Genomic DNA, 64184 nt, shown 5'->3' on the forward strand with positions numbered 1-64184 from the left:
AATTTTTTTTGACAGAGTTCACAATTTTAAAAAGTCATTTTACTGGGGGCTCTTACAGCTGTTATAACAATCCATACATCAATTGTATCAAGCACGTTTGTACATTATGTTGCCATCATTATTTTCAAAACATTTTCTTTCTACTTGAGCCCTTGGTATCAGCTCCTTTTTGCCCCTCCCACCCCTGTGAATCCTTGATCAATTATATATTATTTCGGATCTTACACTGTCCATTGTCTCCCTTCACCCACATTTCTGCCCCTCCAGCTTTCTTTTGTCCCTATTCATTTTTCTTTACCACTCAATGCCCCTGCTTCCCTCTCCTCCCCCCTCCCCTCCCCTTTTCTCTCATTTCCTGTCATTCCCCTTATCCTTTTCTCCTTGGCAACAGATCCTATTGTAATTGCAGTGCCCTTGTTTATTAGCAGCGTGATGATCTTAGGACAGTTATTTTCCCTGGACAAGGGAGGGTTATCTAATAAGCCAAGTACACATGGGTTTGCTTGTGCTTGCTTATGTGTAGTGAGTAAGGTCACCACATCTTGTATGTGGTGAAAAACACGGTCCAACTGTCCACTATAGATTAGTAAATACAAGGAAGCCCATGCTCACCAACTAAAAAAAAAAAAGACATTGATTCCGTAGAAAGGCACTGTGGGGTTGGGAGAGAGGTAGATAACAGCCATGCCTAGAAATAGAATCTTTGCTGTGGTGAAAAACTGAAATTGTTCACTACAGATTAGTAAATAAGCACGAGTAACTCCATGCTTACCTCGTTTATTGGGTAATCTAACACTGTCTCTGGGCTTCGGGTTCCTCAGTAAAAGGGGTTTGATAAGGGAGTGACTGACCACAGACCCGAAACTACCAGTGAGCCGATTCTAACTCATTTCGATCCTACAGATCCAGGTGGGTTTCTCAAACAATAACGCTTTAAGGTTGCAGAAAGTCCATCTTTTTCCTCTGCGCAGGGGCTGGCAGGTTCGAACTGCTGATCTTGCAGTTAGCAGCCCAATGCTTAGCCCACGACGCCACCAGGGAAAACTAGGCGACAACAAAGAACATGATCTACGTCTAACCCCGTGCCTGGCCCACAGTAAGCGTTCAGTGTGCTCACGTCCGTCTCTCTCCTCTCTTCCTCCCTTTGCCCGTGCCTCAAGGCTAGAGGCCCGCAGGTAAAAACCCTGGGGTAAAAAACCACCGGGATCAGAGGGAAAGCCGGCGCTAGGGGGCGGGGTCTGCGAGATGCCCCCTGCGCATGCGTACATGCAGGTTCTGGTTCCCACTCCGGCGGGGGGGGGGGGGAGGTGCGGCGGAGGAAAGGAGAGCGCTCCGGAGCTTCGTTTGTCCTGGCCTCTCCTTTCCGGTGCCGGCCAGGGGCGGGACGGTGTGGCGTTCGCGGCGGACACGTACACCGAGCGACGCCGGCGCCTGAAGGGTGAGTGGGAAAATGGCGGCGCGGGGAAGGAGGAGCTTTGCGGGGCGGGGCGGGGGCCGGAGGCGGTGGGGCCCGTGGGGAAGGCGCTCCGGCCTGGACTTGAGGGGAGGGGGGCCTTCCTCCCCGGAGTTGTGGTGGGGGGGACGGGAAATGGGCCGGCTGGTGGACGCGGGTGAGGGCGACGAAGGGACTTCCGTTTCCTTCTAGGCAGGGACCGGGCCGCCGAAGAGAATCGGCATTTCCAGGCTGGGGCCTTGGCCGTCCCTCCTCCGAGATCCTTCCCCTGGGGACCTCGGCGGGGGCCGCGGGCGCTCGGGCCGGCCCAGCGGGCAAGGTGGGTGCTGCCCGTGCGGGTTTCCTTCTACTCCGGTTCCTGCTCGGCCCTCCTCCTGTACCCTCCCCCTTCCTTGCCCTCCTTCTCCTCCTCCCCCCTCCCCTCCCCAGACCGGCGCTGCGGGCCAGGGCGGGAGGGGCTCCCTGGGACTGGCTAGCGCGCGGCACCCGGTGGGTGGCTGGCTGGCTTCAGGCTCAGGGCGCCGCCCGAACCCCCTGACCCCGACTGTCCAGAGTGCGAGAACTTTTTCTTTTATAAAATAAATGATCCCCATGTGATGCGTGCAGCGGCACTGGGAGGGGTTTGTCTGGCAAGCTTGTGTGAAACTGAAAGAACTAGGGCCAAAGAGCTTCCGGAAGAGGAAATTAACTTGTAATTCTTTCCAACCTCTGGTGCCCCAAGTCACCTCCCCAGCATAGTCTGTGAGTAAAACAAAATAGCAACTTGACTTTCGTTTTCATTATTTTCGCTCCATAATATGCTTAATTAGTTTGGAGAGGAGCAGGGGGTGGGGTGGGGTGGGGTGGGGTGGGCGGGCTGGTGATTGCCAAAACGAAGTAAGACACCCCCCCCCCCGCCTCAAAGAAAGAAAGAAAAAACCCTCCAAGCTTTGTTTAAAAAACAACAACTCTTATCCTACTACTTGGCTCTCAAGCATACTTCTGTGACTCGTTTTACAACTATGCCTGGAGGATTAAGGAAGCAGAAATGTTCTCAGGTGAAAGGTTGCCATGATGTTTTGTTGTTTTTTCCTTAAATAACTTTTGTTGCAACTCATTCCAGAGAACACTGTTAAAGACAGCCATCTTAGAATGATAGCATTGTAGAGTTGAGAGGGATCTTAGTACGACTTTTGTTTGTATTACAACAGCAGAAACAGGCAGAGAGACCACTGCCCTAAGACCACTGTACTGGTTAGATGAGACTCCAGGTTGCCTAACTCCTTGGCCGCTGCGCTTTCTAAGGTGCAACTGTCCCACAGAACCTCCAAACATGAACTTTAAATGTATTCTATTCCACAGAGGTATCTGAAGAGTATTCAATTTTGTGTTCTGCTGGTTATCACTTTCATTGTATTTACTTAAGGAACCTGGAGATTCCCCCAGTCCCCAGTCATTCTAGAAGTAGCAACCAAAGAAACAAATCCCACTCACTGCCCTCCAACCAGTTCAAGAAGTGGCTGTAGGTCAGGGTAACAGTGTGGAGAGGCTGACTTTGTACTTCACAACTGGCCTGATGCACACTGTTTGGATGCTTTGCCATGAACAAGTATGAATTTTATAGTGGCCATTTTAAAGGTCACACAGAGATGTCAATATAAATATGTATCCGTGTTTGTGTATTAAAAGCTGCATGGTGTAGACTGTTACAGTGTGGTTCGTGTTGGTCCACATGGCAAGGAGGCTCTCGCTTCCTTTGGTTTTCTTCTCTTGCTCCTGATATAGATGGTCAAAATGATTTTTGATATTGGTCTTTATTTCATTTTAGAAAATGTGGTAACAAATTCAGTTTAACAAATTCTAACATTTCGAAGATAGATTTGACGCAATTCGTGAAATCTGAGTTAAAATCTTTGTGGATTGAAAATCTTTTTTCTGTTCTTTTAGGTTAGACTTGGAAAGGTTCCCAGGGATTGGTAGTTCAACTCTCTTGGTTTTACAAAGAGGTAGTTTAAGACCCAAAGAAGAAAAAGCCCAAGGGACTGGGTCTGATTATCAGCAGTGTGTACTGGAGTAGATCTTAGTACGTTGCCCTTTGTACTACAACTGTAATATTTTTTCCCCTAGTACATTCAGTGGCGCCAACTAAGCTAACAAAAAGTAATGCTGACTAAACGTTACTCCCATTTCAGCAAATAAGAACTGCTGTAATCAATAGACCAACTAATTTGAACAGTGCTTGGAATATTTTAGTATTATAACCACTTCCCCTTACATTTGTTTGTATGCAAGCATTCTTTTAATAAATCCTTCTTTTATATTGTAAGTACTTAGAGACTTCCTCCACCCCCCCAAAAAAAGAGTTAAATTGAGGAAGGAGATTTTACTGTCTGTTAGGTCTTAATATCTTAAGTCTGGCAGCAAGTGCTGCCACAGGGAACAAAAAAATGTTGGTTTAGAACGCAAATCTTTTTGAGCAGGAACTGCCCTGTGCTATGTACCATGACAATTGTACTTAATTATCCGAAGATGATTGAAGCAAAATAAATACCCTTGTTCTTTTGAGGCTGGGAGATTATCAGGAACTGTCAATCATCAAGCTTTATCTTTATAGTGTAGTTTGGTAATAGTATTTTAAAATGTCATCTGTTAGCACTGGGTAAGGTCATTGTAATAAATCGATACAAGGAGACTAATGCAGGAAAAAATAATAAGTGCGTTCATTTGACAGATACCATTTTCATGGTATCTTATTTGATATTTTAGAGGCATATTTGGGCAGAGTACTAGATTGGTTGCGTGGGATCTGGGTTCTTTTCTTGACTCTCTTTCCAAACAGTTGAAAGATGATGAGCAACTCTCTCAGCCTCTCAATGCCCCTATATTTCTCTGGAATAACTTTTAGTTATTTTATATTTTGTTTGCATAACTTAAAATATATATCCTATGGAATTCAAAACAAAATGCTATTTTGTTTAAAAAAATATGGGCTTATTATTTTTAAAGTCATGAAATTCTGAATAATAGAAAAATAAATTATATGAGGGGGTTCCTCCCCCAAATTGCTTTTTTACAAAGCTATTTTTAAGATCTTTTTTTGTTATTAATCATTTATTTGGGGGGCTCTTACAAATCTTATAACAATCCATCATTCAAATGTGTTAAGCACACTTGTACATATGTTGCCATCAGCATTTCCAAAACATTTTTTTTCTACTTGAGCTCTTGGTATCAGCTCCTCTTTTTTCCCCCTCCCTCCCCACCCTTGTGAATCCTTGATAAATTATATATTATTGTTGTTATTTATTTCGTGTCTTACACTGTCCGTTGTTTCCCTTTACCCACATTTCTGTTATTGGTCCCCTGAGGGGTGGGCTATATATCCAACTTTGTGATGGGTTCCCCATTTCTCCCCCTCCTGGCCCCTACCATCTCCTTTCCCTCATGATATCACTACCCCACTACTGTTCCTGAGGGGTTTATCTGTCCTGAATTCCATGTGTTGAGAGCTCTTATATGTACCACTCTGTGTACTCCAGTCTAGCCGGATTTTTAAGGTCAAAGCAGGTCATGGTAGTGGGGGGGCATTCAGGAACTAGAGGAATAATGTGTGTTTCATCAGTGCTGTACTGCACCCTGGTTGAATGGTCCCTTCCTTGTAACCCTTCTGTAAGGGGATGTCCAATTGTCTACTTAAAAAAAAAAACCTTATCACCTTCAAAATACTCTCCATTCCACTTAATACATTTGTCAAATCTTTGAGTCTGTTCACGGAAACATTTCTTAAACTCATCTATTTGGATGGCTGACATCACCTCCCTCGTTTTTTTCTTCACCTCCTCTAAGTTGTCAAATCACTGTCCTTTCATGTCTTTCTTCATTCACGTAAACAAAAAGAACTCATGGAGCAAGGTCAGGTAGTTAGGTGCTAGGGGCAAGAGAGGCATGCTGTTTTTTGCCAAAACTGGTGCACTGAGATGGCTGTGTGAATATGTGCATTGTTGGGATGGCAAAACCAGTCCCCTATCTTCCATAAATCAGGCTTTTTTTGTCCCACATGATTATGCAATCTTTTCAGAACCTCTAAATAGAAAGCTTGATTAACAGTCTGACCTGGTAGAATGAATTCCGAGTTGACATTGCCATCCTTTTGGGAAGTGGATGGACGTCCAGAGCAAGGTTTGACATCAATCGACATTTCACCTTTTTTGAAATGAGAAAATCTCTTATACACTTGTGTTTTTCTCATTGTGCTGTCCCTGTAAGCTGTATTCAACATCACAACCGTTTCTGCGTCATTTTCCCCCAACAGGACACAAAATTCCACAGCCTCACACTATTCTCTGAAATTAGCCATCACAAAAAACAGGATTCAAACAAAACTGCTTTTACAGAAAAAATTCCCTGTGACCAAAGAGAATCTTCCCGGGAAATGCCACTCAGTGCACTAACTCAGAGTGAGTTCCTCAATGCTCCCCTACTGAGAAAAATCCGTAATATGAAAACTGGTCCGCCCAGTACAATTCCAGTGTTTTTTTTTCCCAGGGGTACCCCCTCGTAACCTTTATTTTTCTGTATTAATTATTTAAAATTGAGGATCCTATTGTACACAGTTTGTTGATCCCTTTTCTTCTATTCCAACAATCTGTAGTAAACATTTCCTTTGTCATGAAAAGCCTTTGAAAATGCAGTTTTTATCCTGCATGTTATTCTGTGTCTCGGTTTCTTCATCTGTAAAATAACATTTGGGCTGGTTGATTCAAACCTATTATAATTATTTTACAACTGATTATCTCAGATTTTATTAAGTTCTAAAGAAAAATCTCTGTATAGCAGCTCTATTTGGAATAAATATCTCAAAGGGGCAAACATTTAAAAAACAAGTTGGAGATACAAACCGTAAACTATGATTTATCCATTCATGTACTTTAAAGCCTCAGGAACTAAGTACTTATATTTTAATGTGTTGCAGGTACATGTGGTGAGTAGGGACTATGCATTGAGCTTCTAACCACAATGTCAGCGGTTTGATCCCATCTGTTTCTCCACAGGAATCAAGATGAAGTTGGCTGCTCTTGGAAGCCCACAGGGCCAATTCTACATTGTCCTGTGTAGAGTCGCTATGAGTTGGAATCGACTCAATGGCAGTGAATTTTTAGTTTGGTGACAGGTGGTGTTTTAATACTGTTTTAAAAACTAGCCAGTTTAGTGCTGTTTTGTAGGGTAGGTAGAGACTAGATTGAAGAGGAAAGAACTGGGTTTCTGAATTGGAAATTCTGGGATTTCCCTATGACTTAGTAGAGAAATTATGTTGAAATTTGGGGATGCAATAACTTGTCCAAGGTCCAAATAGTTATTAGTTTGTAGAGGTAGACTTTGATTCCAGGTTTCTCTAAGTCCAAAAGTACTCTGCTTTTTCTTCCATTGGGTGCTATATTTCAAAGATGTTCTCTGAGGCACTCCTTTTGGGGTATTTCTTTCATCAAAATTGGCCAATTCAGTCGTTTTGGATAAACTGAGGAGAACACTTTTTTTCAGGCAGAGATAACTCAACCAACCTACCTTGAACACCTACTTTGAGCTAAGTTCTGAGATCGGATTGATGGTGGCTAGCTTGTGTCTGTCCATTACAGAGGGACCTGGTAAATATTTGTTGATTAAATGTTTGTTACAAAGAAATATATTGAAAAAGGAGAGATTTATGTATGGATTGTGGTAAGAGTTATACGAGCCCCCAATAAAATGATTAAACAAAATAAAGAATAAAATATTCAAGGTCTTCTGGATCATCTAAAATTGGCTCTTCTGAATTTTGATTAATCTCTTAGAACAGTTGTTGATCAGTTATTGTATCTGGCATACAATTTGGAGACCAAATGTGTGAGCTACATATTTTTTCTGTGTAGTTAATAGTACATTGCTGTTTGTGTGGCTAAAGTGTATTTATGCCCATTTTGTAGGACTTTGCATAGACTTTGATTTTTTTGTTATTTTTGGGGGGGGTTCTTACAAATCTTTTAACAATCCATCATTCAATTGTATTAAGCACATTTGTACATATGTTGCCATTATCATTTCTGAAACATTTTCTTTCTACTTGAGCCCTTGGTATCAGCTCCTCTTCGCCCCCGCCCTTCCCCAACCCTCCTGCCCTCTTAAAATCTTGAGACTTAGATTATTTTTAATTGTAGTGTGGTTGTAGCTTTGCTATTTGATTCAGTTATGGATTTGATTTTGGTAGGATTTGGTACACAATCCTTGTTAAGGATACATGTGGTTCACGTGCCTTGATCTACTTATATCATGTCTTCTCAAGGACCTGGTTTGTGGTGGAAAGAGACATCAATCTACCTGTACAGGCTGGGAACAGCTGCAACGCAGATGGGCGAATAGAGGTAGAACTGATAAGTTACAACTGATTCCCCAAGTAGGTGAAGCTGGTGCCACTAGGAACTCCTGCAATCTAAAACTATTTTTATGTATGTAGTTTGAAGTCCTATGCTTATTCCAGTCATAATTCCGTTTGCCTCAAGACACGAACCTCTTAGCATGTATCGCTCTGTGGTTTACCTTTCTATGGTTCTAGCTAATTCTTTCAATCCTTAAAAGGGTAGGCAGCTGGGGGATGGACAACCGAAAAGTGGGTGAAGGGAGACGTTGGATAGTATAAGATATGACAAAATAATAATTTATAAGTTATCAAGGGTTCATGAGGGAGGGGGGAGTGGGGATGGAGGGGGGAAAATGAGCTGATACCAGGGGTTTCAGTGGAGAGCAAATGTTTTGAGAATGATGAGGGCAAGGAATATACAAATGTGTTTTACACACTTGATGTATGTATGGATTATGATGAGTTGTATGAGCCCCCAATAAAATGATTTAAAAAAAAGACACACTTCCACTCCAAGTCTAAAGAGGGAATCTATTTTTTAAAAAGCGGGGGTGCGGGGGGAGGGCAGCCTACCCATTCTGCCAGTAATTCTTTTAGTAATTTCTGTAGATTTGATTATAATCACTGGGTTGGATTTTGACTGAGGGTCATATGATCTCTGATGAGTAATGAGTCAGAACGATAGTTTCCTCTTATTGCAGATGGGGACCTATGATATGTTGTGTGGGGTAATGTGGATCCTACACAAGAAAGCATTTAAATTGTATGACACGTTACATCCAGTGAAATGCCAAAATGCACAGGACTGATTTGATTTTCCTGGTCTTGCTATTTTTCTGCCTTTGGCGGCGGGGGTGGTTGTGTGTCTGTGTCTTAACCACCTCCCCACTTATGTCTCTGTGTGTGTGTCTTAATAACTTCCCCACTTATATCTCTGTGTGTGTGTGCATGCCTGTCTCTCATTATAGTGGAAATACTTGCATTTTCCTTTCCTGACAGCCCTACACTGATTCTAGCTTTTATTGGTTTTACTGTATTGTAGAAGCCCCAAGTTGTCTGTCAGTTTGTGGTAGGTACTGTGGCGGCTTGCTTTTTGCCATGATACTGGGAGCTATATGTCACTGGTATTTCAAATCCAGTAGGGTCACCTAAGGTGAACCGTTTTCAGCAGCACTTCCAAACTAAGAGCAGGCTATGAAGAAGGAATCGGCTGTCCACTTCAGAGGAATTAGCCTCTGCAAACCTCATGAGCACTGTCAGAGAGTGCTGACAGATGAGCCTATCAGGTTGGAAGGCCCTCACTAAAGTGGAGTGGCAGCACAAAAAGAGGAAGACTTTTGGCGAGGTTGATGACTCGGTCACTGCACAAATGCAACAATAATCGTGAAGAAGGTGCCTGCCGTCATTCTGTTGTGGGTGGGGTCGCTGCTTCAGACCCAATTCGATGGCACCTAACAGGTGTCATTGTGGATTACTCTAGTGGTGCAGCGCATTTTGCGTTAGACTGTTAACCAGAAGGTCAACAGCAGTTTGAACCCAGCAGCTGCTCCCTGGGGGGACGAGGGGACATTTCTGCTCCCATAAAGAGATACAGTGTCAGAAACCCACAGGAACAGTTCTGCTCTGTCCTGTAGGGTCACCGTGAGTCAGAATTGACTCGATGGCAGTGAGATAGTTATTAGCAAAGATTACATGGTGAATGAAAGTGGGCCAAGGTTTAAATCGTGACCTTATGATAAAACAAGCACGAATGTGTGTGAGCATGCCTGCATCAGTCAGGGTTGCTGTGGAATAAGATGGGGTTTCTAGTTAGTACTGTGCTTTATATGCAGTAAGCTCTTGATCAGGGTTGTTTTCTAGTGCCTGTTACTGATTCCAAACTCTGATGGCCTGCCCAGTAACCTTTTATCCTGCATGGACTCATACTAGCTGAGCGTCTAGGAGGAGATCTAGCCAGTCTCTTCCTCTACAGGAGCTAACCGAGGATATTAAAAAACAAAACATCTGAATCATATTGAAATGTGGCACTGGATTGCTAACCACAAGGTCAGCTACTCAAACCCCTCCGGTGCTTTAGTAAAGCTGTACAGTCTTGGAAACCCTGTGTATGGTTGCTGTGAGTTGGAATCCACTCCATGACAGTAGGTTTGATTTTGATATGATGTAGTCCATAGGGAACCTTGGTTGTGCCGTGATCAAAGCCCTTGGCTGCTAATGAAAAGGTCAGTTGATTTGAGCCCACTATTTCAGTACAGCTTTATAGCCTTGGAAATCCTATGGGAGCAATTCTGTATCACACAGGCTCACTGAGTCAGAATTGACTTAATGACAGTGAGTTATGTGTGTTTGTATATGTTACCCATTAGTATTTCCCATTTACAACTTTGGCATGTTTTCTATTGAAGTACTCATCTTTTTCTTGTGAATTTATAAATGCTTCCAAGTTTTTAAGTCTGTTCATGGTCAAAAACAAGCTGTATTAAAATGAGATGATGATAGGCCTGTTTGGGGCCTCTTAATATTGGTAACAAAAGCAAATATGTGAACGAATATTTAGATAGTACTATTGCCTGAATACTGGTTATAATAGTAAAAAAAAGCTTTATAAATATCTAGTTCTGAAGGTACAGAACTATCTATCGAACATGTAAGCAATGGTGTTTTATTATTTGTCTGGAATTTTACAGAACAAATTTGTTTTCCTTTACATGTTGGTATTTGACATTGATCACAATCCCCCACCCACCAAATATAACAACACCCTTCCATTTCCTCTCTTTGCTTACTCTTTCTTCCCTAGCCCTTCTTTGTCTTCTGAGCTTTTGTTCTTTGGCAAATACTGCCTTTATTTTTTTTATTGTTTTATTGGGAGCTCTTACAGATTTCGTAACATTCCATAGTTCAGTCACATTAAGTAATGTTGTACAATTGCTGCCACAGTCAGTTTCAAAACCTTTTCTTTCTTCTTGAACTCCTTGATATCAGCTTCCCTTTATCCCCTCCCTCCCCCACCTTATCCCCCCAGGAACCCTTATTCTTTTTATATATATAAAATAGGGTTTTTGGTTTTTTGCCATATCTTACACAATCCAATATATCCATTCACATACAATTCCATTTTTAGGTCCCATCGAGTGGGGTTATACAGTCATCAGTGTTAGCAGCTGCCGATTCCCACCCTCCCCACCTTCTTGCCGTACCTACAGGGAACCATTACTTCTGTTAGTGTAGCTGAGGGGTTATCTATCTTGACTTTCATGTACCAAACTATCTTAAATATACAAATGAACATATGCAAGTCTAACATGATTAATGAGGTGAAACAAATAAAAACCATGATAGTAAGGGGTGGATACATTAAAGAACTAGAGGTTGGTTATATGGTTCATCAGTGCCATACCACACCCTGGACTTTAAAAAAAATCATTTTATTAGGGGCTCATACAACTCTTATCACAATCCATGCATACATCAATTGTGTAAAGCACATTTGTACAGTCATTGCTCTCATCATTCTCAACTTTTGCTCTCCATTTAAGCCTCTGGCATCAGCCCCTCATTTTCCCCCTCCATCCCCCCTTCCCCCTCACTCATGAACCCTTGATAATTTATAAATTATTATTTTGTCATATCTTACACTGCCGATGTCTCCCTTCACCCACTTTTCTGTTGTCCGTCCCCCAGGGAGGAAGTTATATGTAGATCCTTGTAATCGGTTCCCCCTTTCCACCCCAACCCTCCCTCCATCTTCCCAGTATCACTACTCTCATCACTGGTCCTGAAGGGATCATCTGCCCTGGATTCCCTGTGTTTCCAGTTCATATCTGTACCAGTGTACATCCTCTGGTCTAGCCAGATTTGTAAGGTAGAATTGGGATCATGATAGTTGGGAGGGGGGCACGGGAGAAGCATTTAGGAACTAGAGGAAAGTTGTATGTTTTATCATTGCTACACCGCACCCTGACTGGTTTGTCTCCTCTCCTCCACGACCCTTCCCTAAGGGGATATCCAGTTGCATACAGATAGGTTTTGGGTCCCCACTCCTCACTCCCCGTAGTTCACAGTGGTATGTCTTTTGATTCTTTGATGCATGATACCTCATCCCTTCAACACCCTGTGATCACACAGGCTGGTGTGCTTCCTCCATGTGGGCTCTGCCCCTTCTGAGCTAGATGGCCGCTTGTCCACCTTCAAGCCTTCAAGCCCCCAGGTGCTGTATCTTTTGATAGACAGGTACCATCAACTTGCTCATACACCCACCCGTCCTCAGCGATCGTATTGGGGAGGTGAGCACACAAGGATATGATTTTTTGTTCTTTGATGCCTGATACCTCATCCCTTCGACACCCTGTGATCACACAGGCTGGTGCGCTTCCTCCATGTGGGCTTTGCCGCCTCTGAGCCAGACAGCTGTTTGTCCACCCCCAAGCCTTCAAGACCTCAGATGCTATATCTTTTATATATTTTGATAGCCGGGCATCATTACCTTTCCCCACCATACTTGCTTATGCACACGTTTTGTCTTCAGCAATTGTGTCAGGAAGGTGAGCATCACGGAATGCAAGAGTTCTTGCATTGAGGGAGTACTTGAGTGGAGGCCCAATGTCCATCTGCTACCTTAATACTAAACCTGTACATATTTGTACATAGATCTATTTCCCCATCCTCATATATAAATATATTTACATAAGTACATGCCTTTATTTAGACCTCTATACATGCCCTTTGTCTCCTACTTCTTTCCTGTATTTCCTTTTACTTTCCTCTTGTTCCACTATCATGCTCAGCCTTCATTTGAGTTTCAGTTATTCCTCTCAGTTACATTGCCCTTGATCAATGCCTACCAGACCTTACATCCACCTTGCCACTGATTTTGTATCACTTGTTCCCTTGTCCCTGGGTTTGTTAACACCACTTCCTTTTCCCCCACCTCCCCCTCTACCATGTCCCCCCACATCCGTAGGTCCCGTTATTTTCTCCTCCTGATTGTTCATCCAGCCTATCTTATTTAGACAGACCTGTGGAGATAATAACATGCACAAAAACAAGACAGAGCAAAACAAAGCAACAAAAGAAAACAAAAAAACCAATGACAAAACAACAACAACAAAGAAAAGCCTGTAGTTAGTTCAAGGAGTGTTTGTTGGCCTGTAGGAGTGTTTTCTGGTCGAGTTTGATGGGGTGCCAAGCCCTGGCCCCAAAGTCTATTTTTGGTACTCCCTGGGGACTTTGTTGCTCTGTTCCCCTTGCTGTTCTGTTCCACGTCCTTAGTGTTTTGTCTCGGTGTGGTGGGATCAGATCGGGCGGAATTCCCACACTGTGTCTCCAGTGTTGTCCCCTGTAGGGCTATGGGTCAGTGAGGGATGTCATGTCTCATACTGGGGCCGGCCATATGGTCTTCTCTGAGGATTGGCTGGTCTGAGTGGGAATATCGTCCTCAAGATTTGGTGGGCCAGCATGTGCTCCACTCTCTCTTCCTCCCCCTTCATTTGCTCTATGTACTTTGATCAGACATGTCCCTCTCCGTGAGCTGCAGATTCAGTGCTGTCCTCTGAAATAAATTCTTCTTGGGGGAGGGGCAGGTGTCCATGTGGTTGCGATTGGGGCTGGCCCCTCGGACCTCTCCACTGGTTCCCTACTCGATGCAGGCATAATGCATTCACTTCTTGGAGCACTGGGTTGAAGTCTTGTCCCGCTTTCTTTGTGAAGATATAAACAATACCCTCCCCTTGAGTGGGTAGTGCCCTGTGCTCTTGCTAACCATTTCTTTTCTTTTCCTTTTTCCCTTTCCCCCCGTCCTTTTTAGTTGGCTACCATGTGTATCCCTGGATTTGGTCTGGCCCCTCCCATATTACCTGGTCCTCACCCCAGAAATGTTTGTATACAGTAGCTTTTTCCCTATGCCCCTTTTTGCATTTTTTTAAAAGCTTACCTCAGTGGACTCATGTTGTACTTGTCCTTTTGTGCTTGGCTTACTTCGCTTAGCCTGATTTTCTCCAGTTCTTCCCATGCAGCAATGTGCTTCATACATTCATCACTGCTCTTTAGCAATGCGTAGCAATCCATTGCATGTATGTACCACAGTTTTTTAATCCAATCGTCATTTGATCAAAATTTGGGTAGCTTCCAACTCCTTGCAATTGTGAACTGTGCCGCAATGAACATTGGAGCACAGGTGTCTGGCCATGGTTTGTTTCTTGCCTCTTCTGGGTATATGCCCAGTAGGGGAATGGCTGGGTTGTATGGTAGCTCGATTTCCATCTGTTTTATATATCGCCAGATTGATTTCCATAGTGGCCATACATACCTACAGGTCCACCAGCAGTGGATGAATATTCTGGCTTCCTACACCCCGTCCAACACTTGTTGCTCTCTGATTTTTCGAATTGGGCTATTTTTGAGGCTGTTAGATGGCATCTCACTGTTATTTTAATTTGTATTTCTCTTATGGCTAATGATCGGGAACATTTTCTCATGTTTACTGGCCATTCGGAATTCTGCCCCTGTGAAACTTCTGTTCAGGTCCTTTGCCCACCTCTTCAGTGGGCAATTAGGTTTTTTTTTTCTTTTTGGAAGCTAGTAGAGTATTGTAGATTTTAGTAATAAGACCTTTGTCTGATGTGTCATTGCTAAAGATTTTTCCCAGTCCGTGAACTCTCTTATTACTCTCGGTGAATTCTTTCGATGTACACAGGTGTTTTATCTTCAGTATATCCCATTTGTCAATTGGTGCCTCTTCAGTGTTTGTGTCCTTCCCTATTTCTTATAGTCTATGTATTCCCTGTGCCAAAGTTCTCAAGTTGGTCCCAATTCCCTCATTGATGACCTGAGTAGTTTGAGGTTTAACTTCAAGGTCTGTGATCCACCTTGAGTTTATTCTTGTGCATGGAGTGAGATAAGGCTCTTTCTTCATTTTTCTACAGGTAGATATCCATTTTTAACAGTGCCACTTGTTAAAGAGGGCATCTTCTTACCATTGGATATTTTTTGAACCCTTATCAAAGATCAGTAATCTGTACACTGATGATTTTATTTCTGGGTTTTCAGTTCTTTTCCATTGGTCTGAGTATTTGTCATTGTACCAATACCATGTGGTTTTGACTACTGTGGCTGTATAATATTTGCTAAAGTCAGGTCAAGCAAGCCCTCCCACTGTGTCCTTCTTGAGTTCTGTGCTAATTCTGGGCTGCTTCCCTCTCCATATGAAGTTGGTAATCAGTTTTTCCATTTCTTTGAAGAAAGATGAGGGTAATTGTATCGGATGGCATTAAACTTATATAGTGCCTTTGGCAGAACTGACATCTTCACTCTAACTCTTGAATATTCCAATCCACGAGCATGGGATATTCTTCCATTTGTTGAAGTCACTCTTGGTTTCTTGTAATAGTGTTCTGTAGTTTTCCTCATATAGACCTTTTGTTCTTTTAGTCAGATATATCCCTAGATATTTCCATTTGTGCTTGGCTGTTGTGAAGGGTACAACCTTTTTGATCTCCTCACACCGTGGATTTATCATCCCTTCTGTGTGGCCCCTTTTGAGAGGGGCTGTCCATTTATATAAGTGGGTTTGGGATCTCCACTACATCCACACCCCTTCACATCAGTTTGGTTGCTTGCTTTGGAACTTCTGATACCGCCATTTCATGACCACACAGGCTGGTGTGCTTCTTCCATGTGGCCTTTGTTGCTTCCCTGCTAGGTGGCCTCTTGTTTACAAGTCTTTAAGACTGCAGATGCTATATCTTTTAATAGCTGGGCACTATCAGCATTCTTCAACACATTTGCTTATTGCACCCATTTTGTCTTTAGCCATCGTGTCAGGAAGGTGAGTATCATACAATGCTGCATTATTAGAATAAACCGTCTTGTAGTGTGGTAAGATTTAATTAGAGACCCAAAGTCCATCTGCTTTCTTGTTGTATTTGTATATGAATGCATGAATAAACAAATACACATATGTTTTTTATATTTTTTCTTCCTCTTTTTTCCTCCTACCCCACTTCTATGTTTACCCATCGTCAACTCGTAATTCCTCTCAGATACACTTTGATCAATCAAACATGACCAGAGAAGTTACACCCTCCTCACCATCAATCTTAGAACATTTACCATATATACATGTGTATAAGCTGAGTTTTTCAGCACATTTTTAATGCAGTTTTTGTGGTAAAATAAGGTGCCTTGGCTGATACTCAGGTTGGCTTATACTCGAGTATATATGGTACTATTCCCCTGTACCCGTCATTGTTGGCTCTGCTCACCACACTACCACCCCCGCCACTCTCATGCCCCCCAGTCTAGTCGCTTACTCCATAATACTTCACTTTTGATGGCAAGTGGTTGATTATAGAAGTTACTCTTCACCTTATCGACCCATCTACCTGGTGGCTGAATATTGAGTGAGCCATAGGAGTGAGTTAGATTCCAAGCCTGAAGGATATTTAAGGGCCATAAGTCTCAGGGGTACCATCCGTCTCTATCAGACCAAAATATTTGGTCTTTTATATGATTTTGAGTTTCGTTCCCCATTCCTCCCACCCCCATCAAGGACTTCCAATTGTGATCCCTTTCAGAGAAGTCAGTCAGTAATAGGCGCTGGACATCATCTAGCATTTCTGGTCTCAAGTTGTAGAGGATGGAATTCAGGTGGTTTGTTGTTTCTTTGAACTAATTGTTTCCATGTGTCTTTGATTTTCTTCACTCTTCTTTGCACCACGTGAGTGACCAATGATGGATATAGAACATCGTCTTTATGGGCTGTGTTATGCCAATCAAACTTAAAGTGTTCCCTGAGACTTTAGTCCTTATCACCCCTCCACCCCCGGGGCCCAGTGACTCATTCCCTCAAGGTGTCTGGGCCCCTTGTGTATGTTTTAAATCTACTTGCTTGTATATATGTTCAATAGTATAACAGTATGGCACATGTGAGGTTCTACTGGAGTCCTGGTGGCCTAGTGGTTATATGTTGGGCTGCTAATTGAAAGGTGAGCAGTTTGGGACCATCAGAGGATGAGGCGTTCTACTCCTGAAAAAAACCAACACATTCTTAGAAACCCACTGAGGGCACTTCCACCCTGTCCTTTAGGGTTGCTCGTACAGCCAAGTACTAGTTGTTATCCATTTAAAATAATACTGTGATCCAGATAAATATTGATATGCAAAGATGCTTTTGATATATTACCAAATGGGAGGAATAAGCAGGTAATAACATAAATGAACAGTAAGTCCCTTAGAAAAAGGTTGTATAATGTGCTAATGTGCACACCCACACAGAAACTATTCTTGAAGGATCGGAGTCTGAGCAACAGTAGTCCTTTTTTATGTTCCCCCCCCCCCTCTTTTTAAAAGGAAAACACTTGTTTGTCTTCAACATTGAGATAGTATGCATTTTGAAAAGTTTTTTCTTTATTATGATTTTAGCAAAGGGTAAGTGATATTGATCTACATCTTGGTTTGTTTTTTAAGCTAAGGTTACTGAGCACTCTGAATTGCCTTAAGTTAGGAAAAGTTCTCAGAGAAATCGAATAGGGCATATTAGTGATTTGTGATGAATCCTGGAGCTTGAAATATACTGGTTTGTATTTTTCATGTAAAACATTCTTTGGGGGAACACATTTCCATAATTTTTTGAAGCAAAGATGAATGCTTAAACTTACTCTGCCTTTCCTAAGGGACTTGTACCTATGGAGTTTATAATGATAAATAATTTGACAAAGATTGACATTCTGTGCTCAGAATTTTGTATCACTAAGACTTTTTAAATAAATGTTCAGTAGGTAAGTGATATTTTCTTTGTTAATTCTTAGCATACTCTTTCAAGTGTTTACAGAACTGGTTTCATTATCGAGCATACACTGTTTGCAGTATTAGTAAAGTTGTATTAATTCAGCTTAATGGCTCATTAATGCCATTTAGCTATTTCATTGCCTCTTTGGCTTAATGTTAGGAAAGTGTGTGTGTGTGTGTGTGTGTGTGTGTGTGTATGTGTACACGCTCATGCTAGTGACATTGTAGTTTTTTCTAACTTTTCATTGTGAATTGGGCGAAAGTTTATAGAGATCAGTTTTCCATTCAGCAATTCATACACATTTTGTTCCATGTCATTGATTGCAATCGCTATAATATAACCATTTATCCCATTTCCTCCATTTGCTTCTTGTGTTCATTCCTCCTCTCCTCACCCTTTTGAGTTTTGTCCTTGGATAAATGATGCCCTTTTGATCTCTAACGGTTGGGGTTTGTTTTGTTTTTTTGAAGTCAAGGCAACATTTATTGGATTATCTGGAAATTACACTATCTAAAGCCTAAGTGGTGGTTATTTTGCAAGGATAGAATTTCTTTTAAGGCCTATAGTTAAGTTTTAGTTCAGAAACATGTCATAATTGACGGGGCAATTTGGAGAGAATGGCCTGGTGTTAGGGGCTGTTATTCATAATGATACATCGGTACCTCACCCTCTAGTCAGGTTCTATCACTGTTGCTGTGGCAGGACCCAGCCACTTTCTTCAGCTGCTCTGCAGATCACCTGTTTGGCTGTGCCTGGGCCAGATAGGGAAGAGTGGGGATTGGGGGTGGACCATATCCCACCCCTTGTCCTTCTCAGACTGTATTCTGAATGATGGCTGCAATACCTTGGTCACCTCTAATGCAAGCTGATCCAGTAGTGTATTTCCCACCTTGTTGCCTTAATTGATTAAAATAGTTGATTAAGGTGTGCTTCTCAGGGAGGGGAAAAAAAAGAGGACCTGATGCAAGGGGCTTAAGTGGAGAGCAAATGCTTTGAGAATGATTGGGGCAGTGAATGTATGGATGTGCTTTATACAATTGATTTATGTATATGTATGAACTGTGATAAGAGTTGGATGAGCCCCAATAAATTGTTTAAAAAAAAAAAGGTGTCCTTCTCTCCCTAGTGCCATAGTGGTTATGCATTGGGCTGTGATCTGCATGGTCAGATGCAGTTGAAACCACCAGCTGCTCCATAAGAGAAAGACTTTCTACTCGAGTTACAATCTCAGGAACCAACAGGGGCAGTCTACCTTGTCCTTTAGGGTTGCTATGAGTCAGAGTAGACTCAATGGCAATACCTTCCTGTGTTATTGTTCCCCGTATAGATAGATGTCTATTGTTTCCCTGAAAACTGAGCCATGGTGAGAAAGGTAATTTTTATTTGACTAAATATAATTTATCTTTTTTCTAGTTCTTTTTTATTATGGATTAGATAGGGTGTGGTTAACATTTCAGACTCTCAACTCTGCATTCATCAGTTCAAACTTTCTCCTGTATTCTCTCCAACCCCCTCTCCTGTTTTCTTTTCTCCCTCCTGTGGACTTCCGTCCTTCTTTACACCCAAGGCGATACCTGTCAACCTTCTAGTCTGTTGGTTCAAATTCCCGCCTTTTTCCTCCCTCCTTTGGGAGCCTCTAAAGTTTGTTCCCTTTTAATTCACCTAAAAATGTTTTATTGTGAGAAGCAACAAAGCCCACATGGAAGAAGCACACCAGCCGGTGTGATCATGAGGTGTTGATGGCATCAGGTATCAGATATCAAAAGACCCAGAACAAAATTATACTCAAGGTGAACAGGGTGGGGGGCATGGAGTGGAGACCCAGTGCCCATCTGTAGACAATTGGACACCCCCTCACAGAGGGGTCACAGGGAAGAGATGAGCAGCAAGTCAGGGTGCAGTATAGCACCAAATGAAACACACAACTTTCCTCTAGTTTCTTGGTCCTTCCTTCCCCCCACTATCATGACCTCAATTCTACCTTACAAATCAGATTCGACCAGAGCATGCACACTGCTACAGACAAGAGCCCACAACACAGGGAATCCAGGAGAGATAAACCCCTCAGGGCCAACAAGGAGAGTACAGATCACAGGAGGATTAGGGGTGGGTGGGGGTTGAAAGGGGGAATCATTCACAAGTATCAACCCAAAACCCCCTCCCAGGTGACGAACAACAGAAAAGTGGGTGAGGGGCGGCCGAGGACAATGTAAGATATGAAAATAATAATATGTAACTTATCAAGGGTTCGTGAGGGAGGGAGGGGGAAGAAAGGGGTAGCTGATATCAGGAGCTCAAGTGGGGAGAGAATGCTTTGAAAATGATGATGGCAACAAAATGTACAAAGGTGCTTGACATAATGGATGGATGGATGGATTGTGATAAGAGATGTAAGAGCCCCCAGTATAAGTATTTGATTAAAAAATGTTTTATTGACCACTTAAATGAAAAGAAAATGTGCTTAATGGTTTGAAGAACCTCAGAGAAGTGAATCAGTTGCTTACCAGTTGGAGTTTTTATGTGACTGTCATAGTGTAGCTGCTCCTGGTGGTGCAAATGGGCTGTGCTCAACTGCTACATAAAGAGCTGGTGGTTTGAACCATGCAGCCAGGCAGCAAAGACAGTCGTGGCACTGGGCTTCTGTAAAGACTACAACTAAAGAAGCCTTCTGGAACACATGGGGTCAATGTGAGTTGAAATTGACTTGACAGCAATGGGCTTAGTTTTAGCTTTGGCTGATCACTGTATAAAAGGTTGAACGTTTAAAAATGACATTTTAAAAAACAAACCCCCTCCAAAAAAATACCACTGCCATCGTTGATTTTAACTCATAGCAACCCTATATAATGTTTCCTGGGTTGTAAATCTTTATGGAGCAGAAAGCCTTATGTTTTTCCCCAAGGAGCTGCTGATGATTCAGACTGCAGACCCTGAGATTAGCAGTCCGATGTTACCAGGGTTCCTTGCATACACACCGTATATGGAAAAAAAATGAAGAGTGCATGGATGACCTAAAGTAAAAGAACTAAAACCATAAAACTGCTAGAGAAAAATATGAGGGTAAAGTTTCAAGAACTTGTGTTAGATGGTAGATTCTTAGATGTGCCAATACAAAACTTCTGTGTATCAAAGGCAAAGAGACAACTTACAGAATGTGAGAAATATCTGGTAACAAATATATATGCCAATAGTCTAATTAGAACATACAATGTCATCTGTTCAACAAAAAAAGACACCTCAATTAAAAAGAGCAAACATCTTGAATAGATATTTCTCTTAAAAATGGCAAATAAGCACATGAAATATGTTCATTAGTCACTAGAGCAATAAACAAATCAAAACCATCATGAGATGCCATTTCACACCCAGTTGGGTAACTGTAAAGGAGCCCTGGTAGTATGGGGGGTTAGGTATTGAGATGCAAACAGAAAGTCAGTGGTTCACATCCACTAGGTACTCTGTGGGAGAAAGATAAAATTGTTTGCTCCTGTAAAGATTGACAGCCTCAGAAACTCAATATAGGATTGCTATTTTACTCCGTTTGATGCCGGTAGATTTTTTTCCCCCTTAGGATGGCTCTAAGGAACACTGGTTGCACAGTAGGTTAAGCATTAGTCTGCTAACCAAAAGGTTGGCGGTTCAAGGCTGCTATCCGTTCTGAGGGAGAAAGATGAAGTTGGCTGCTCCCTTAAAGATTGACAGCCTTGGAAACCAGTTATAGGATCTCTATGAGTCAGAATCAGCTCCATGGCTAAGGGATTAACATTTGGGTGTGGGTTTGTGTTTGTTTTGTGTTGTTTTCATTTAATGATGCTATTCTTAGTATGTAGCCCTGGTGGCCCAGTGTTTAAAGAACTCTGCTGGTAACAGGAAGGTCAGCAGTTCCAATCCACCAGTTGCTCCTCTGGAGAAAGATGTAACAGATGGCCTCCGTAAAGATTTACAGCTTTGGAAACCCTGTAGAGCAGGCAGTTCTATTCTGTCCTGAAGGTCACTATGAATAGAAATCTCCATAGCAGTGAGTTTTTTGGGAGTTTACTTCTTCATGTTTTTATCACAAAATAACTTAAAATATGGAGTCATTTGATTCTTCATTGTTTTAATAGTCACACTTGTAAAAACGTCCATCCTGGTTCTATAAAATTAAGTAGCTTTGAGGGAATGGTTAGCCATAAACCATAGGGAATGTATATACTTCATAATATTAATTTCTGTATATAAGCATACTGTAAAAAAAACATACTGTAGTCTTTGTACACCGTGATCAATGTTGGATACCAAAGAAAGCCCTCAAAACATGAAAACCAGCAGCCTTACTCTTACTTGGTCTAAGTAGCTGTGTGGAAATAAATAGCCTCATGAAAATAATATTGATAAACTCCACATGTCAGTGGTAAATACCACACATTCCTTCTAAAGTGCAGGCAGTATTCCTAGAATAACTCATTAAAGAATACCTAAAATTTTGTAGAAAAAAAATTGTGCATGTTGTCCTGTTGGAAAAAACCAAACAGACTTAATTTCGATATGTTTTATGTCCAAAGTAGCACATTGAAAGAGTATAAAAATACCCATCTCTCTCTCTCTCTCTCTCTCTCTCTCTCTCTCTCTCACACACACACACACACACACACACACACAACCATAGTCAGTGAAATGAGCTGTCCTTTAAAACATACAGAATGGACAAACACCAGTGTGAATGACTGTCACAGAATTTCACAATTGAGTGCCATAGTATCAGTGCTTCATAACATGAAGCCAATTGGTTGGATTTCTTCGAAATTTGAGGGAAAATACATTTCAGAAAGCTGCTTCCTTATGGCCACTAAGTAAAATAAAACATTGAGAGAAAATAATCTGACTTCACGTGAAAGATACACAAGTATAGTTAAAGAACAGCCAACATGAAGTCCAATAAACAACCATTCACATTGTTCTGAAAATGTACTCTTAGCTCCAGTTTTCCCTATCAAGAGCACATGATTTCGTTAGCGATTGGCCCTTTGTTTTAGAAGTAATCACTGCCTACAGTATACTGACAATTACCAACCTGTGATCTAAATAACACTTTAAAAGCTTTATTGAGATGTAATTCACATACCATAAAATTCATTTAAAGTGTGCAATTCTCTATTCTTTAGTATATTCCCCGAGTTGTGCAACCATGGCCACAATCAAATTTTAGAACCTTTTTTTCCTGAGTTTCCACTATTTATTGTGCGTACACTGTAAGCAAAGCAAACATTTTCCTGTCGGCTATCCCAGGGGCAATCTGCTGTGGGCTCCTCAGTACAGAAAAAAGACATCCTGGGAGGGTAGCATAAGGAATTCTGATCCCACCCTCAAAAACTGAGAACATCCATCAGATACAGTCTAGTCCGGGGAAGACAGCTATAAACACTGTGTTGGGGGAGAGGGGAGGGGGGCAGAGAATCCGTCTCCTCCTGCACCCACTAGGAGTTCTGTGCCCACCCTGGTCTTACAGAGACCCTAGTGGTTTCTGTTCCATGTACCCCAGGTTTCATAGTATTTGGTCAGGGCCTTAAAAGCAGCCCACACACTACTTTGAAATCTAGAAAATAACTGATTCAGTTAAATAACAGCCCCAAGGGAGAACTGGTCTGGTGGGTAAGTGCCACTTAGAGTCCCAGCATGCTCTCTGCCCACAGCCAATGAAACCTGAGCTCCTCTGTGCTGGGCTCCCACCAAAGCAGCCACCCTCTAAATACACCTCGACCAGAGTTCTGCAACCAAGGTCAGTCAGTGGGCATCTGATAGGGCCCTCGGCCAGCCCAGCTCAGGTGATGTGTCCACTTGTAGATCTATACACCATACAGTCACTTCTCGTCCTTTAGGGGTAAGGCATAGACTCCCAACTTGACCGTCAGGGGAGCACTCATAAATCCACCGCCATGCCTGGCAGAAACTGGCGCGGAGCTGGGGCCTCAGAATGGTGCCTCAGCTGCCTCCCTGAGCTGAGGCGCAGGCCGCCATGCTGGTGTGGCTGGGTAGCTGCTTTCTGCTGCCAACACTTCTGTGAGGCGGCCAGGGGAGGAGACAATTCCCAACACCTGGCTCACTAGGTGCTAGGAGGACAAGACTTGCTCAGCTGACCAGCAGCTTCAGCGCAGGCAAGAGGGTCAGTCAGCTTGTCCGCTCAGAGGGCTTTGGTGAGGGCTGCCACTCTGGCATCAAGCGGCCAGTGACAGGATCCAACAGGTGAAAGGAGATAAGGGAGCAACTGCTACAGGAGAACATGGGGGAGCCAGAGAAGCTGGAGACAGGCTGCAGGAAGGGCCCAAATGAGGCAAAATGGGGAGAGGGTGTGAAGTTACCCTATAGTCTTTCCAAATGATTCTTCCTGTCAATTCATGGAATCCCAGGGCAGGCATAATTCATTCATCCAGTGGGCTCTATGCGAATGTCTCAGCAAACGGCCTTCAGAGGAACGGCATGCACCTGGTCGGCACCAAGAGGGAGAGGCGAGGGCGGAAGGAAGCAGAAAGAACAGCACCTCCTGTGCTCTTCTGAGCAGCAAGGGGAGCCGGCCTCTGGCAGAGGGCCCGCCCCCGCAGCCTACCTGCCCGCAGCAGGGCCTGGACTTTATCTATCTAGACACACGGATGTAGGGGACTCTGTTCGAGCCTTCGAGTTCAGTCTCCGTGCAGCCCGGTCAGGGGAACCATGTGGGGGACGTAGGGTCTGGCGCTCCTGGCTACGCGTTCACGCTACTCCTTGGGGATCTCAAACATGCAGAGGCGCTTGTACTTCTGCTGCTGCTCGGGGCGCAAGTGGATGCCAGGCATGCTGCCAACAGCCTTCCGCACCTCTTGAAACTTGGTCTTGAGGGCATTCAGGTCCTGGTGGATGTCAGGGCTGTCCTTGTCTATGCATTTGATGATGTTGGGAACCAAAGGTAGAAAGGAGTAGTTCTCCTTCACGCACGCAGGCCACTGTGGTCTCGGTGAGAGCGGCGGCTGAGGTGTCGGTAACGCCCAGCGGCCACACCGACTGAGGCCATGGCGCTGCTCGAGGTTCGGCCTCCACCCGCAGGGGCCAGCGGCTCAGCCCCTAGAACCTTTTTATTACCCCCCAAAAGAAGCCCAGTATCCATTTGCCATCACTTTTTATTTCCCCTCCTCCCCTGGCTCTCCGCAACGACGAGTCTTCTTGCTGCCTCTTACTGTTGTAATAGTATTTTAAGCTTGCAATGTTACTGTTCTCATGCCTATTACAAATCATTCGCATCAGATGTTTAAAACCAACTCGGGGACCCTATAGGACAGAGTAGCCCCCCCCCCCCCCCCGTAGGGTTTCCTAGGCTGTAATCTTTATGGGAGCAGATCGCCAAGTCTTTCTTCTGGATGTGTTCTAACTACCAACCTACTAGTTTGCAGCTAAACTCTTGACTACTTCACCACCAGGGTGCGCCTTTGTTCAGCACTTGCAACCCTCTTAAACGGAGCCACATTTACATGTCTTGTGGCATCATGGTTGAGAAAACATTCCAATGCTGGTTTCATAGTGTTATGATTGTTACATCTTCTAAGAGTCTTTAGTCTGAAACATGTGTTTCAAATTTTTGCCTTGTTCTACTTAAACTGTTGCTAGTTGCCATTTGCTGCCCTGTGTGTGCAGAACAGAACTGCTCCACAGGGATTTTTAAGACCGACTTCACAGAAGCAGATTGGCAGTCCCATCTTCAGGCACCTCTGGGCGGGTTTGAACTGCTAACCATTTGGCTAGAGGTTGAGCGCTCAACCATTTACACTACCCAGGGACTCCATGCTCCAATTGCTAGGGGTGGCAAACTCAATTAACAAGAATAAAACCATTCTGTTTAAACTCAAAACTAAGTTGGTTCTACTTGTGTTAACGATTCCAGCTTTTTGGTAGCTTTAGGAATATTTTGTGGCACTACATTATCTTCAGGAATAATGCCACCTTTATCATTGTCTTCATCATTCCTCTCGCAAAATTTGGCGTAGAGTGCCAAGAAGGCTATTAGGAGTAGATTGCTGGAAGCTGCCAGCTCTGACCATTCCTAATAGCATCCTCTCCGTTTGCTGGCCTTACTGTTGTTAGGAGGCTGTGGCTATGGGGGTTGTAGCCACCATGGCTTTTACTGGATCAACACTCTTCCCTGCAGCTTCTACGCTGTTAACTCTTAAAACTTCATTGTTAACAGCTATTAGTCCTGGACCCGGAATGAGACCTGCAAGGAGCCAGGATATGAAGACACCTGGGACCTCCTCTGAGGCATATAGTGAGCCCCTTAGGCTAAAAACCGCCCAGTGATAACATCCTAAGGATTTTTATTTCCTTTAAAAAAAAGATGAAGCCTAATATGTGTTCCTGGAAGAATATCCACAACTAAAGTAGAGGACACAGGTTCTGAAGTTAAGTAAATCAGTAACTGGATGTGACTTTATTTTACTTATTTATTTAATAATTTTATTGGGGGCTCTTACAGTTCTTATAACAATCCATACATTCGTTGTGTCGAGCACATTTGTATATATGTTGTCATCATCCTTTTCAAAACATTTTCTTTCTACTTGAGCCCTAGGTATCAGCTCATTTTTTTCTTCCCTCTCCCAACCTCATGAACCCTTGATAAATTATAAATTATTCTTATTTTCATAACTTAAGCCATCCACTGTCACCCTTCACCCATGTTTCTATTGTTTGTCACCCTGGGTGGGGGTATATATCGATCATTGCAATTGGCTCCCCTTTTCTTCCTCCCCCCCACCTTCCCCTTATCCTCATGGTATCTCTACTCCCATTACTGTTCCTGAGCGATTTATCTGTCCTGGATTCCATGTGTCAAGAGCTCTTATCTGTACCAGTATACATGCTCTGGTTTAACCAGATTTGTAAAGTAGAACTGGGCTCATGATAGTCGGGGGGGGGGGGCATTAAAGAACTAGCGGAAACTTGTATGTTTCATCAGTGCTATACTGCGTGCTGGATGGCTCATCCCTTCCTTGTGACCCTTCTCTTTTTTTGACATCTTTTTTTTATTAAACGTATTATTAGGGGCTCATACAACTCATCACAATCCATACATATATATACATCAATTGTATAAAGCACATCTGTACATTCTTTGCCCTAATCGTTTTCAAAGCATTTGCTCTCCACTTAAGCCCTTTGCATCAGGTCCTCTTTTTTTTTGCCCTCCCTCCCTGTTCCCCCCTCCCTCATGAGCCCTTGATAATTTGTAGATTATTATTTTGTCATATCTTGCCCTGTCCGGTGTCTCCCTTCACCCCCTTCTCTGTTGTCCGGCAAATGGGCTTTGGGTCTCCAATCTGCACTTCCCCCTTCTTTCACTATGGTATTTTTTTTTTTTTGGATGATGCCTTACCCCTGGTCCCTTTGGCACCTCATGATCGCACAGGCTGGTGTGCTTCTTCCATGTGGGCTTTGTTGCTTCTGAGCTAGATGGCCGCTTGTTCACCTTCAAGCCTTTAAGACCCCAGACACTATCTCTTTTGATAGCCAGGCACCATCAGCTTTCTTCTCCATATTTGCTTATGCACCCGTTTGTCCTTGGCGATCGTATCATGGAAGTGTGCAGCCAATGATATGATTTTTTGTTCTTTGATGCCTGATAACTGATCCCTTCGGGACCACGTGATCACACAGGCTGGTGTGTTCTTCCATGTGGGCTTTGTTGCTTCTGAGCTAGATGGCCGCTTGTTTATCTTCAAGCCTTTAAGACCCCAGACACTATCACTCTTGATAACCGGGCACCATCAGCTTTCTTCACCACATTTGCTGTTCACTCGCTTTGGCTTCAGCAGTTGTGTTGGGAGGGTGAGCATCGTAGAGTGCCAATTGAATAGAAGAAAGTATTCATGCATCGAGGGAGTGCTTGAGTAGAGGCCCCATGTCCTTCTGCCACCTTAATACTAAACCTATAAATATAGACACATAGATCTATTTCCCCATCCTCATATGTATATTTGCATGTACATGTCTTTGTCTAGACCTCTATAAATGCCCGTTGCCTCCTAGCTCTTTCCTCCATCTCCCTTGACTTTCCTCCTGCCCCACTATCATGCTCCGTCCCCACCTGGGTTACAGCTATACCTCTTCTTTACATAACCTTACCCTTAATCATTCCCTACCAGGCCTGCCACTCCCCCCTCACCACCAATTTGGCTTGTGACCCTTCTTGAGGAGATGTCCAGTTATCTGTAGATGGGCTTTGGGTCTCTACTCTGCCCCTCCCCCACTCACTTATTCACATCCATATGATTCTTTGTTTTGGGTCTTCTGATACCTAATGCTGTCGATACCTCGTGTGCTTTTCCATTTGGGCTTTGTTGCTTCCCAACTAGATGGCCGCTTGTTTTTTATCTGCATCCCTTTAAGACCCTGGATGCTATATCTTTTGACAGCTGGGCACCATCGGCATTCTTTACCACATTTGCTTATGCACCCATTTTGTCTTCAGTGATTGTGTTAAGAAGGTGTGTATCACAGAATGCCAGGTTATTAGAAGAAAGTGTTACTGTGTTGAGGGAGTACTTGAGTAGAGGCCCAATGTGACTTTATTTTAAGGTTGATACAACATAATACTTTATATAGTTTAAACATCTTCTGTGATAGCATGTCTGTACCAAAAACATAGTTGCTGGCTGCTGTCATATAAAAGTCCCAAGTAATGGTTTGGCTGTTGAAACAGCCTTATGATAATTAGCATTATTTATTGGTAGCAAATCTCAATGTATTTCTGCATAGCCTACTAAATGTTAATGTTAGATGCCTTACAAACATGGTACTCAATACCTTTGAGTCAATTCTGACTCATAGTGACCCTCTAGGACAGGATAGGACTGCCCCTGTGAGTTTTTAAGGGTGTACCTCCCTATAGGAGTAGAAAGCCCCATCTTTCTCCCATGTAGTGGCTGGTGGTTTTGAACTGCCCAACTTATAACCACTATGCCACCAGGGCTTCTCTATGAACATGTTATATTAATCCATAAAACTAAAAATTTCCAAGTTTTGTTCTTTCAAAAGCAAAAGATGCTGAACTTTAGCTCTGAATTGTACTTCACCTCCAGGATGCCCCGATAAACTGCTACTTATACAGTTTTGCCTGACTGTGATGAGGGGTGAACATGTAAGATGTTCCTCCAGGGGCAGTTGCTGGGGTTTCTACTGAGCTCCACTGTTGTACTTCTGCCCTCACACTCAAGGATCAGCCTGGCAGAGCAAGACAAATGTATGGACTCCCTCCCTCTGAGCTTTGGCCCCACGGAATAAGGCAAGGAGGACACCCACTCCATTATCTTCTCACTTGGGTGTCCTCCCCCTTGTCTGAGCATCTGACAAAGGCAAGCAGCACTAACTTGAGAGATTTTAAGTGAAAATAACCATTTGGAGGGAAAGATAACCCGTGTTCCCAGCATCTTAACTTTTTTTTTCATTTATTAAAGATTACCTTCTGAGTTTTATATATGTTAGGTAACTTTAATACTAAAAAACTGGGGGAAAGAAACGTGTGTACATATATCAGATAGGTGTCTGTTTGTCTCCCCTCCTGTACCTTATAATGTGATAACTAAATTTGTTGTGGCTCCCCTTATATAGTTGACTGACTAAACACATATATATTTTTAATCCCTTACAACATTTCACTTTCTTGAAATCTTCCAGCCCTTTCACATAAGCATGCACCAATTGCTTACTGGGTTTTTTTTTCTAGCAATGCTAGCTTCTATCTAAAACCCCGTTCAAACTCACTGCCATCAAGTAGATTCCAACTCCTAGCAACTCTACAGGACAGGATAGAACTGCCCTGTGGGTTTCTGAGACGAACTTTATTTAAAATTGTTTTATTAGGGGTTCATACAACTCTTATCACAATCCATACATACATCAATTGTGTAAAGCACATTGGTGCATTCATTGCCCTCATCATTCTCAAAACATTTGCTCTCCACCTAAGCCCCTGCCATGAGCTCCTCATTTCCCCCCACCCTCCCCGCTCTCTCCTCCCTCATGAACCCTTGATAATTAATAAATTATTTTGTCATATCTTGCCCTGTCCGATGTCTCCCTTTACCCACTTTTCTGTTGTCTGCCCCCCCCCCGGGAGGAGGTCACATGTAGATCCTTGTAACTGGTTCCCCCTTTCCAACCCACTCTCTCAGTATCGCCACTCACACCACTGGTCCTGAAGGGATCATCTGCCCTGGATTCCCTGCGTTTCTAGTTCCTATCTGTACCAATGTACATCTTCTGGTCTATCCAGACTTGCAAGGTAGAATTGGGATCATGATAGTGGGGGTGGGGGGAGGAACTAGAGGAACTAGAGGAAAGTTGTATGTTTCATTGTTCGTACATTGCACCCTGACTGGCTCGTCTCCTCCCTGAGGCCCTTCTGTAAGGGGATGTCTAGTGGCCTACAAATGAGCTTTGGGTCTCTACTCTGCACTCTCCCCCTTGTTCACTGTGATAAGATTTTTTGTTCTGATAAGGCCGATACCTGATCCCTTCAACACCTTGTGATCGCACCGGCTGTTGTGCTTCTTCCATGTGGGCTTTGTTGCTTCTCAGCTAGATGGTCACTTGTTTACCTTCAAGCCTTTAAAAACCCCAGACGCGATATCTTTTGATAGCCAGGCACCATCAGCTTTTTTCACCACATTTGCTTATTCACCCGCTTTGTCTTCAGTAGTTGTATCGGGAAGGTGTGTATCATAGAATGCCAATTTAATAGAAGAAAGTATACTTGCATTGAGGGAGTACTTGAGTGGAGACCCAATGAGGCAAACTTTTTATGGGAGCAGAAAAGCCTCCTTTTTCTCCCAAGGAGCAGCTGGTAGTTTCAAACTGCCGACCTTGCAGCTCACTTCAAGATTCCAAACCACTTGGTCCCATTATATCGAAATTTTGTCTTTCTCCCCACCTTTTGCTTAGCAAAGACTGAATATATTTTCACAAATAAGCCTTCCGTTATCTTGACATACTTTAGGGCTTTTCTTATCTAAAGACTGTTTAATCCCTTTTCCACAATCTTCATACTCTGTGTTCTTCTGAATTCACAGTTCCTAGCCTCTCTACAGTATCATCTTTACATCTTCTTTTCCCCTAGGTCTTGATTTCTTCTTCTTAAACCTCTCACAATCCTTTCCTTTGGCAGAGTCTTCTAACTCCTAGGTGTCTGTCCTTTGTCAGTAATTTTTCTCCCTTTCACTCTTCATCCCTTTGGAAATTCAGTTTTCTCACTCATCTCATGATCAAGCCAATGCCTGATAATGTACCATATATACTCCAGTATAAGCCAACCTGAATATCAGCTGAGCCACCTAATTTTACCACAAACTGCATTAAAAATGTGCTGAGAATCTCAGCTTATACATGAATATATACAGTATATGTAGTGTTGAGTTGAGTGCTTCTGAATAAATATCTGCTTTTCAAACCTTGAAATAAAAACTATTAGTATGAAATAAATCCCGAGAAAATTAGTTCTCCACTTGAAAGCTTCAAATAGAGACTCTCCTGCTGGGGTTGAATGATGGGTTTTTTATTTAATATGATCTGAAATGAGGTGACTACTTGAACCACATAAAATAGCCTCTATTTTGAAATGATGGAAATAGATCTTTGATCTAACACTTGTATCTATTTGGATTGACCTGAGAAATAAAAATTACCCCCTTGGGGAAGGTCATTTTCATGTTTTGATTTATATTTACCAGTACTTCTACAAGCTTAGGTTAGGCTTGGAAATGATTTGATAATCTAGTTTTGCCTTGTCTGTGCCAAACTCCCTTCCAGTAGTGGGATAACTTGTATGCTTGACGTATTAAACCACCCAACCCCAGTATATTTTGTACCATTTTTGATTATTGTAAAGTTCATCTTTTTGGATTAAAATCTGATTAGAATGATATGCACTTGACTTCTAGTCTACCTGCAAACGAAACAGAAATCAAATCTTTTTTCTATGAGGTAGCCTGTTAAATCTCCAAAGAAGATGTTTTATCCTCGCTATCATCCCAAATATTTTTTCCATTTTGGGATAAGTATCTTCAGCTTTTCCAGCTATTCTTTATGATATAATTTTAATATGACATAATTTTCATCACTCCAGCGCTCTCTAAAGACATTATACTTTGTTAATGTCCCTTCTAAAATGTGTTTGGAATGTAAAATAATTTTTTAATACATAGGTGAATTAGATCTCGATATTGCATATCTGGGCAATAATGTAGCCTGAAATTACTGTAAGGTGTTTTTGTTTTTTTCTTTATGGTAAGTTTTTTTAACAGCCATTTAGTGTTGGTTCATAATAAATTTGTAATTAAATAAACCCTAAGGTTTTAATCTGGAGGTTTGCCTTCATTTGACTCCCTTCTCAACTAAGTCTACATCTCCCTTTTATTGTGCAATTGTGTTTTTAACAAGACAGTACGATTTTGCATTTAACTCTCAAATTTTATCTTACAAGTTTTAACTTATTGTCAAGACTTGGTTTTTTTTTTAATCTTTATTTTGCCAGTCGGATTCCACAAAAGGTCTTAAAAACTAGTGTCAGAATGGCTTTAGCCATCTTAAAAAATATGAGTATCACTAAATTAAATGCTAGGGAAACAGTCTTTCAAAAATGCTATGTGAAGCTCATTTCTTGAGGTACACATGAATTGTTGGTTATTAGGTGCTGTCAGATCTGTTCCAACTCACAGCAATCGTATAAATTAACAAAAGACTGTGCGGTCCGGTGCCATCTTCAGTCATTGCTGTGTTTGAGCCCATTGTCCCAGCCACTGTATCAATCCAACTCGCTACGGGTCTCCTATTTTTCCCACTAACCCTGTACTTTACCAAACATGATGTCCTTCTCCAAGGACTGATTCCCATTGTTAACATGTTCAAAGTACATTCGGAAAAGTCTCTCCACTCTTGCTTCTAAGGAGCATTCTGGCTATACTTCTTCCAAGACAGATGTTGGTTCTTCTGGCAGTCTATGATATACGTAACATCCTTCAACACTATAATTGAGAGACATCAATTTTTTCTTCCTCTTCCTAATTCAATATACAGCTTTTGCATGATTATGATTATGAGATAATTGAAAATATTGCGGCCTTAGAGGTTGGCTATTTGAGGTCAAAAGGACAGCATTTATCTAAGTACAAAGTTGAAAAAGGGTTAGGAAAGGAAGAATGGAAAACTAAGGAAGAAGTGGGGTAAGTGAGCTTCATAGTGGAGGTTCCAATCAGTGAGATGAAACAAAAAGAAGGGAAATAAGATACCAAGGCTTGAGGCAGGTGAACCTTACTTTGCTTCAGAGAGAACTTTTCCAGTAGACTTGCCCAGTGGAATATATGTCCTTTGATTTCTTGACTACTTCTTCCATGGACATTGATTTTGGATTCACATTGAATGAAATCCTGGACAACTTCATTCTTTTCTCCATTTATTGCTCTTGGTTCAGTTATGAGGTTATTGGTTTTCTTTTTCTTAATAGTTTTATTAGCACTTCACTTGTCATACAATTCAGTAATTCAGTCATGAAGAAAAGTTGTACAATTATCACTGCATTGGTTTTCTTTATGTTGAGTTGTAGTCCATATTGAAGGCTGCAGTCTTTGATCTAGGTACGTGAATTAATACCACTAGAATTGATATGGCCTGCAAACTGAAATTCAATGTGAGCCTGCAGAAGAGGAGCCTTGTCTTGAGCGTTAGTGGAAGAGAGACGATATTCTAAGATACATTGTGCCAACATCATGCCAAAAGAGCTGGCTAGTTTTGCCTTGAAGTCAGTTAATGTACAGTTGAAGTAGAGACAGAGTCTTAATATTGTGTGTTTAATGAGCTTGTATTAGTACTGGATGAAATTTTTTTAAATTGGGAGTGAATACATATATCAAATCATGCCATAGTTCAGTCACATCAAGCACTATTGTACAATTGTTGTCACAGTCTCAAAACATTCTTTTCCTTCTTAGACTCCTTGAAATTGGCTCCCTTTTATGCCCCACCACTGCTACGACTGCTGAACCCTTCCCTCCCCGAGTCCCAACCCTTATTCTACTTGCTGACCCTATAGCTTCATCCACTAGGCAAAAATCTTGAGAACCAAAGTGTGCTTTATAGCTAGGGTGACCATGTGCTCTGATTTTCTTGGAGAAGCCCTAATTTAGGCCCATTTTCCAAGTGTAAGTGTTGATATGTTTCAGTTTCCAACGTGTCCAGCTTTGGAAGATAAGTTCTCTGGTAACTTCTCATAACTCAGCCAGTTCCTTTTAGTGTATTATGTAGGTTACATATGACAGAGTTACAATTTGGCATCTTTGATGAGACTGTAACAGTTTTACTCCTTAGTTTGGATAACAAACTTTTTTCTAATCCTTTTATTGGGGGCTCGTACAATTCTTATCACATCCATTGTGTCAAGCATATTTATACATTTGTTGCCATCATCATTCTCAAAACATTTGTTTCTACTTGAGCCCTTGATATCAGCTCCTCATTTTCCCTCTCCCTCCTGCTCCCCCTCCCTCATGAACCCTTGATAATTTATAAATTAGTATTATTTTGTCATATCTTACACTGTCCCTTCACCCACTTTTCTGTTGTCCACCCCCCAGGGAGGAGGTTATATGTAGATCCTTGTAATCGGTTCCCCCTTCTGCCCCACCTTCCCTCTACTGTCCAGGTATCGCCACTCTCACCACTGGTCCTGAAGGGGTCATCTGTCCTGGATTCCCTGTGTTTCCAGTTCTTATCTGTACCAATGTACATCCTCTGGTCTAGCCAGACAAACTTTTTTGACTATAGGAAACTGATAGAAAAAGTAACTACAATTAAAATCTATATATGCTTGAGCTTTTTCTTGAGCCACCCTCTAGAGGGCAGTAATAGTATATGCGTATGTATGTGTATGGGGAAGGGGGCCCTTCTAAAAGTTCATGGAAAACATGGAATGAAAAATAATGGAAATTTTCTTTTTTTTAATAATGGAATTTTTCCACAAACGTTTTGAAGCACTCTCAGATCTTAAATGATTAAATTTCCAACTATAACCCAAAAGACTGGCCCTTATTTATACATGAAAAATAAAGATATTTAATGGTCTTATAAAACACATTGAACCAACATTGTGAATAAAACATTTTTGCTAAGCAAAAAAGTAAAGAAATAATAAAAATTAATTCATTAACATTTGAAACAGTTGGGGGTTTTTAGTTATAAAAACTAGACTTTGATGCTTTGAATATACAATGATCCATTATAAAAATTATGCAGAGACTCTTTAAGAATGTGTATAGTTTATACTTTCATGTTTTTCCTAATGGTTTTACATGGTTAATCATTATAATATATTCTGTATCACATAGCTTCCATATTTATGTAAAATAGGCCCTTGAAAAGTAATAGCCCTTTCCTACCCCTGAGCATTGCTTTCCATAGAAAGGAGGAAATGCTAGTTTTGACTTTATAACTTTAATCACATACTAATGTAGAACTTTACAATTGGAGATTGTATAGTTATGTTTGTGTCTTCAGTAAAGACGCTGCCAGCTCCTCATACCAAGCATATTGTGTGTGTTTCACATTTTGTCATTCCTAATGTAATGTTCTCTTCTTTGAAAAGGTGAACGGGTCCTAATTTCAAGAGAAGATGACTTTTAACAGTGTTGAAGGCTCTAAAACGCTGGCACCTGCAGATATCAATAAAGATGAAGAATACGTAGACGAGTTCAATAGATTAAAAACCTTTGCCAGTTTTCCAAGCAGTAGTCCTGTTTCCGCCTCAACGCTGGCACGAGCTGGCTTTCTCTACACTGGTGAACGAGACACCGTGCGGTGCTTTAGTTGTCATGCAGCAGTAGACAGATGGCAATACGGTGACTCCGCCATTGGAAGACACAGGAAAGCATCCCCCAATTGCAGGTTTATCAATGGCTTTCATTTTGAAAATAAGGCTGCGCAACCTACAAATTCCGGTGTCCAAAATGGACTGTGCAACTTTGAACATTATGCAAGAAACAGAAATCACTTGGTTTTCGACAGGCCTTCCGAGACCCATGCAGACTATCTCTTGAGAACTGGACAAGTTGTAGATATGTCTGACACCATGTACCCAAGGAACCCTGAGATGTGTAGCGAAGAAGCAAGGTTAAATTCATTTCAGAACTGGCCAGAGTACGCCCACCTAACCCCAAGAGAGCTAGCCAGTGCCGGGCTCTACTACACAGGTATCGATGATCAAGTGCAGTGCTTTTGTTGTGGCGGGAAACTGAAAAATTGGGAACCTTGTGATCGGGCCTGGTCAGAACACAAGCGACACTTTCCTCATTGCTTCTTTGTGCTGGGCCGGAGTGTTAATGCGCGAAGTGAATCTGATGTCTTGAGTTCTGATCGGAATTTCCCCAATTCAACAAATCCTCCAAGAAATCCAGCCATGGCGGATTATGAAGTACGGATCCTGACTTTTGGGACATGGATATACTCAGTTAACAAGGAGCAGCTTGCAAGAGCTGGATTTTATGCTTTAGGTAAACTTTGTTATAAAACCAAGCTAATAAATAACTTTCAAGCTATCCCAGGGACCCAGAAAAGCGAAATAAATGCCTTTAGTTCCCTGAGCTGGTCAATATTTAAGTGTGGTGTGGCGTGTTAATTTCTATCTGTTTTAGTCTCTGACTCCTTATGTTAATCTTTTATGTAACCACTGAATATATGTGAACGGATACCATATTGTGAGTCACTTTGCTCTTTATGAAATTATTTTGAGGAGAGGGCTAATGGTTGGGGCAAGAGATAGTCAACATGCCCAAGAAGAGAATGGGAGCCCCCTGTCTTTATTACACACATTTTCCCTAGAAGAGTTTAGTTGACTGGTATTGAAATTGTACATAGTACTGTGCGTTTGAAATCAGTCTGGTTGCTTCAAATGAGTGCTTTTCAAATTGACTACTGTAAACATGTCATGATGGGTCTGGTAGCTTCCAGGGGTATTAAAAAATGTATACCATGATATATCTGACTAATTTAGTTTGAGGTCAAACAGTGCCCAAGCACAAAATAGCAGTTATTTCAGTATTTTATTGGTACAGCATCACATAGCCACCGTGAAGCTTTATTTAATGCCATATAACTATAACCTTAGAAGAACTTGTCACTTCATTATGCTGAACTTTATGGTTATGCATATTTGGAACATCCTTGTTTTAGTTTTCTAGCAGTGACAGCCCAAATGACCAATGTGAAAAACATGTATCAATAATCGTTTGTAACATGAAATGGCCTGTTGTCTTTTAACTGCCTGAAAATGAGCTAGTGACTTTACTGAGCTTTCCGCCTCAAATGATCAAGCTATTATTTTTTGTACCTATTATTTTGAAGGGAATTTGAATGCCATCTCGCGCACCACGAGATTGTCACATTCCTTAGATAGGCTTTGTTTTTAGGTGCTCAGAGACATTGCACAATTGCATGTATTTGTCCTTGTTTTCTTAGGCGAGGGTGATAAAGTGAAGTGCTTTCATTGTGGGGGAGGGCTCACCGATTGGAAGCCCAATGAAGACCCTTGGGAACAGCATGCTAAGTGGTATCCAGGGTAAGGTCTTTACATGTCTATTCAGTAACAGGCAAATTGGACAAGCTGCAGTGGGAAGATGTGATTTACTTTTCACCTCAATTATTTTTGCCTTCATTTTAGCTTGAAAGTCACGCAAGTTTGTAAAAACGGGGTCACTTACTTTATATCTATTTGAAAAACCACCCAAGCCTGCTATGGTGACCGAAACATTTATTGTCTGTGTAGCATAGCTGTGCCATCGAGATGATTCCATTTCTAAACACCAACGACAGAAATGTGTGCTGCTTTTGTTGTTGGGCGCAGGCTTCTTCGGAATGGGCATGGAAGAACCGTGTTATCAAAGAGGTTCTTTGACCTGTTCACATCCTAGGAAACATGGTAGCTCATTGATTGAAAGGCACACAGTGGTTAGCAATTTAAAATCTTTGAAATCAGGACACATCTTGCATTTGATGGTGTGTCATAATTTAATTGGCAACAGTTTGAGGTGATAAACAAGATACTCATGCTTCTTTAAATCAGTGACATCTAAGAATGTGGGCGTAGCCTAAATGTCTTATTGCCATCTTGTTTCTGCAAAGTACAGTACAGCTTAAAACCATAGTACCCCAGTAAAATGATTTTTTAAAAAATGCAAAGTGAAGATGGAAAAGAAAAGGAAAAGCGATCTTAGCCTGTTAAACAGCCTTAAGAGGAAAAGTTGGAAAGAATTCCTTTTAAATATACACTTGGTTAATCCTCTAAGTAAAATCTGTTAAGAAGATTAAGTATTTAAAACTTGTCTATAATGTCAAGGCACTAACTTAAAATAGCTTGCATTAGCCTAAATAGAGTAACAAAGGGAATATGTCTTTTTAACCTTAAATTGATAGTTGGACAGAAATTAGGTAACATTTTTATTTTGTGGTTCCTTAGAAATACGAAAAACAAATGAACAGAATTAAGATAATGGAGATTATCCATGCTTACGTTTTACCTGCTACTGAAGTTTAACCTCCTTTTTAATTGTTTAGGTGTAAATATCTGTTAGAAGAGAAGGGGCATGAATATATAAACAATATTCATTTAAATCATTCACCTGAAGAGTCTCGGGTAAGTCACAGACTGTAATATATGTGTTTTCAAATTGGATGTATTTTGTTGTGTAGTAAAGTGCACAGTCTAATATTTTAAGGTAACATGCAGGGAGCTATAAAGGAGAAAGCTTGAGGGCCTGTACTTCTTACCTTGCAGCATATTTATTCAGAGAGCATCAGGATAGACTGATTTCAGTATCACTGTAGGCAAAAACAGGACCGTGAACATTAGTACATGCTGAGTGAAAGACAAAGCCACTCTTTAAATGCTAACAATTATTATTGTAAAAATTGTTAATATGGTTTATATTGTATTTAGATAGCTCTTTGTATTATAAAACTAATGTATTTTGCAACTAATAAGGATTTAGATTATCATAAGAAATGTGACATTTTAAAAAAAGAAATGTGACATTTTAGTCAATCTTACTGTGCAACTAATCAATTTGAAAGTGGAAAAAAATATGGACTGGAAGAACTTACATACTCGGCCCTGTTTTGTTGGATGCAGACAAGTCAGTTGTGACTCATGGCAATCCTAGAAGACCGGGTAGAACGCCCTATAGGGTTTCCTCGGCTGACCTTTTCGGGAGATCACCAGGTCCTGTCTGGTGAAGAGCTGCCAGTCAGTGCCAACTGCAGACCTTTTGATTAGCAGCCAAGTGCGGAACCATCACACCACCCAAGCTCCTGGCTTGGTCTCTTAGCCTTCTGCAATTAGACTTTCGCGCACAGTGTTTTGTATTCATAAATGGTTTTAAGCCTTTTGCAGACAGTATTTACAATCTCAAAAGTATATCTAAATTGATAGTTTAAACTGGAGTGGCCAAGGCATCTGTACTCTGTCGAAAGAGCTTGGAAAAGGGAGACCAGAGCTGTCACTATTGCTCTGCCATTAACGATATCAGCTTGATCAAGTCATTGACTCTGCCAGGGTCTCAACTTTTTGTCTGCCAAGTGAGGGGAATTGGATTAGATGCTCTTGTAATGTCCTTCTAGCTCCATCAGGCCATGCCTCTTGTGAACATTGATAAGTTGAATTGGAATAAAGGTGATTTATAATTTCCTATGTCATTTTCAAACTGAATTAATTGCCTTCTATGAAAAAGAATTCTAACGTATAATTCATACTTTTCTTTTAGGCAAGAACTACTGAAAAAGAACCATCACTAGCTGAAAGAATTGGTAAATACCCTTATTAAAATAAATAATTTTTATGTCACTGCCTATTTATACTAGTTGTTTATGGAGTGGAAAGATAGATCTGGTCTTTCAAAGTCACCACAGTATGTCTCTGTGGGATAAATGTAAATTTAAATCAATGGTTTGTGTGTTTTGAGCCGTTGGACAGCTCGTTTTCCCAGGTTCAGGAGAAACTCTCAGACTACCCATCATTATTTCTTTTAAAAGCACAGAACCAAGGATTAAGTGTATGTTTGTCCCTAGAGCTCCTTAGTAAGCCTGGATTATGATCAGCCCTAACCAACCTACTTCTGTATCTCAGATCATCTTTGCCTTGCTTATCTCCCATGACCTCATGGAAGAGGGAGAGGGAGAGGTTTGTAATCACAAAGATTGAATATGCACTCATTATAAATAGCTTTTTTAATGAGGGCCAGAAAAAGGTACTTTATAAGCAAAGCTACTGCCAGTAGCCTTACTCTTCAAACGAAGAAACTCACACTTGAGATGCGACATCTAAAATCTTTAATAGAACCAGAACAGTAACCGACTCCGATGTCATAGATCAGATCTCATTCTCAAAGTAGGGATCATGTTTCAAGAGCAGTTGTAAGTTTCCATTTAGAATAGATCTGGCGATTTCCTGCTCTCTCTACTTAGGTGCCTTTGAGTCAGTTTCAACTCAGCGACCCTACGGCCCATGCACAACAGAGAAACACTCCCTGGTCCTGTGCCATCCTCATCATTGTTCTTATGCTTGAGCCCATTGTTGCAGCCACTGTGTTAATGGATCTTGTTGAGGGCCTGCCTCAAGTTTGATGTCCTTTTATGGGGACTGGTCTCTCCTGAGGACATGTCCATAGTACTTTAGACAAAGTCTTGCCCTCCTTGCCTCTAAGCATTCTGACTGAACTTCTTCCAAGATAGATTTGTTTGTTCTTTTGAGAGTCTGCAGTATTTTCAGTATTCTTTGCAAACACCAAGGTTGAAATGCATCCATTCTTTCATTTTCCTTATTCAATGTCCAACTTTCACATGCCTATGAGGCAAAATTGAAAATACCATGGCTTGGGTCAGGCATACCTCCGTCCTCAAAGCAACCTCCATTCTTTTATGGTTTATTATGGTTTCCCCCAAAATCATTTTATAAGATATAATCCAGACATCATACCATTATTACATGGTTCAGTCATATCAAGCAGTATGGTATAACCGTTACAACAACCAGTTTCAAAACATGTCCTTCCTTGTAGTCATTGATATCGGCTTCCCATTATCCCCTCCTTACTATGCCATACCCCCTCCCCAATAACCCTTATTCTAGTTATTATCTCTGTAGAGTCACCCAACCTGGGTTTCATGTACCAAAAAAACCGATATATTAGCATGAGTCAAGAATGCTAACAACAAACAATAACACAATACAGCAGAGATAAGCCCCATTTGGGGGGGAGGGCATAAACAGAAAATAATAAAAACCAGATCAAGCACAAAGTGTATCCAAAGATTTCAAATGACAAGGTTTTAAACATTCAAGTCAGATTTATCATTTTTGTCTACTGTAATTGTCTCTCCATTACTTTCTTTCTGATAACCAAGCCATTCTCATCCCTCAATTATGGTCAGAGGGAAATCACCAGACACTTATTCCATGTGTAGAGCCTGCAAATTTCTTTTGGGCTTCCACTATTATCCAAAGCCTTCTGCAAACCAGAATTTCACAACTTAAACTCTGATACTGTTCCCTCGTTCGGATTTGGGTTACATAATTCATAATCCCTGCATCATGGACATAGGTATGCTTAGTTGAAGTCTTGTGTAGATGGCATTTGTTTGAAAACAAGTCTTTACGACCCCCAGTTGCTATTCTTTCTGATAGTCACCATGTAAGTTCTTCAGCACACTTTGCTATAGCGCCCATATCTTCCCTGTTTCCTTGATGAGGGTGCATATCGAACAGGGCTATATCATAAGAATGAATTTTTCTAGGAACTGGAAACACAGGGAATCCAGGACAGATGAACCCCTCAGGACCAGTGGGGAGAGTGGCAATACTGGGAGGGTGGAACGAAGGTGGGGTAGGAAGGGGGAACCAATTATGGGGATCTACATGTGGCCTCCTCTCTGGGAGACGGACAGCAGAAAGGTGGGTGAGGGGAGACGTCAGACAGTTTAAGATATGACAAAATAATGTAATAATTTATAGATTATCAAGGGTTCATGAGGGAGGGAGAAATGAGGAGCTGATACCCAGGGCTCAAGTGGTAAGCAAATGTTTTGAGAATGATGATGGCAACAGATGTTCAAAGGTGCTTGACACAATGGATGGATGTATGGATTGTGATAAGCATTGTACGAGCCCTCAATAAAATGATTTTTTTTACAAAAGGATTAATTGTTCTTAGAGAAGAGCTAGGATTAAGTGCAAACCCAAAATCCATCCCTAAATCTCTCTTTTTCTGCCTCTGCTTCACCTTAGAGATGTCTTTGTTATCCCATAATGTAGATAATCTTATTGATCACCTTGCTGGTGTTTTATTCATATATTTTTAAATTAACAGTTTTATTGACAATATGGTTCACATATCATGTACTTCCATAGTTCACTCATATTAATAAGGTGTGCAGTCATCCCTACAGTCAATTTCAGAACATTTTTTTCCACTCTCTTTTATTTGTTATTAGCTCCTCGTGTCTCTCCAACACCCCCCACCCCTGGCCTGTGCTCCTAAGAAACCCCTAATCCATTTACTGTCTCTAGCTTCACCCATCCTGATCTTCATATACCGGAAAACTTCTCCCCCGTCCCCCCAAAAAACTCCAACAATAATAACAAAATAAACCAGAAAAGCAAAAAACCAATCAAGACAAAGCATGGAATATTAAAAACTAGAACCTGTGTAAAATGGGTCCAAAGGAAGATCAAATGATCAGGTATCACATTTTAACTAATTATATCTGCAATGATTGAATGTACCATGTTCTCTGTCCGAGAGCAGGGCTATGCTCAACCCTCAACTGTGGTTAGCGGGGATTCAGCACAGGCTTTTTCCATGCAGGGACGCTGCAAATGGATTTTGGCCTCTCGCTGTCATCCATTGCCTTCTGCAAATTGGGTGTTCACAGTTGGAGTTCTTATACCATTCCCTCTTTAGGATTGGGGTTTTGTTATATATCATTTTTGGATCACACAGGCTGGTATGCTTCCTTGTGAACTTGGTTGATTCCTTGCTTAGATAGCTGCTTGTCTAAAGACAAGAAAGCAACCTCCTTTTCAACATTTCAAAGAGGTCTTGGGCAGCAGATTGACCTATTGCTCTCTGTCATTTGAACTCTTGATTGTTGACTCCGTAAGTATTGATTGAGGACATAAGCAAGATGAAATCGTTGAAAAGTTCAATCTTTCCTCTGTTTTCATGTTGTTACCTAGTGGTCCAATTGTGAGGATTTGGGTTTTCTTTTTTTTTTGGGGGGGGGGGGGTTAACATGAAGTTGAAATCCATGTTGAAGGCTGCAGTCCTTAATCTTCATCAAGTGCTTCAAGTCCTCCTCACTTTTCAGCAAGCCAGGTTGTTTTAAGCATCCCTCAGGTTGTTAATAAGCCTCCCTCCAATCCTGCTGTCACATTCTTCTTCATATAATCCAGCTTATCTGATTATTTGCTCAGCAGATTATGTTTGAATAGACATGGTGAGAGGCTATAGCCCTGGTGCACACCTTTCCTGATTTTAAATCATGCAACATTCCCTTGGTCTGTTTGCACAGCTGCTTCATGATCTTTGTACAGGTTCCTATATGTAGAATATCATTTATTTAGTATCGTTTTTAAGTCAATTCTAACCCACAGCTACCTTGTAGGACAGGGTAGAACTGTCCTGTAGTAGTATCTTAACAAATTACAAGGCAAGAGAGTATTCGGCCTACTCATAAAAATGCTGGAGAATATCTGCTTTGTTCTCTGTAACATGTTTCATAGGATTAAAGAGTACAGTTTTAGCAAGCATTTCTGGAAGGTGAAGGAGGCGGGAAAATGAGCTGATACCAGGAAATCAAGTAGAAAGAATGTTGTGAAAATGATGATGGCAACCTATGTACAAATGTGCTGGACACAGTAAATGTATGTGTGGATTGTGATAAGAGCTGTAAGAGCTGAGCCCCCAATAAAATGATTTTTAAAAAGAGGAAGAAAAAAAGCATTTCGTCTAGTGTATAATTTATAAAGCAACAGTGTCACTTTAAGGACGAGGGTGCACCTGACCCAAGCCATGGCATTTTTAGTCGCCTTATATGCATGTGAAAGTTGGACAGAGAATCTGGAAGGCTGGAGAAGATTTGATGCACTTGAATTACAGTGTTGACAATGAATGAATATACTGTGGACCTCAAGAAGAACAAACAAATCTGTCTTGGAAGAAGTCTCAGCAGAATGCACTGATAGTCGATTCATCCATGTTGTCTGTGGTAGTAGTATTGTGTTTGAAAATACCACGGTTTGTTTATTCATCTGCTTACCTGAGGGTGGACATTCAAGTTGCTTTCAGTTTGAGTCTTTTATGAATATTAGTTAGGAATATTCTTTGGTGGGCAGAGACACTCATTTTTCATACCTAAGTTCGGAACTGATGAATCCCAGCGTGCCGGCCGGTGCTCTCAGCACTTCCTTACATCTGGATGCCAGCTTTGGGTTTCATAAAAGTTAGCTTCCACTGACTAGCTTACCTACTCTGGTCTCCACCCCAGCCCACCTGCTGAGCTTCAGAAATTAGAGTCTGAGAGCTAGGAAACATACATTCCATGTCACAAGCCGAGACTTCCTTTTCTTTTCCGTGGATTCTAAAAGGTAATTCTTAATGACTCCATAACCACAATCGCTCTAGGTTTTACACCTGGCTACGAAACATTTGGGCTTTTGGGACTCAACAGCCCTTTTCTGAACCAAGCTTGCCCTGTTTCGTCACAACCCTTAAAGCACTGTCTTTCAAATAATTCCAAGTACTACAAAATACATTGATGTGCGTGTCTTCGAGTTGATTTTGACTCCGTAGCTACCCTATAGACCTGTCCCATAGGGTTTCTAAAGCTGTAAATGTTAGGGAAGCAGCCTTCCACAACTTTCCCTTATCAAGGGACTCAGGGGCTCAAACTGCCACGGTTTTCATTGTCAGCCACGCGCGTAACTGCTGTGCTACCAGGGCTGCTGATGCAAAATATAGACCAATTACATTTACAAATTGTAAGATTTTCCCAGAATGATCCTTCAGTACCTATATATTTGAAATACTTCTTCCCAAAGTACTTGTGGGGTGCTAGTTTGTTTGGGTTTGTTGTTGTTATTGTTTTGTTTTTTCCTTGCCACTGAACTTTATATATTTAGCTACATGTTGCTATTAGTCATACTGACCAAAGTCATCTAACTTTTGTTTGTTTCCTCAACAATTTTCATTTCAGGTGACTCCATCTTTCAAAATCCTATGGTACAAGAAGCTATACGGATGGGATTCAGTTTCCAGGACATTAAGAAAACAATGGAAGAGAAAATCCAGACATCTGGGAGCAACTACAAATCTCTTGAAGATCTAGTTGCAGACCTAGTGAGTGCTCAGAAGGACAGTGTGCAAGAGCAGTCAAGTCAGACCTCCTTGCAGAAAGGTATGCCAGCATGTTTGTCAAAGACAAGAAAAGGTCACAGTAACTCATTATGGAGGGCTGCCCCTCATGGCTCTGTTGCCCATTTGGTTCCTCTCCTCTGACGCCCCTCACCCTAAGGAGCCCTGATAGTGTTGAGGGTTCTGAGCTGGGCTACTACCTGCTGGGTCAGCGCTTTGAAACCAACAGCTAGCTGTCCTGCGGGAGAAAGGGGTGGCTTTCTATTCCCATAAAGATTTACAGCCTCGGACCCCCTTGGGGCCAGTTCTCTGACTTTATAGGGTTGCTCTGAATTGGAATCCACTTGACAGCAGTGGATTCCTGGGCACAATACTTTCAGACCCCGTATGTGCGTAGACGAGAGCAGGCTAGAGGCGTTGCATTTAAGGATGTGTAAAGGAGCGCGGATGGCACAGTGGGTTCCATGCTGGACTGCAGTTTGGCTCTATCAGGAGCTCTGCAGAAGGAAGAGGAGGCATTCTGCTCCCTTAAAGATGTACAGTCACGCAACCCACAAGGGCAGTTCTGCTCTGCCCAAGAAGGTTGTTGTGACGTGGAATCGACTTAACAGCAATTTTTTTTTTATTTTAATTTTTTTTATTCAGTAGTGCTTTCCTTCAAAAACTTTTTTGGAAACTTTTTGTTATGAAAGATTTCACACATACACAAAAAATTTTAAAGAGCATGAGAACCCTTATATACTTTCTGATCTTATTTACCCTTCCGACTCCCCCCCCCCCTTTAAAAAAAATCTTAGATGTCACAGATCTTGTTTACTTACACATACTTCGATGTCTTAACTGATAAGGGGCTTTCATTTATATGACCCTAATCTGGCTAGCACACTGAACACACTTCACCTTCCTCCTTTAACCTCACCTGAAACTCATTTGTCCATAAATTGTTCTCAATTGTCTTAAAGTGCTTTTTACAGTTGATTTGTTCTTTTGTAAATTTTTTTTATTTGTTCTAATATTGTTCCAAGTAAAGGCCACAGGTCCTTTCATTTTTCTTTTTGTCGTTTTTTTTTTTTTTACATTAGGGGCTCATACAACTCTTATCACAATCCATACATATACATACATCAATTGTATAAAGCACATCTGTACATTCTTTGCCCTAATCATTTTCAAAGCATTTGCTCTCCACTTAAGCCCTTTGCATCAGGTCCTCTTTTTTTTCTCCCCTCCCTCCCTGCTCCCCCCTCCCTCATGAGCCCTTGATAATTTATAGATTGTTATTTTGTCATATCTTGCCCTATCCAGAGTCTCACTCCCCCTCCCCCCCCTTCTCTGCATCCATCTCCCAGGGAGGAGGTCACATGTGGATCCTTGTAATCGGTTCCCCCTTTCCAACCCACTCACCTGCTACTCTCCCAGTAACAGCCCTCACACCCCTGGTCCTAAAGGTATCATCCACCCTGGATTCCCTGTGCCTCCAGCTCCCATATGCACCAGTGTACAACCTCTGCCCTATCCAGTCCTGCAAGGTAGAATTCGGATCATGGTAGTTGTGGGAAGGAAGCATCCAGGATCTGGGGGAAAGCTGTGTTCTTCATCGGTACTACATTGTACCCTGACTGACCCATCTCCTCTCCTAAACCCCTCTGTGAGGGGATCTCCAGTGGCCGACAAATGGGCTTTGGGTCTCCACTCTGCACTTCCCCTTTCATTCACTATGGTATATATATATTTTTTTTTTTTTTTTGCATGATGCCTTATACCTGGTCCCTTTGGCACCTTGTGATCGCACAGGCTGGTGTGCTTCTTCCATGTGGGCTTTGTTGCTTCTGAGCTAGATGGCCGCTTGTTCACCTTTAAACCTTTAAGACCCCAGACACTATCTCTTTTGATAGCCGGGCACTATCAGCTTTCTTCACCACATTTACTTGTTCACCTGCTTTGGCTTCAGCAGTTGTGTCAGGAGGGTGAGCATCATAGAGTGCCAATTTAATAAAAGAAAGTATTCATGCATTGAGGGAGTGCTTGAATAGAGACCCAAGGTCCTTCCGCCACCTTAATACTAAACCTATAAATATAGGCACATAGATCTATTTCCCCATCCTCATACATATATTTGCATATGGACATATCTTTGTCTAGACCTCTATAAATGCCCTTTGCTTCCTAGCTCTTTCCTCCATCTCCCTTGATTTTCCTCCTGCCGTACTACCATGCTCTGTCCCTACCTGGGTTACAGCTATACCTCTTCTTTACATAACCTTACTCTTGATCATTCCCTACCAGGCCTGCCACTCCCCCCTCACCAACATTTTGGGTCCCATGTTGTTCCCTTGTCCCTGGGTTTGTTAACACCACTTCCTTACCCACCCCCCACCTCCCCCTATCCCAGGTTTCCCCGGAACTGTCGGTCCCGTTATTTTTCCTCCAGACAGTTCATCCAGCCTGTCTTGTTTAGACAGACCTGTGGAGACAACAGCATGCATGAAAACAAGACAGAGGAAAACAAAGCAACAGTATACAACCAGACAACAAAACAACAACAACAAACCACTGACAAAGAACAAAACAAAAAGTGAAGTTATGTTATGTTTTTTAGACAAAGAGCAGCAGAGACTTATTTATCATTGTATAGACTCATAGTTGTATAGTTTGGCTTTGGAATACTCTGCAACTTTTGATATGATATGAACATAAAGGATCATTGTACTAAGTACGACTTGACTAAATGGCACCCTTCTATGGGAAATAAAAGGTTCCCATACTTATTTGGCCTACCATCCCCTTTTCAGAAAACAAAAAAATTACTCAGTGACTTCCTGGCAATTAAGAACTTTCATACTATAGCTTATAATCCAAGATAAGGTATAAACTCTGTAGATACTATAAAGGTTGTTTCTGACTCATAGTGAACCTGTGGGACAGGATAGAATTGCCCCTGTGGGTTTCCAAAGACTGTAACCCTCTATGGGAGTAGAAAGTCTCATCTTTTTCCCAAAGGATAAAGTATAGGTATCTACCCTTTGCAGACTCTCCACCGAGGCACCTAATTTTACCATGAAAAATGTGCCGAAAAACTTGACTTATACTAGAGTATATATGGTAGCTTGATGTTTTTCTTTAAAAAAAAAAAAAAGCAAAAGAACATCCATTGATGTAAAAGATTCAGCAGAAAGCCTCTTTGAAGGTTACATTCATTTAAAACCTAGAAAAGCTCTTATTGTGGTGATTGTAAACCTTGCTTATCTTACCAACTTGTATCAAAATGTAAATACAAGCTATTGTGGCTTTGTCCCTGCCACTTAAAACTTAACTCTGGCTTAGTTAAGTTTGACTATAAGGTGTTAGTTTCTAGTCCTAAAGGTACTGCCTGCCACAAAAGGAGTTAGCAGACTGCAGTAGACAGAAAGCAAGGGGAAAATGAATAAATGAATGAAAGAAAGAAAACAAGGGATAGAACATTTAGGGAGAAGCCTTGACCCTTTCTAACAGGAGTGGCCAGGCTATCATCCTCCCTGAGACTATGAGCCAGGGTCATGTGAAAAGGAGGGCCTAAGCAGATTGCATCTCTCAGAGGCAGGATTAGAAGTCATCAGCTGACTTCAAAAAACCTCTAACCAAATCCACTGCCACCAGCTCTAATCCGACTCACAGCAACCTGTGTATAACTCAAAACCAAGCTCACTGTCATCATGTTCAACATACAACCTACTGTGCTACCAGGGCTCGTATAATGGCCCTATTGGATAAAATTTAACTGCCTTAAGGGGTTTCTAAGGCTAGAAATCTTTTTTTTCCTTTTTTTTGTAATGTAGCTTGCAAATGGAGGTGTTCCTTGGTCTGATGATCAAGGAATGAGAGAGAGAGTGAGAGTTGGCTAGAAATCTTGAAGGAAGCAGGCTGCCACATCTTTCTCCTGCACTGCAGCTAAGGATTCAACCCACCAACCTTTTGGCTAGTAGCCAAGCACCTTGGCCACTGCACCACTAGGGCTCCCAACCTCGCCTTCAACTCTTCGCTATCGAGTCAATTCTGACTCACAGGACAGGACCCAAACCTCTTGTGGTTTTCAAGGTGTAAATCTTTATTGGAGCAGAGAACCTCATCATTCTCCCATCTAGTGCCTGGTAGGTTCAAACTGCTTACCTTGTAGTTAGCAGTCCAATGCATAACCCACTAGACAGACCACTAGGCCCCCTGACCTCTCCTTATTTTTACTACATTACGAGGCAGCTGTTTGATGCTAGGGTTTCTGCCTATGTCTCTCATCAAAGGCTGATGGGAAAGACTGGCACTCAAAACTTTTTGGTGCTGTACGAAATAGAGGGTGGGCCTACAGGACGGAAGCCCACTGCCATCTGGTCGATTGTGACTCCTGGAAAAAGAACCCTGTTGATACTTAACTGAGGACTCCCAGGGTCACTCCTAGCTTTTGATCCCAGTGACTGTGTGACAGTATGCTCCAGCACATTGCCTTCTAAAACCAGGAGCAAATCATTATCTTCTTCTTTTTTCAAATTGCAATGTGAGAGGAAGCCTTTTTTTGGGTATATATGCAAAAGCACTTGTTTTGATCATTTATGTGTAGTATTGTATGCAGTATTTAAAAATCAAATAGCGCACATACATTTCTTAGTAGCCTATTTTTCCACAAGGATCTTCTCTGGTAGTAAAAGAAATGACATCTAGAAATTATTTAAGTGGGAAGGAGGGAATAACGAGGAACTGATACCAAGGGCTCATATAGAAAATAAATGTTTAGAAAATGATGATGGCAATATATGTACAAATCTGCTAGATACAATTGATGTATGCAATGTTATAAAAGCTGTGAGAGCCCCCAATAAAATGATTTTTTAAAAAGATGTTCCTGTGCCAAGAGCCTCCTGAGCTAGAAGAGACCCTTGTAAATAGTAGAAGAGGAAAAGTGCCCCAGTCAAAGATCCAGTACTCTTCAGGCTAAACCCCAACTCCCAGCAACCCTGTAGGACAGCGAAGAACTACCCCACAGAGTTTCCAAGGTTGTCAATCTTTTCTTTAAATCCTTTTATTGGGCGCTCTTACACTGATAGCATAATATTCCATAGTTCATCACCTCAAGCAGTATTGTACAGTTGCTACCACATAGGTTTCAAAGCATTTTCTTTCTTCTTGAATTGATATCAGCTCCTCTTTATCCCCTCCGACCCCTACCCTATCCCCCAGAAACCTTGTGTGTGTTTTTATTGCCAGTATGTCCATTCACATAAAATTCTGCTTGTTCTATCCCATGGAGTGGGATTATACAATCAACAATGCTAGCAGCTCCCCATTGTGCGCCCCCCACCAGGTTGTCAGACTTGATAGGGAGAAAACTGCTTCATCTTTCTTCCCATGCAGCAGTGGTTGGTTTCAAACCATTGACCTTTCAGTTGGCAGCTGAGCACCTAACCACTGTGCTACCAGGGCTCCAACCTTAAGGGTAGGGTCAAATAATTGCCAGAGGTCAACTGTTAGTGTGCTCAGTGCATCACCATCTCAAGTCAGTGAGAAAACTGAAGTACAATTGAGGTGTTGCCCAAGACTACTCAGGAAGTTGGGAATGAAAGTCCGATTACCTAACTTCTGGGCCAGGTGTCCTTTTTAACTCCATACTTCCATTGTTTGATTGGGGTGGGCGTGGAGTACGTACTTCATTTAGACTCTTTTGGGTGTTGATGCTTTCATATAATAGAAATCTATTCATAAAACCATCTCATCCCTTCATGTAAATTGTTTCTTCTACCCCCCAAATGTCTTTCCCCTGTCTATATACCTAGACCCATTCTCTATCCGACCCCTAATCCCCTAAATCTATTTTGTGAACTTATCTTTCAAGGTCCTTTCAAGTTTCCCCCAATGCCCAGATCAGGCATTTAAAATAATTTAAAAATTATTTTCTGTTCTGTCCTTTAGACCAAACTTCTTGAGGACAGGTGCTTCATGTTCTTTTTCCTTTTCTTTTTTTCATGTTCTGATTTCTGATGCATTTTAGTGTCTGATTTGTTTGAGCCTGTAATTTTGATTACAACCAGAACGTTGCTTTCTAAGAAGAAAGAGATTAAATCATTCTTTCCTCCACCCCTATTTGGCGCCTCCACTGCGAAGCACAAATCTGATCTTTTCTCTGCCCAGGGCCCTCAGGATCAAGGCCAAATGGCTTATGACTTGCCAAACCTTTCGTGACTGGGCTCCTGCTAACCTTCTGTAGCTGCATATCCTGCTGTCTTCTCCTTAGTCTTTACGCCCGGGCTTCTCCAGTACACTTACAGGCCAAGTTCCTCTCCCATTGGAACCTGCTTCTGCTTTTGCCTCTGCCCTGGAACACACTTCTCTCTGCCCTGCCTCCATATTCCTCTCCCTAACCAAAAAGAAAAACCCCAAACTCACTGCCATCAGGTTGCGTCTGACTCAAGACAACCTGAGAGAACGGGGTAGAAGTTGCCTTGTGGGTTTCCAAGACTTTAACTTTATAGAAGTACAAAGGTTTGGCTTTTGCTCTCGGAGTGCTGGTGATTTAGAACTGCTGGCCTTGTGGATTGCAGTCCAATGAGTAGCCACTATGCCACCTTGGCTCCCCTATTTACCTTCTTCCTAATTTAGGAGCCAGTTTATGTATAAGTCCCTCCAAGTCCCTCTTTATGCTTGTGTGTGTATTACGTACATGTATGTGCTCTCACTCTTCATGTGTTCTTCGTAACACATTATCCTTGCCCTGCCATCGCACTGAAATATAATTTCCCATTTACTTGCATTCCTTGTATAGTAACTACTGGAACCTGGGGTCTATATATGCAGAGGCTTCAGAAAGTTTATGGGAAAGTTTAATTGGCTTTAAATTCCATTTTTCCATGTACTTTTTGAAGCTCCATCATATGTTTGCTCATGGTTGTGTTCCTAGTGCCTAGGACCTAGTAAAATGTTCAGTAACAATGTGTTGGGGGGAAAAAAACAATGTGTTGGGAAAAAATAAAATAAGAAAAAACAATGTGCTGAATAAAATTCACTCTTGTTCCCCGTTCTGGTGTTCAGATTCATGCTCGCCGGGATGTTAAAAGGAATACCGTGGAAAAAAAGCACTCCAGTTAATAGTGAAATGCATTGTGAATTGCCAAGGGAAGACATAAATCATACTGTATTTGGTGTAGCAGTGGTTCCTAGATGCCTTTGTGTCTAACCCCAGAAATTTTAGATTCAGTGAATGGGACCTAGGAATTGATTGTTTAAAATCGCCCCTAATGATGCTGATATGAGGGCAGATTGGGAAACCACTGGCGTGTGATGGTTCCAAAGCTATAATGGAGTTAAAATATGTAATGTGTTCAAAATAGTAGTGCTTAGCACTGCTCTTCTGATGCTGTGTTGCTGTTAACTGCTACTATTGTTGTTGTTGTCAATTTAGCTCTATTACCCCGTGGGCCAGTTTTGTGGCATAGTTGGGAACGTTTCACAGCCTCTAGCTTAGAAACGTTTTCATTAAACCTCGGGACCTCTTAATATGCTGGTGGCACAGCAAGCCCTGCCTTCTCATGAGTTCACTGCTTGGACTGTGAATTGGCAAGTGCACGTTTTCCAAATCATTTTATTGGGGCTCATACAACTCTTATCACAATCCACACATACATCAGTTGTGTCAAGCAAATGCTTTGAAAATGATGAGGACAATGATGTGGAGAGCAAATGCTTTGAAAATGATGAGGGCAAAGAATGTACAGATGTGCTTTATACAATTGATGGATGTATGGATTGTGATAAGAGTTGTATGAGTCCCTAATAAAATGTTTTTTAAAAAAGGAACTTGGATCTCCTGCAAGCCAACAACTCTGCTCACCTCACTTGCCCAAAATCCTTCCCCAAATTCTCCCCAATAAAAACTTTACACTTTTCTAGCAAGAAAAAAAAAAAGATTCACAGTCTCAGAAACCCACCGGATACCTCTACTCTGCCCTTTTGGGTCACTAGGAGTTGGAATCAACTTGACCACAATGTCCATTGGTATCACCATCCCCTTTGCCAGGCTAGAAATTATAAAATCAATTTTAGTATCTCTTTCTGCCTCATCTCTTAATATCCAGTCAATCACCAAATCTTACTTGGCCCATATCTGACGTGTCTCTCCAGTACATCCCTGCATTTCCATTTTGATATGACCATGCCTTTCCATGGGCTACTTACGTGAGCAAACCCACACTCCCATGCAGCTGTTCAGGCTTCAATGGCACGCCCCCCCACTGCCGCCCCCCCATTGTTAACCCATGAGGCCTTACCCAACTAGAACTGAAGAACATGTTCTCTAACCCGTCCCAGAGCACTCTGTATGCAAATTAGAGCTCTTATCACTTTGTACATAGCTCTGCAGCTTCATCTGATGTTCCTCTCTCCTACACTGAGAGCTAGCTGCTCACAGGCAGGCACGAGGCACACTGTTATCTTCCAACGCTAGCTTTGGGCCTGGCACATAGTAGGGTTCAGTAAAAGTTTACATGAACTTTACAAGCTAACAAGCATCTAAAACGAGTTCCTTTCTTTTCTCTCCCTACAGATATTAGTACTGAAGAACAGCTCAGACTCCTGCAAGAGGAGAAGCTTTGTAAAATCTGTATGGATAGAAATATTGCCATCGTTTTCATTCCTTGTGGGCATCTGGTCACCTGTAAACAATGTGCTGAAGCAGTTGACAAGTGTCCCATGTGCTACACAGTCATTACTTTCAAGCAAAAAATTTTTATGTCTTAATCTAACTATATTATGCTTGAATGTATGATGTGAATTGTCAGCATTGAATTCCATTAACATCTTCCCCCAAGTTGACCACAAAATGTAATCTATTATAGTTTTACTTGACCATCTGAAATGTAAAGTTCTGACATTTTCAGGAAATTAGCTATATTGTTTATAATTTTGTTGTTGCTTTTTACTGTTAATTCAATTGAAACCCTAGGCTAAGAAGCATCATATTATTATGATCACCATGTGTATTTGTAATGGACTGCCTTGATTTGAAAAAGGAAGTGAATTAATCAGCGGAACTTTTCATTCTTTGCAGGGAAGCTTAGCAAACAGAGCATTCTCTGTAAACATGGAGATTAGATGTAATCTCACAAATCACATAACTTGTTTCATGTAAAAAAGGAACAAACTGTTCCACACTGTCAGAAATATAAAGATTCTTATTAGATGTCTGCCTTTTCATTTTAGAATTGTGTTCGCTTTGTTTTAAAATTTGTTTAAAAATCTGTATTTGTGCAGCTAATTTAAAAGGGTGATTTTTTTTGTCGCTTGCAAAAGAGTATTCCGATAGAATTCCATCTAGCCTACATGTTCTGACTAGGAGAGATGGCAAAGACATAAGGAGGAGGGTAAAGTGCACGTGGCAAAGCAGTATGTCTAGTTGGAGCCAAGTAACGGTCTGTGTGTTTTGTGTATGTGTGGACCATAAGGTTTGGAAAGATTTGTACCAAACTGGTAAATATTCTTTCTCTGGAAGGGGGTTGGGAGGTGGGTTCCAGATAGGGTGGGGTGGGGTGGGAGTACTGGGGCCTTTCACTTTCTACTTTTTTCATTTTGTCCTGTTCTGAATTTTTTATAACTGTGTATTAAGTTTATAATCGGAATTTTTAGAAAGTATTTTACTGATTTAAAGGCTTAGGCATGTTCAAACGCCTGCAAAACTACTTATTGCACAGCGTAGATTTTTCTAATCCAAGAAGGCAAGGGCACTTAACCTTTTTGGTGCCAATGTGAACTTTAAATATTCTTAATGATTCTCCTGCTGCCTGGATGAAAAACATATTGCTGAGTAGTAGTTTTCTCACAGGCAGACCATGTCTTCTTCTCTTGTTTCAAAATAAATATTTCTGATTTTGTAAAATGAAATGTAGACTATGTCTCAGATCTTCCAATTAATTAGTAAGGATTCATCCTTAATCCTTGCTAGTTTAAGCCTGCCTAAGTCACTTTACTAAAAGGTCTTTGTTAACCCAGTATTTTAAACATCTGTCAGCATATGTAGGTAAAGGTAGACGCATGTTTGTACACTGCTTGTAGTTATAGTGGCAGCTGTCCATGTTGCGATTCTAAAAGTTCCATGTGCATTTTTACCATTAAGATGATTGTTAGAAGTATATATAGCCAAAGTGTCGTCTTTCTTCTCCCTAACTGTCTGGTTGTGCCGACTAGTAATAGTGGTAGATCACCTTGCAGAGAAATACTCTCAAGATCCTTGAAACTTCTTGGAAAGTTTGAAATACTGACAAGAAGAAGATTTTAATTATTTTCTAATATTCTTTAAAAGTTTGAGTAAGAGTTAAAAATGAACATTTTGAAATGCTTCATCCACCTAGGGTTTATATTATATGATTCTCAGAGTGACCTGTTATAAAGGTAAAGTGAGGTGTTTTACTGCCGAGAAAAATTTAAGAATAAAACTATTAGAAATTATATTTTCATTGTATTTTCTAAGAGAAAGAGGATTGTCGTGTTCTTCTAACCTGTTGATTACTATTTTAAGTGATAATCATTTAAAGCATTGCAAATTTAAATGAGAATTTTTAAAATTAATAATGACTGCCCTGGTTTTATTTTACTGTGGAAATCCTCAGTTCTTTACCTTTGCTCTGTCTTCCAATGAGGTTTAGTTCTGGAAGTATACTCATTCAGTTGCATTTGACATGTAGTCTAAGCGTTACCATTAAAAGTCAAGCTTTCTACAGGGGAAGAAAAGTGTTAAAGCTTATAAAGTGTGTTTTCAAGACACTTCACTTCAGCTCCGAGTCAAGTAGTTAGTTCAGCCAAGTTGCTTGCCACAGATTGAACATTTTAGCATAAGACTTTTCCTGTTCTGAGAGCTTCGGTTCATTAAAATGCTGCTTTGAAAAGCTTGTAACCCCCCCCCCCCCAAATGAGTTGTGAAATTAAATGCATGAAGCTGAGGTGGCTAACAAGTTTATTTTAAAAATTGTTTAGAAATGCTGTTGCTTCAAGTTCTTAAAATCACTCAGCACACCTAACTTCTGATCATAATTTTGAGACTTAACCAGTCTTTGTCTGTTTTTGTACTATTGAACTCTTTCCTAATTGTATGAAATTGATCATTTTCAAGGTCATTAATATAACCCAACCCAACTGTCTTCCCCTGGAAAAAAAAAGATTATACATTCTTTTTCTGTATAAAGGTGACTAGATTTTCACAGTCACGTTTTAAAATATATTTCAGTCTTGTGAAGATTCTTTGTTTAGTAATGAATAATTATAATTTAGAATGCTTATCCAAAGTCTTGTCTTAAGTTTTAGGAAATAGTTTTATTTGTGTTTATGAAGTAAATCCCAACGTATTTAATAGCTTTGTGTTGCATTTACTACTAGATTTGTGTTTTTGTCCTCATTTGGTTAGGGACTGACATGAGATAGGTAGGGTAAGTGTATATAATGTGAAGTCATCCTGTACATGGGATTTTTATTCCTTTGGTGTTGGATGGTTGTTTAACCCTGTTTTCATTTTGCATTGTTAACTGAACAGAGACAGCCACTGAGGCATTAGTCGCATAAATTGTACCCTTGAGACCCAAACCACTGGTTTGTTCCTGAATACCCGGGTATTGAATGGGTGAAGGGAGTGGAAAGGATGGGAAAAATGGGATTGGCTGTGTATAATTTCTAGTACAGAAATATGAAAATGGGAGGGAATATATGACAGATGTAGTCCCTTTTTTAAATCGTTTTATTAGGGGCTCATACAACTCTTATCACAATCCATACATACATCAATTGTGTAAAGCACATTTGTACATTCATTTCCTTCATCATTCTCCAAACATTTGCTCTCCACTTAAGCCCCTGGCATCTGAGTCCTCATTTTTCCCGTTACCCCCTCCTTCATGAACCCTTGATAATTTATAAATAGTCAAAGTTGCTTTAAAGGAAAAATGAAAAGGAAAAAAAAGATAGCCATTTCTTCAGTTAATGAGCGTTGGAAAGACCATATATGTAGAGCACCTGAGTGCTGTCAGTGTTCGCTCTCTGCCTATCTAGTGCTCTTTAGCCTCCATGGATCTGCCTTGACCTGGAAATTTGGGCTGAAACTCAGAGAAGGGATTCTTACATAATTTCTTGAGCTAAAAGCTAGAAGAAATGCATGATCACTCTTTAGGGGGATCTCTGTCCTCTTCTTATTTTCCCCATGTGTCTCTTCATGTAAATTACAGTATATACGTAAGCATCCCTGAAAATGTGTGCATTTCTGTTTTGATTTGAGAAGAAATTTACACTTATCAAGTTGCTTGAGTTTTTGTGATGAAAAATTTTTAGTTTGTACCCGCCATAATAATTAGTTTCAGTTTGAATGTCATACACTCAGAACAATGTGAGTTTCATTTGCGGTGTGCCCAGATGGTAGAGTTTCAGGGCGAGAAGTGACCTCATAGAGGAGCTAACTTATCACCCACACTTTACAGGTCAAGCAACTGAGGCTAAAAACTAGTGAGTAGCTAGTTAGTGACAGGACTAGTGGGACATAATTAAAGGTGAAAACTCACTAAACTACCTCTCTTGGGAGGTCTCAGAGTTTTCATTTCAATTATTTCTACTATTCCTACAACTTTCACTGCATAGTAAATGATACTTTATGATGAATACCATAGGACATTCTTAAATATTTATATCTCCCCATTGTACAATACTGCATTAATGTTTGGGTGGTAAAAGCCTATTTTGAAGTCTTACATCTTCAGAGATGCATACAGATGTTTTGGCATTTACTGCATTCTTTTTTTTAATAAATCATTTTATTGGGGCTCATACAACTCATCACAATCCATACATAAATTGAGTAAAGCACCCTTATACATTCGTTGCCCTCATCACTCCCAAAATTCGCCTTCCACTTGGGTTCCTGGAATCAGCTCATTTTCCTTTTTCCCTCCCCCTCCCTCCCTGTTCCCCCCTCCCTCACGAACACTTAATAACTCATAAATTATTACTCTATCCTATCTTACACTGCCCGGCCTCTCCCCTCACCCACTTTCCTGTTGCCCATCCCCCAGAGGGGAGGTTACATGTACATCCCCGAGATCAGTTCCCCCTTTCTATAACCCCTTCCCTCCCGGTGTCGCCACTCCCACCGCTGGTGTTGAGGGGTTCATCCGTCCTAGATTCCCTGTGTTTCCAGATCCCTACTGCACCGCTGTGCATCCTCTGGTCTGACCAGGTCCGCAAGGTAGAATTGGGATCATGATAATTGGGGGGTACTGCATTCTTATATATCATTAATGAATGTTTCAAGTTAATGCTATGAGTATTATATTGCTAGCAAATTTGTGTTTTTATTTGATGTAGTACAGGCTTTGCATTTTCCTCTGTACTGGTATACTGTATTTAACTTGGCCGAATGACTAATTTTTCTGTTGTGGTAATTTTGTGAATAATCATGTGGATTGTTTTAAGATAGAGTATACTATATTGTCAATATGATTCTATGCCTTTTTTATTTTAGTAGAAACCTTTCCATCAGTATGGAAAACTAGGAAAACTGCTTTCCACACTATAATTTAGCAGTCATTGTAGATTAAAGCTTATTTTTCTTCAAATAAAACTTATTCAATAAATTACTATTCTTTAAAGTGATTTGACTTTTGTATTTGATTCCGTTTCTCAGGAAAAAAATAATCCTCTAAAAATAGTAAACTGTAACTCCTCCTAAATATATCTTATGTCATGAGGCCATATCTGGTTTGGTCAGGCTCTTTTATTTTTTTTTAAAAAAAAGGTTTGCTTTCATGTTAATTTATGGGATTCTATAAATGTATGAAATGTCCTTTAAAATATGAACATTATGAACAATAGTAATAGTCTTCTTTTCACAAGGTTGGCCTGGTGTGTTAGTGTGGTATGAAGTGGGTGCCAACCCCCCACCACTAATCACAGGTTCAGTAAGCCCAATTACACAGTTGAGCTACATAAAAGATTATATTAGTCGTCGAGAGCATGAGAGATAGAAGAGAGATTCAAATAATGGAGTCAGACACATTTCATGGTAGCATGCTCACTTCTTGGATGGCCATGATCTTACCAGCCAGGTCCACTCACAGTGTGGGCTGAGATGAGGTGGGCCATAGACCCAGCAGGAGGATCAAGGACCAGGCAGGAGGCTGGAGGACCTGGTCATTGCTCAGCAAGGGTTATATCTGCTTAAGGGGGCGTGATTACAGATAACCACACGTCACAGGAAGGGGCAGTACAATAGGCACACATCATAGGAAGGGGATGAGCTAGGGGTGTACACATGATAGGAAGGGGTGGAACTAGAGGCATACATATGACAAGAAGGGCGGACCCTAGATTCATGATGGTGCCCTAACCTTGGCTGCTCTTGGGTGGGCTTGACCTCTCTGGGGTCTACTACAAGGAAACAGACAACTACTATCCTACTTGTTGTGGGATAAACAGTGGTGACTGCCTGGTCTAGATGGCTGATAACCCTTAGGGAGAATAACTCCTGATCTACTTCTGATGACCTCCAAGTGTATAGTCATTTGCAAGCAGCGGAGTTTGACATCTTGGGAGAAATCCTTCTGTTTCACACATGTTAGAGCTTAACTTCTGAGCACTAGGGTTACACACCCTCCAGTCCTGTGCCATCGTCACGATTGTATTTGAGCCCTGTGTGTACTCTTGTTCACTGTCCAAACAGGATATCCTTCTACAATGAGAGCCCCAAGTCTATTTTTGAGTCTCCGCACAGATTCAGCCTCCATTGAACTCTTTCTGACTATTGATTAACACTGTGACAAGCTTGGCCCTCAGGCAGTGTGTTTGAAAGCATATCACTTCCACTCCACTAGCCACTCCAGGGAAGGTCAGCCGTACTTACCCTCACAGACTTGGTAGGTGTCCCTTGATGGCAATTGGGATACTAGTGGTGGTGGTGGCATAGAGAGTTACTTGTTGGGCTGCTAACCACAAGGTCAGCAGTTTGAAGCCAGAAGCTGCTCCACAGAAGAAAGGTAGGGCTTTCTACTCCCATCCACAGGGGCCCTACCCTATAAGGTCTCTGTGAGTCAGAATTGAATCGATGGCAGCAAGTGAGGGTCACATAGTCAATGAGTGCCATGGTCAGAGGGCCCTGAACCAACCTTGTTTTTCTAGTCTGCAGTAATGTATGTGTCTCTGTCTATCGTGAGGCTTCCCACTTCTTTGTTTGTTTTTCTTTTTTTAAATGTTTTATTAGGGGCCCATACAACTCATCACAATCCATACATACATCAATAGTGTAAAGAACATCTATACATTCTTTGCCCTCATCATTTTCAAAGCATTTGCTCACCAATTAAGCTCTTTGCATCAGGTCCTCTTTTTTTCACCCTCCCTCCCCTCTCCCCCTCCCTCATGAGCCCTTGATAATTTATAAATTATTATTTTGTCATATCTTGCCCTGTCTGACGTCTCCCTTCACCCCTTTTCTGTTGGCCGTCCCCCAGGGAGAAGATCACTCGTAGATCCTTGTAATCGGTTCCCTCTTTCCAAACCCCTCTCCCTCTACCCTCCCATTATCGCTACTCACACCCCTGGTTCTGAAGGTTTCATCTGCCCTGGATTCCCTGTGCCTCCAGCTCCTATCTGCACCAGTGTACATCCTCTGCTCTATCTAGACTTGCAAGGTAGAATTCGGATCATGATGGTGGGGATGGGGAGGAAGCATTTAGGAACTAGAGGAAAGCTGTATTCTTCCTCTGTGCTGCATCGCACCCTGACTGGCTCGTCTCCTCCCCTACACCCCTCTGCAAGGGGATCTCCAGTGGTCAACAAATGGGCTTTGGGTCTCCACTCTACACTTCCCCCTTCATTCACTATGGTAAGATTTTTTTTTTTTTTGCATGATGCCTTATACCTGATCCCTTCGACACCTCGTGCTCACACAGGCTGGTGTGCTTCTTCCATGTGGGCTTTGGTGCTTCTGAGCTAGATGGCGGCGTGTTTATCTTCAGGCCTTTAAGACCCCAGATGCTATCTCTTTCGATAGCCTGGCACCATCAGCTTTTTTCACCACGTTTGCTTATTCACCCGCTTTGTCTTCAGTGCTTGTGTCAGGAAGGTGAGCATCACAGAATGCCAATTTAATAGAAGAAAGTATTCTTGCATTGAGTTAGTACTTGAATAGAGGCCCCATGTCCTTCTGCCACCTTAATACTAAACCTATAAATATAGGCACATAGATCTATTTCCCCCATCCTCATAGATATATTTGCATATATACATGTCTTTGTCTAGACCTCTATAAATGCCCTTTGCCTCCCAGCTCTTTCCTCTATTTCCCTTGATTTCTTCCTGTCCCACCATCATGCTCCATCCCCACCTGGGTTTCAGCAATACCTCATCATTACAGTACCCTTGATCAGAGGCTTCCCACTTCTATAATCCCCGTGTAACTGAAGAATTGAACTGACCATCTGTGAGATACAGAAAGATTATCCCAAGTTGTCTCCCCAATATATATGCCAAGCCTAGGCGCTTTTTACACATGGTAAATGACTATACACTTGGAGGTCAATGAAAGTAGGTCAGAGGTTATTCTCTCTAAGGGTTATCAATCATCTAGAGCAATCAGACTGTATAGTCTGCCCCACCCTAAGTAGGGTCCACTCCCTCCTGATACCAATAGTAGTAGATTGTTTCCCTGAAGGAGAGCCTAGGGAGGTCAAGTCCACTCAAGGGTGACCAAGGTTAGGTCACCATCATGAATCTAGGGTCCACACTTCTTGTCACATGCACACCCCTAGTCCCTTCCCCTTACTATTTACCTGTACACCCCTAGCTCATCCCCTTCCTGTCATGCTTGTGCATATGTGCCTGACTCTCATTTTATTCTCTCTCCTATTTCTCTGTGACTTTATTATAATCCTTATATATAGTTTAACCATACAATTGCACTTACTGAACCCGTGATTAGTTGTGGGGGGCTGGCTTCCCCCACACCCATCATGATATTGCAAGTTTCCTCTGTTCACCATGTCCTACTTAGAACGACTGAGTTTCTGTGACTCCTTGGACACCATTATGGCCATGTGCTAACGGACTCCATTATCTGGATGATTTGGTTTTGGCCTGTTTTAAGACTTAATAAGTAGACCTCTGTATTTGAATTTGGGGTATCTTTTATCGCTAGAACACTGGTTGTCCCAAGAGGTGGTGTAATCACTATAAGAAAGCTTGAACAAATGAGGAGCTAAGAATCAAGGAAAAACGTGAATCTAGAGAGGCCTAGAGAGCTGCAGAAGCCACAAGCAATATGGTTGGATAAAGTGTGGGACCATAGGCCAGTTCAGCAGAAAGAAATTAGAAGCAAGCATTTCGAGTGGTATTCCCTCTGTCCTTTCCTACCCATATTACCCAGTGCACTGGAGTTGATTCTGCCTCAGTGATTCTGTACAACTGCCCCCAGGCTAAACTCTTTACAGAAGCGGACTGCCACATCATTCTCTGGAGGGGCTGGTGAGTTCAAACCTTTGTTAATAGCTGAGTGCTTTAAGCACTGTGCCACTAGGGTTCATTCCTACCCACAACCCAGAACCAAACTCAACTGCCATTCAGTTGATGCACATTCACGTGACTACATACGGTTTCTGATACTAAATTTTTATGGGAGCAGAAAAGCTCATCTTTCTCCTGTGGAGCATTTACTGCTTTTGAACTGGCGATCTTGTAGTTCACAGCCCAATGCCTAACCCACAGTGCCAGTACATTGGAAAGTCAGTAAGGTAAGAGTTGTATTTCTAGTCTTATGTGGTGTCTGATTATCCAGACAATGTTAGGACCCCTGTTAACAGAGATAACATAAGAACCTTGCCTTAAATGTAGTTTAAATTTCTTCTATCAGGTTACCTACATTGTTCTTCTTTTTTAAAAAAATCATTTTATTGGGGGTTTATACAACTCTTTAGCACAATCCATACATCCATCCATTGTGTCAAGCACATTTGTACATTTGTAGCCATCTTCATTCTCAAAACATTTGCTTTCTACTTGAGCTCTTGGGATCAGCTCCTCATTTAACCCTCCCTCCCCGTTCCCCTTCCCTCATGAAAACTTGATAACTTATAAATTATTATTTTGTCATATCTTACACTGTCCAACATCTCCCTTTACCCACTTTTGTGTTGTCCATTCCCCAGGGAGGAGGTTATATGTAGATCCTTGTAATTGGTTCCCCCTTTCTACCCTATCTTCCCTCCACCCTCCCTGTATCGCTACTTTCACGACTGATCCTGAAGGGATCATCCACCCTGGATTCCCTGTGTTTCCAGTTCCTATCTGTACCAGTGTACATCGTCTGGTCTAGCCAGATTTGTAAGTTAGAATTGGGATCATGATAGTGGGGGGGCGGGTGTGGGGGCAGGAAGCATTTAAGAACTAGAGGAAAGTTGCATGTTTCATTGTTGCTGGCTTATCTCCTCCCAGTGACCCTTCTGTAAGGGGATGTCCATTTGCCTACAGAAGGGCTTTGGGTCCCCGATCTGCACTCCCGCTCATTCATAATGACATGATATTTTGTTCTTTGATGGCTGATACCTGATCCTCTGGACAGCTTGTGATCATTTTCAATTAATATTAATACAAAGGGTATGAATATTCAAAGCTTTCTATCATGGAAAGTTTCTAACCCAAGAGTAGCAAGAAAGGTAGAATAAACCCTATGATAATAATTAACAACTCACTAATCTTTTATCGAGGACTTTTTTTGCATATATATACTTTTATTAGGGGCTCATATCTCATCACAATCCATACATTCATCCAGTGTGTCAAGCACATTTGCACATATGCCACCATCATCATTTTCAAAGCATTCTCTTCCCACTTGAGCCCCTGATATCAGCTATCCATTTCTTCCACCTCCCTTCCCCGCCCACCCTCCCTCATGAACCCTTGATAAGTTATAGATTATTATTTCCATATCTTACATTGTCATCCATCACCCCTAACCCACTTTTCTGTTATTCATCCCCCTGGGAGGGGGTTATAAATTTGATCCTTGTGATCGATTCCCCCTTTCTCTCCCCCCTCTCCCCTAATCCTCCTGGTCTCTCTACTTTTCTTGTTGACCCTGAGGGGTTGGTC

At 41.5% G+C, this 64184-nt stretch overlaps 1 protein-coding gene and 1 pseudogene across 4 annotated transcripts; one reads left to right on the top strand and one right to left on the bottom strand.

The window, feature by feature from the left end:
• The first annotated feature begins 1300 nt into the window (after nt 1-1300).
• On the top strand, nt 1301-54566 carry XIAP (X-linked inhibitor of apoptosis). 4 transcript variants are annotated; one of them, XM_075538141.1, is made up of 8 exons: nt 1301-1438; nt 1646-1772; nt 35243-36146; nt 37111-37210; nt 38206-38284; nt 39411-39453; nt 44899-45099; nt 53617-54566. In XM_075538141.1, the coding sequence occupies exons 3-8, from the start codon at nt 35270-35272 to the stop codon at nt 53808-53810; spliced, it is 1494 nt and encodes a 497-aa protein (XP_075394256.1). In that variant the 5' UTR covers nt 1301-1438; nt 1646-1772; nt 35243-35269; the 3' UTR covers nt 53811-54566. The 4 variants fall into 4 exon arrangements, with proteins under 4 accessions (XP_075394256.1, XP_075394258.1, XP_075394255.1 ...); XM_075538143.1 differs by lacking the exon at nt 1646-1772 and having other exon boundaries at nt 1309-1438; XM_075538140.1 differs by lacking the exon at nt 1301-1438 and having other exon boundaries at nt 1591-1772.
• LOC142433742 (partitioning defective 6 homolog beta-like) lies at nt 24342-32521 on the bottom strand (annotated as a pseudogene).
• Nucleotides 54567-64184: the final 9618 nt, after the last annotated feature.

The sequence above is a fragment of the Tenrec ecaudatus genome, chromosome X (assembly GCF_050624435.1).
Source record: "Tenrec ecaudatus isolate mTenEca1 chromosome X, mTenEca1.hap1, whole genome shotgun sequence".
Taxonomy (NCBI): domain Eukaryota; kingdom Metazoa; phylum Chordata; class Mammalia; order Afrosoricida; family Tenrecidae; genus Tenrec; species Tenrec ecaudatus.

Bases quoted from the DNA above. Each gene is read 5' to 3' on its own strand.
- XIAP (XM_075538141.1), top strand. From the start codon at position 35,270: ATGACTTTTAACAGTGTTGAAGGCTCTAAAACGCTGGCACCTGCAGAT. The intron at 36,147-37,110 runs GTAAACTTTGTT...TTGTTTTCTTAG, and splicing joins AGCTGGATTTTATGCTTTAG to GCGAGGGTGATAAAGTGAAG. The intron at 38,285-39,410 runs GTAAGTCACAGA...CTTTTCTTTTAG, and splicing joins ATTCACCTGAAGAGTCTCGG to GCAAGAACTACTGAAAAAGA.